General features: G+C 39.8%; 1 protein-coding gene across 1 annotated transcript; it reads right to left on the bottom strand.

Annotated features, from left to right (window-relative positions):
• Positions 1 to 37,898: 37,898 nt before the first annotated feature.
• On the bottom strand, positions 37,899 to 46,365 carry LOC147430075 (uncharacterized). Its single transcript, XM_086495098.1, has 8 exons — positions 46,003 to 46,365; positions 45,268 to 45,876; positions 44,962 to 45,082; positions 44,519 to 44,595; positions 44,275 to 44,365; positions 43,798 to 44,178; positions 39,999 to 40,147; positions 37,899 to 37,997 (listed from the first exon to the last, which is right to left on the bottom strand). Exons 1-8 carry the CDS (start codon positions 46,363 to 46,365, stop codon positions 37,899 to 37,901), a joined length of 1,890 nt encoding a protein of 629 aa, XP_086351224.1.
• Positions 46,366 to 72,089: the final 25,724 nt, after the last annotated feature.

Genomic DNA, 72,089 nt, shown 5'->3' with positions numbered 1-72,089 from the left:
GCTGGTCTATCATTGGGGTCAAAAGCCTATAAATGGTGGATGAGTCTCAAGAAATCGAGGAAAATTCCAGGGGATTGGCTTCAATTTGAGAACATTTTTGTGAAAAAAAAATTCTCCTAGAAAATGAACCAAAAAGAAAGTGGGAGTATTAGGATAAAGCTATGCAACGAGGTATGCCTTTGCTTACTTACATTGTAGAGTATAGTCAAAATTTAAGGAAAAGATGAATTTCACAAAACAAGAGGGTTTGTATGGGGATTAGATAGATGCTACAAGTATTTAAAGATGTTTTTCCTATTGATTTGCCAAAGGGTTTCTGAATGAGGTAAATAGATCATGGTATTGATATAATTCAAGATGTAAATCTTGTCTATAAACCACCTTATAGATTAGGACAAGCACAACACGTAGAAGTAGAAAAAAATTTTGCAAGACTATATAGATAAAAGTGTGGGCATATTATAAAACCCAAAAACTCTCCATGGGATTTTCCAATGATACTAGTGAATAAAAAAGATGGTTCTATGTGACTTTGAGTCGATCATAGGGCACTAAACAATCTCACAATCAAGAACAAGTTCCCTATGCCTAAAATGGAAGATCTTTTTGATCAATTAGAGGGATCCAAATATTTTAGAAAGATCGACTTACGATCTGGTTATCATCAAGTTAGAATAAAGGCTAAAGATGTTTCAAAAATAGCCTTTAGGATTATATATGGGCATTTTGAGTTTTTGGTAATGCCTTTTGGGCTTACCAATGCATCGGTTACTTTTATGAAGCTAATAAACAATGTTTGATGGCCCTATCTAGTCAAATTTGTAGTAGTCTTTCTTGATGACATCCTCATCCATAGTCATACTCAAGAGGAGCATTTATAGCATCTCTGAATGGTGCACCAATTGCTCAAAGAAAATTCTCTTTTTGCAAGGAATCCAAATGTGAATTCTTTGAAAAAGAAGTAAAGTATCTTGGTCATATCACTTCTAGAGATGGGGTTAGGATGGATCTAGAAACGTTTCAAGCCATTTTGCAATGGCCTAAAGGCCAAGAATCTAGAAGGGTTGCAAATCTTCTTAGGAATGTGTGGATTTTATCGTAAATTCATTAAAAATTATGCCAAGATAGCAGTTCCCATGCTGACCAATTGAAAGGAAAGGAAAAAACCTTTGAGTGCGGAAAAACCAAACGAAAAGTATGCAAAAGATAAAGGTGGAATCAACCACAACTCTAATTTCACACATAGTGGATCCCAATAAACCTTTTGTGGTTGAGATAGATTGTTAGAAGCTGGAGACACCTCACAGAGACTAACTACTAGGAGGATTATCATTTTTTGTAATTATTCATTTATTGAAGAAACCTGATTTTTCACCTTGTAAATATTGGGGCTTACAGAAGTTTCCAGATTGTATCCCAGTTTTGATAGTTAGATTGAGTAGATGGTTGATTTTGGAACTTTAGGGTTTGAGAATTGTAAGGTATATATACCACTTTTTGACCTTAATGAAAAACCTTTTGTCATTTAAAAAAAAACAAGTTTTGAAGTTTGTGAGTGAGCGTACTGTGTACGAGAGAGTGTGTGAGCTTCATCTTGATGCTACGTGTGCATCGGTGGTCGGAATCGAAAGCAGAGAAGTGCAGCGTGTTGGCCCCGACGAGAGCTACGCGCCGATACCTACATTGCGCGCGTACAGTCCGGATTTGCGAGCTCCTTCTACGAGCTTCATCTGGTGATTTGGTGAGCATACGTTGTTCGATTTTGCATTGCAGCATATCCACGTGTTCACATTGAGTAGAACTACACGTTAAGCACTTTAGATTTTGGAAATGAAGACCTGCAAATTTCGGCCAGACATTCTACGTGATTTTGCACCGTGTGTTTTGGGTTGGGGTTTTGGTTCATAGACCTTAGGGAGAGCAACCTATTGGTATTAGTAGGGTCTCCTTCAAGTTCTATGGTGTTTCGAGATTGTTTGATGGGTGTTCGGCTCTAGAAAGCGTTGTAGGAAGTTTCCTCTTATGCACTCTTGAAGGCTGTGACTTAGACAATTGGTAGAGACCTCTATAGGAATTAGTGGAGTCGGTCGAGTGTAGGTTGACACCTTATGCTTGCTTCCACGCGCCTGCGGGTCGAGCTTCGTCCTTAGCTGACATTATATGTTAAGTGAGTTCTCGATGTGCTGACGTCCGTCGGGCGTATCCGTCCAACATTGGCGCCACTCCCAGGGACGAAAACCTTAGGTAGGTGACCGAGACTAATCCTTGAGGATAGGGATTTTTGGCTTGCCGAGAGTCTTGTTTTACATTTAGATAGGATCAGAGGGTGGAGGAATCTTTAGGTCTTAGAGGGAGTCTAGGAAGCGTGTGTCTGGCTTAGATCTTTCGACTTAGGTAGATTAGGTAGACCAATATATTTTTAGGTAGTAGTCGAGTTCTTGACTAGGAGTTGGAGTGGTAGAAGTGGCGAGAGGAGAGCTTGAGAGTCCAGAAAGCAACCAAAACACCATTATCACCATTTCGCATGATAAGTAGGAGTAGAGTAAGTAGGACATCATCATTCAGGATCTAGAGCACTTCATGCATGTATACTTGCTTGGTAAATTCATCACAAGTTTGTAAAAGACGCAAAAGTGTGTTTGAAAGCCTAAGTGAACTCCAAAAGTTACTGTAAGTGTTTTTGATAAGAGCTACAGAGCATCAGGAGCATTTCTGTCAGGAAAAAAATTAATTTCAAGCCAGGAGACATCCTACGTGTAGGATATCTACAGGCTAATTTGATGGGAATTTTGGGATTTTGAGTTGACCAGTGTGTTCAGAAGGTGGGGTTTACCCTAATTTCAACTGGAAAGTGGAAATTGACCATATCTTGACTGGATAAGGCTAGATAGACTGAAATTGCCAGACATCCTACCCAAATTGTACCAAAACATTATTTTAAGACTAAAACCATAAGATGGCTGCATGAGCATGTCTTGCATGATATATTGAGTGATTGAAAGAGGTTTCATCTCATTTGGGTGCAAAAATTGGGTTCAAAGAAGACTTTAGCACTTTTGACTGAAAAAGGCAAGAACAGCTAAAATTGGGGACTTTTGAAATCCAAACCAAAATCTAAACATACCACTGGGTTGCTGACATCAAGGGGAAGCTGTGGGTTAAGTCTGGGGTCAAACAGGCCAAAACGACATCCAACGTGTAGGATGTCTTTTGTGTGATTTTGCACTCCAAACCAAATTTTGAGTATACCAAAGTGATCAGCAACTCAAGGGGAGCTTGTGTTTTCAGTTTGAAGCCATTCTGATAAAAAAGACATCCTACGTGTAGGATGTCTAAAGCAAGAAATTGAAGCCAGACACTGACTGGGGGCATAGCAAAGTGTTGTATAGCCTGAGGCAAGCCTCCTGGTCAATTTTGGTCCAAATTGGAGTTGATTAGACTGATCAAGATCAGCAACAGGCTGTCGGAACAGATTTCTGACCCATTGACCAGCTTGTAGGTTTCCAAATCAAAAAGTAAAAACAGCTGTAGACTCAGCACATCAAGGGGAATCCACAGTGATAAAATCCAGGCAAAACAAAGCAGGAGACATCCTACGCGTAGGATGTCTATTAGGGCCTACTAATGAGAAAATTTGACTGGGCTTAGACAGTGAGATTCCATTTGGCTCAAGGGTTCCAGAAATTCTTTCAGAAGTGAATTTGGACCTTGTTTGTCCATTTGACGGTGCACAGACTGATTTCAAACTTTTTCGCGTAAATTGACCAACATCCGAGGGACGTACAATTCCAGATTAGCAGACCTAATCCAGAACATCAGCATTGTATAAAATACAGTAGTGGTTGAGACTAACTCTCTAGTTATACCAATCATTACTAATATAACCTCTAGCAGATAAATGCTTTGATTCAATTGCCGCAATTAAATGCTTGTGTACAGGTATATTCAGCAACAAAGCAAGAAGTTGTGCGGAGACTGATCCTTTGCCAGGTGAGTGGTTGGATTTGTGATAAATTGCATCGATAAGTTTGATGAATTTAAGATCAGGAAGATACATTATTAGAGACCAGAAGGTGGCAGGGGACCAAGGTAGCTTAGTGTCCACCGAGGAGAGTGTAACTCAAGCAAGATTAGATCCGCTAGCACCGATTATTGATGAGGGTAGTGATACTAACACTTCGTCAGACAAATATTTCTTCATGATGGGTAGTCAACAGCCAGGAGGTTTCACCTATGACGGACCAATGCCAGGATGAAGCACCTCCCTAAATCCTTTGAATGATTCCAAGCTCACTGTGATCTTCTTAGAGGGAACAAACTCGAGGGGAGCCCTAGTCTATTATGACTATTGAGGACGCAAGTGCATTTGTATCAAAGAGAGGCCATCTTAGCGATTGGAGATAATCCGAGTCTATGATGATGGAGATAGATTCCGAGACAAAAAGGGGAACCGCTATCTAATAGTCAGTAACCCTGAAGATTACAACAGATATGGAGATAATGTGGCGAAAGGTAAAATGGTTTCAGAAGCTCAAGAACCACCACCAAACATTGATCGGCCCCGAGCTATTTTTATGTATGACAAGAAAACAACCAGGGTTCCAACTTATAATGAGAACGTTGGAATCTACAAGCATGAAAGCGAGGGTATAGTCGCTTACTTTCGTAGCAAAGAACCATACGTAAACGAATTGAGCAAAGACAAGGTTCTTTACTTATTGTCTTATGAAATTGCTATGGAGAAGGGTATAGATTTTGTTGATAGATACGGGCGAGAATACCAACGTATTCTCCCAGAGGACATAGAAAAGGCAACAGTTCCAGGAGCATCAGCATATGCCCCTGAGGAAGTGCCAAGAGCCGCCTACACCCCAAGCAAGTCAATGAATCCTTTTTCAGAAGATTATGACGCTACCTCACATTCCACCCGACTGCATATGTTCAACAATCAAAACCAACCAGCAAACCAGCCATCATTGTAGGCATGGCTTCGACACAGTGCTACAATGGAACAAGACCAAAGCCGAGATGGTTATCAAGCCGCACGAGGGCTAAGGGATTTGCAAGAACCACCACTCTATTCAAGGTATCAAGGAGAGAGTAAGCCAAAGACTCAAGGGTCAACCGAGCCTGGAGGGACACCCTTAGAACGAGTTCGAAGAGATGAACCATCTCTGGCGAGAACTGTTAGAAATTATGGCTTAAGAGCACCACTAGGAGAGGAACAAGCCTACTACCAAAGACCTGAGGAGGTATATCGATTAGAACGTGGAGATCCAATGATGAGGTTTGTAGACCATCGTAGAATTAGACCTTCTCAACTGCAAAAATGGGTAAACAAGAAATACACAGGAAGCAGAGACCCAAGAGATCATGTAGCAGCCTTTGTGCGGGTAATTAGAGCTGAAGAGGTGTTAGACTTCCCTACCCAATTTGCAGGGTTTGGACTAACCCTAGAGGATAATGCTACTACTTGGTTTGACTTTGTAGAGCATAGAGACTTTGAGTCTATGGAGAAAGTGTTTGACGAGTTTATTGAGGAATTCTCACAAAGGGGGATAGCTCATAATACTGTCTCACAAATCCATAAATTCAAACAGAAAGATGGGGAATCTGTACGAAAGGCAGCCCTAAGACTAAAAAGATATGTTAAGTTCTGTCCTGTGGAAGAACTGCCAACTCAGTCCAGACTTATTCTTATATTCATCCAAGGACTAAGGAATACGGATCTCTAGAAAGACTTACATATGAAGAGGAGCACGACGTTGAATGAGTTGACCAAGGAGGCTCTTTACCTTGTGGACAATTGTGCGGTCTACAAGGAGGGGGAGTTCAAAGACCTTGACGATGAGTCATCTTCACAACAAAGTGGAAGCAAGTCTTCTAAGATGGCACCGAAAGGAGAAGTAGCTGTAAACCAAGAGCTGCTTGTAGATGAAGTACTAAAAAAGATTAACTTGTACGCCAAACCCCAGCCTAAACAACCCAAGTGGTGCGCTATTGAACAAAAATGGACAAACCATGGGACCGAGGAATATTATTATAACAAGGGATATGTGAGAGAGAGACCTTACACTCCCCAAGCTCCGATAGCTTCTCCTCAAGTTCCACCGATGCCTAGGTATCAAGCAGGCAACCTACCAGGACCTGTAGGTGTAGAAAAACCACAACCATTGTTGGGGCAACAACCACCCCTACCAGGATTACGACATGCTAGTATAAGATATACACCAACCGTAACCGAATCAGAGGATAAGGCTTTGGTGCCTATGCATGCATATTATGAAGATCCCAATGGATATGTGGCAAACCCTGTCTATTATCCACCGGAAGAACCCTCGACACCAGAACCATGGAGCATGATAGGAAGTACAGGACCACCAACAACTGAACAGGCAGCAGGAGAAGGAAGGTATAGCTTAGATGAACAAACATTGTTATTCATAGCCAATGGAGGCATGGGCGGATAGAGACATGCATACCAACAAAGAGGAGCTCAAGGAGCACCTCAACAACCCAAGGGACCCTGCTACAAGTGTGGTGGAGACCATTGGCTAAGAGACTGTCCTCATGATGAAATCATTAGAGTCAACGCATATTGCACCGAGCGTGGAGTTACTCATTTGATTCCCGATTGCCCTAAAAACCCGAGCAAAGGAGCAAAAACCACCTTGAACATGCTAGAAACAGTACCTTCCAGTGGAGGGTGAAAAAAATGAAACAATCATACCCATTCAGACGGTAACACGAGCCCAAGCTCATAGAATGACGAATGAACCCATAGTTGAAGAGCCAAAAACCGATGCCCAAAGTTCAGAAACGAAAAATCAGAGAAGCACTTGGAAAGCTAGAAAAGCGCGTATGAAAGCCAGGAAGGAACGAGAGCAAACAGCTCTATCCGAGGAGTTGAAACATACAAAGGATATATTAGAGCGGTTAGAGGATCTAGCTAGCTTAAGCTCACACACACCGTTAACCATAGCACCCAAGGAAATAGCAGAGCCCAAAAGTGCAGGATCAGGAGGATCTGTACTGGCAGACAAGGTAAATGAGCAGTTGGATGCGCTTCTAAAGGCTTATGAAGCCAGACTAAAAAAAACAAACAAACCCAGGAGCAAAGGTGGATGACTTATCCATATGCAAAAATAGAAAAACAGAGGTTGGAAATGTGTAAAAGGATGATTGAAACAACTCAATCATTGATAGAAGACCCGTTGGGTAAACCTGCAAATTGGCATGAGGCACCAGCTCCAACCCCTATCCAACCAACTTTAGAGGAACATGTAGAAACGAAGGAAAGCCTCACTAATGCTTATGAGTCCAGAGGAGAGTCTATCATAGTGTCAAATACAACAGATGAGGCAAGTGACGGGTTCTAGCCTAAAACATTGACAGAAATGGGTAAGGACGGTAATGGTCTAGACGATCTGTGGAAGCAAATCCGTGAGGCCAACGAGACTAATAGGATAAGTAACCACATGAATAGCACGAGAAAAGAAAAGAATGTAAACTTACCTCCTATTGAAGAATTTGAGGCAAGGTCACAAATGAACTTTGAGATACATTCACAAGGGGGAGACCAAGGATCAATTAGTTCGGGACACAGCCAACCAGACTCGCTGAGAACTTTACCCTCTTACCTAGGAGAGTATGAAGCCAAGTCGGAAGTGAGAGCAATCCCATTTCAAAGACTTTATTCTAACAAAGTGATGGATTCGCAAGGATTGATTGAGTTATTGTCCACACCTGTGGCATGCACAATCACATTAGCAGAACTCCTCAGGTTACGACCAAACATGTGGACCACAGAAGGTAAATACCTAGAAAAATTTGGAGTAAGAGACCCCACCATGAGGCTACAAGAAGGGATCAGAGAGTTGGACAGGCCTCAACTAAACACTGGCCAGTACCATTAAACAAGGTTGGAGAGTATTGTGAGGGAGAAGATGGAAACACCACGCTACCAGTAGAATTCCAAGGAGTAGTTTCCAAAGCTATTCTTGACAGTGGAGCGGGAGTTGCTATCGCCACCAAGGAAATCTGGGAAAAATGGGGAAAACCAGCTTTGTGAGCTACCATAAACAAATTGCAATTGGCAGACGGGTTCATGGAGAAGCCTCTAGGACTCTTAGAAAAAGTGATTGTCACTTCGTGCGGGATCGAGTATGAGCATACATTTGCAATAGTCGATTTTGACAAAAAGAACAATTATGAGATCATCTTGGGAAGACCATTCATGAGACAATTGAAGATGGTCCAAGATTGGGGTTATGACCACATATACCTCAGACATGGCGAGACAACAACTAAAATACAACTGAAAGACCATAGTTACAAAGATGTGAACCAAACACCTGTGGAAGAGTTTGATTCAGCTACAGTAGCAGGATCGAAATTCCCCGCATGGTTAGGGAAACAAAAACAGCTATGGATGTGCGGAGCTTCACATTGTGGAAGCTTAAGAAAGGAGGAATGCGTCTTAGAAAGAGCGATAGAGGACAAGGAGTATATTCCGGAACCTTTCCCTGAAGATGCCTTGGAACCTCTATAATGGGAACACATACTAGCAACATTGGATTTCTATACCATTACAAATAGTCCAACAACAAAATTTTGTGATAAGGATGGCTATGATGTGCTACCCTACTATATGGTAAACATTATACCAGGAGAAGATGAGACGATAGAACCACCGGGACAAGAGGAGTTTTATAACTCCTTTGAACATTTGGAAGTAAAAAATGATGCAGATAATGAGTGTTCAGACACCTCAAGTGAGCGTGGAAGGGAACCCGAGAATATTAAGTTTTATGATTTTGCTAATCAGTACCCTAGACGCCAGGAACGCTATAGGAGGAAAGGAGCAGGAAACAAAGTGACAGAGAACCTGATGCCCAGGACAAAAGGTAAAACTCACTATTTGATGTTTGTAAAAGCAGAGGATTGTGTAAAAGATCAAATATCAGAAAGATTCTCAAAAGATCGAAGGGAAAGAACGTGAGAGGAAATAAAACAGGAACGAAAAGCTAAAACAGAAACAAAATCACAAAAATCAAAAAAATCAAAAAAAGAAACAACAAAAGACCAAGAGTGGACCAAACTACAGCGTAAACAGAAATACCAAGAACTGAAACGGTCTTTACGTGAGATATGGACTACTGAAGAAGATAGTGATGGTAAAGGGGAGTCAGAAAAGGGAAACATGAATGTGCCATCACACTATCGAAAATTTACCATCCAGGACAGAAAAATCATCATGATGCCACCAATCAGGGAAAGAACCAACCAGAATCTTACAATGGGCCAGAAAATGCAAAAAAAATATACCTCATGGAACCAGGTGAAAAACCTCAGCCGGTCTATATAGCAAACGATTTAGAGCCTGAAGAAGAAGAACGGCTAACACAACTTCTCAAGAAGTATGAAGATGTGTTTGCAGGGTCCTATAAAGACCTCAAAGGAGTTGATCCATTGATATGCCAACATACAATTCCTTTGAAATCGGATGCAAAACCTAGCAAACAACGTCCTTATACTTATAATGACACATTTGCTAAGCGAATCAAAGAAGAGATTGGTAAGCTGATGGAAGTTGAATTCATCTATGAGATTGAACATACAGATTGGGTGTCACCCATTGTGGTAGTTCCCAAAAAGAATGGAAAACTGCGAGTGTGTGTAAACCTCAAAAAGGTAAATGCAGCCACCATAAGGGATAATTATCCCTTGCCAATCACAGAACATGTACTTGAGCGGGTGGCTGGAAAACGGGCTTATACCTTTCTAGATGGGTTTTCAGGATATAACCAACTGGCAATAGCAAGGGAGGATCAACACAAAACAACGTTTGCCACAGAATGGAGAATTTATGTGTATCAAGTTATGCCATTTGGCTTAACTAATGCCCCAGCTACCTTCCAAAGGTTAATGACGCACGCGTTCAAATAATACCTGAGAATATTCTTAGAAATATACATGGATGATCTTTGTGTACATTCTCTTATACGAGAGGAACATATTGACCATTTGCAAAAGGTCTTTGAAAAATGCAGGACATATCGAATCTGTCTTAACCCGGAAAAGTGTATCTTTATGGTTAAGCAAGGCCGCATCTTAGGACACATTGGCATAACCACTGACCTAGACAAAGTCAAAGTCATTGTAGACCTACCCAGGCCTACTAATGCGAAACAAGTTCAATCCTTCATGGGACACTGCGGATATTATCGAAGATTCATATACATGTATGCGGTTATTGCACAACCCCTGTATCATTTACTGGTCAATTTCGATTGGACCCAGGAGTGTGAAACTTCAGCCCAAAAGCTGAAGGAAAACCTTATATCAACACCTGTACTTAAAGCACCAGATTGGGAAAACATATTACATGCTCACATTGATGCTTCTGCACATGCAATCGGGAGTATTCTGGCTCAACCTGGAGACGGAACAATGGATTTTCCAATGTGTTATGCAAGCCGACAGTTAAACAATGCGGAAAAGAACTACACAAACACTGAACCACAAGGGTTAGGAATGATTTATGTTGTAAAGAAATTTCGGCATTATTTGCTCTCAAACAAGTTTGTGTTCTTCACAGATCATCAAGCTCTTTTGTATCTGGTAAATAAACCATGCAATACAGGGAGAATTGTACGCTGGTTTATTATATTGCTAGATTTTGATTTCACAGTGGTGGTCAAAAAGGATAAAACTCATCTACGAGCGGATCATCTTTCAAGGATACACAACGGGGAAACTCCTGAAGGAGTAGATGATGACATACCAGTGCTTATCTTTTCAATGTTGAAATGGTACCCAAATGGTCTCAGGAAATTGTTAGCATTCTTTCCTTTGGAAGTAGATTTGATAATACGGAGTACAAATCCAGACAACGAACAATTCAAGAAACAAAAAACTTTCAATTGATAGCAGGACGGCTGTATCATCTAGGATCATACCAAATCCTACGATTATGTATAAATCCGGAAGAATTCGAGTGCTACCTTGAAGAAGCACATGTCCAGGATTGTGCATTTCATTGTTCAACAGTGAAAACATACCTGAGACTGAAACAGTTAGGGGTTTATTGGCCAACTATGTATGCGGACACACATTCTTATGTTACCAATTGTACTATATGTAGTGCCAAACGACCAGTGGATCACGCGACATTGTTTCAGGTAAACATTGCACCTGCATGGAGTCAATATATCATTGATTTCATAACCACCAGGACGTTTCTTGAGAACATAACAAGAGCATGGGAAAAAGCTATAGAGTTGGAAGCCCGTGACTTTCAGTTAGTTGGGAACCAACTCTATAAGCGAAGAAAGGACAATCAACTTAGAATCTGTGCAAGTGAAAGCGAATACCTGCTGATTCTAGAACATGCACATAGCAGAATAAGTGGAGGCCATTTTTTGGGCGATAAGACGGCAAAAATTGTCTTAACCGCAGGAATATGGTGGCCTACATTGCACATGGATGCTGAAGAGTTTGTAAAGCGTTGTGACGCATGTTAGCGCACCAAGGTGCCGATAAAGAGAGATGAGATGCCACTACGGCAAATGATGGGAGCAAGAGCATTTGCAAAATGGGGCATTGATTTTGTGGGACCTATCACCCCCTGCATATCGCACCCATACCCAATATATCATTGTGGCTACGAACTATCTCACAAAAAGGGTGGAAGCCAAGGCAACGCAAAAAGCAGATGCACAGACCACCGAACAATTTTTGTATGAGAATGTTTTTGTATGATAGGGGTTACCAATAGAAATTGTCAGTGACCGGGGGACACATTTTCTTAGTGAAGTCATTGAATATCTGCTAGAGGAATTCATGGTCATACATAGGAAATCTACTCCATACCATCCACAGGCAAATGGACAAGCTGAGGCCACAAATAAAACACTATGTATGGTTCTTACTAAAATAGAGTCAGAGTCACGAACAGATTGGGATCGGCAGCTACACTCAACACTATGGGCATACAGGTAGCTTACAAAACATCGATAGGAACAACACCGTACAACATGGTGTTTGGCCTAAATGCTATACTACCCATAGAGTTTTTAATTCCAACTCTACGAGTAGAAAAACGCCCTTAGAATGGAAAGGGCATGAGCTCTCCTCAAGAATAGATGATCTTGAAAAGCTAGATGAACTCCGCTTAAGAGCTGTAGCTTCAATCTATGCTAAAAAGAAAAGACAAAAAGAATTTTTTGACAAACATGTGCGCACTAAAGAGTTCAAAACAGGTGATTATGTACTTGTTTATACTTTGAAGCAACATGCCAAGAAACTTAAAAAGCGCGGGATGGGACCATCTGTGATTAGTGATCTATCACAAAGTGGAGTTGTCAAGCTTGCTACATTAGCAGGTGAAGAAATGCCGAACTGGATTAGTGGATGTCGAATGAAGAAATATCATCTACCACTCACGCAGGAGATTCTCCAACAAATTCATCAAGGAAAACAATGAATGAAGGAAAAACAAAAAGTACGAGAGGAAGCTCAAGCAGAAGCACAAGAACGCATAGCAAAAAGAAGACTCAGCTACGACAACAACTACAAAGTGGAGCACCAGTACAAATCAATGCCATTCGACTGACGAAGTTGGGTGAAGACACAGTGGAGCCAATAATTGCAGTCAAAGTGGGTAGCAATCAAGTTGAATCGATAGCATTGCTTGATTCGAGAGCTCAAGAAAATTTGATCTCTTACGGATTATACAACAGCTCAAAACCACAGGCCAACTTCATCATACTCCTCACTGGAAAGTAGGACATCACACCCGTTGAAAACATTGGGATGGACTATATTGCATGTACAAGTACATCAATATATTTACCCACATAAATTCTATGTGGTGGAGGATGAATGCCCACAACACCCAATGATGTTGGGACAACCTTGTCAAAAAGAGTACAATGTGCAGATAGATTGGAATGTGAATGCAGTCAAAATTCAGCACGCACAAGAACAACAAGTGATAGCCTTTGCTTAGCAATATCGGAATAATCAGCTGCAAGCAATGAAATCATTGGAAAAAGAGCCAAAAGCAAGAATGCCACCAAAGAACAACATAATACCAAAGGTCAACAGACAGGTAAAATCCAACCATGCTAATTCAGACATACGAAGTCGCAGACTGCAGTGCAAAGACCTCGATTACCAAAACAACAGAAACAAGTATGGATGCAGAAGGATAGAAATGACATGGCAGACAAACAACAATGCAAAGACAGAATTCAACCGAAGCAGATAGTTCAACCAAACACCAAGGGCATAAAACAAATATGGATCCCAAAGAAAGTGCTCAGCAATAACCCAAATGTCACTCGCATTTGGATACCAAAACAAAAGCAAAAGGAACTCCCTTCAGTACAAGCAACAACAGAAGGCAGACATCTGCATTTGAAAAAAGGCAACCGACTTATGTGGATGCCAATCCGCAACAAGCCAGTGGCAACCAAGGAAGTACCAAAACATCTACAAAAAACCGGCAAAAACAAGCTACCAATGGAAAGCAAAGGAAAGACGGTCCACGGCCATTCCGACCAAGCCAATCCTAACCATAAAAACAACTATGGCTATCTCAACAGAAGAGGCAAAGCGATTGCCTTTTGCAAAAAAGACAATTAAACAGAGAGCAGTAGAGTTACAGTTGTTACTTGCAAAGAAAACAGGAAACCTCGACGGCGAATGCCAATAAGCATCTTGCTTATTCCCTTCTCTTGCTCAGCATTAATTTTTTCCATGCATTGACCGAGTATGCATAAATTAGGGCCACATTAATCGGCTAAGCATTAGCACAAATTTTTCAACCTATGCATGGCACATACTCCGAGGCGATACCTTGTCGTCCGGGAGAACTCCGGCTAGGAGGGGGAGAGGCATTCTCAAATGCGGAACCAATAGCAGAAAGAGCAAAAAAAAAAGGGCATGATTTTCGACTATTTTAAGTGTTGTTGTTTGATTGCGAAATTTTCTGGACTAGCCCAAGAAAATATGCCCTTATACAACATGTATCTATAGGTATATGGGGCCAAAAGCCAAATCAAGCCCCTGGGTGTGTGTATATAAGTAGAAATAGCCATTTTTCAGGCAAAATATTGGTAAACCGGAGAAATCCGGCCATAAAAATTGAATGCAAGTGTATATAATGTTTTTGGGAGATGTTTGTGGTTTGTTATGATTTTTGGGGATTTTTTGGGTTTGATTTGCTATTTTCCTTTTAATTTTGTTAATTTTCAGCATAAAAACTTCAAAAATACAAAAAGCAAGTGAAAAATGGTCGTAATGAAAAACAAAAAATAGGGGGATGATCAGTGACTATAGGAAAACCTATGGTACAGTGGGGGTGCAATTATGAGACTGGAGCGGAAAGCGTGTTTTGGCCAGGTTTTGACCGAAATCCAAATTTCTGGTAAATAGGTCAAATGGAGTCCAAATCAAGAAATTTTTGAGCCTAAACCGCATCTCACAAGAAGATAGGAGCACATGTCAAATTTCATGAAAAGTGGTTCGGGGACCTCCATTATAAGAAATTTTCACCTCATTTTTAGCTCATTCTCACTATTGACCTTTTGGAGAGAGCTTCTGCCACCTAGAGCGGACGGACCTTCCAGCAGCTTCTACGATGCGCATGACTACCCGACGAGCTCCAGACATAAGAGGTAGGCTCACCACCTTGAGCTTTTCGCGCATGTTTGTCGTTTTGTCGCGAAAACTAGCGTAGGGTTCACACACAAAGCGGGCAGTAGGGACCTGCAAGTAGAGGTGGCGACCTAACGGCTAACCCAAAAGCAACGAGACTTCATCAGTAGCTTAGCCTAGCATAGGAGACCAGTCCTGGATGTCCAAAGGCAGTAGAAAACCATCGGGAAAAACCTTAATTCCTAGAATCCCACAAGAGGCCACCAAAGGGGAAATCGGCGAAAAGGTGACCAAATGTTACCAAAATTCATGGGTAGGAGCATATCGACATGCTCGACAAGTCTATGTGACCCGCATGACCAAAAAGTGACCCGAAGCGGTACTAAACTTCAGAAACGGCGTCAGACACACAAAGCGTCAAATTGCTCTCGTGGCCAAACCGCATGCCCGTTTTCCACCAAACTTCACGAGTGGTTTTCCTAGACCATCAACAACCAAGTTCTATGGTGGTAGACCACCACAAATCATTGAAGATATGTAAATGCAACCACGGGTGTTTCTAGAGCAACAAATTTCCAAATGAAGCTCCGGTGAAGCCAAAGTCGACAAAAACCATACGGCAAGGATCCCCAAGGGATCGGGAAACTATGGAGACCAACATCAAGAAATTTCATCGCCAAAAAGCACTCGAAAAGTCAGAAAACGGCTCGCAGGCTCTGAAGTCCACACAGGGAGTTATTCTCTATCCATTTGACTTTTTTGTTGAAATTAGGCTTGAAAGGGACTCAGGGGACCAAGGGCAGGCACTAGGGACACAATACATGAAAACATCATCAGGAGACATCCTACACGTAGGATGTCTCAAGGGCATTTCTGGACATAGATCTCAACATTTTTCATCATACACATTTTTTGAATGACCTTTACATGCTATCCGCCAAGTCTTATCACATTTGGACCAAAATTGACCTCATATGCATGCAAAAACGCAAAGTTAGGTCATAGAGGCAATAATGAGCCATAGACCTACCAAATCTTGTCCAAATCACTCGGACTTTACATGGAGCCGGTCCCCCCTCCAAAAGGTTTTGTATTATGGTTTCTCCCATCAAGAGAGACATTTTACAATACAATCCTTTGTGTTCCTTCAATACTAGCTAGTGTAATGAAGATGGAAACTTCAAGCACTAAGGAAAACACTTATAAAACACAACATCAATTCCCTCACGGTCTCAAGCCCAAGACCTCACACACCTTTGAAGATGGTGAGAGCTAGCGGGGTATGAGAGTAGATTGAGAGGAAGAAGGAGTAGTCTTACAAGAAAGATGTACATCTCCTCACATAATCACTCATATTAGCATAGCTTAGCTTAGTAATTAGCATGGTAGAGGAGATGAGCATGCATTTAAGCTTGGCGCTTCGTTGGATATGCATCACAAAGCCAAGAGTTGTTGGTGTAGGCCTCCCTTCTCACAAGCTTGGAGTAGGTGATAAGCTTTCCATTAAAACTTGAGAAGGGGAGGGAGAGAGAGAGTCTTCTTACTCCACACATGGACTAGTGTGACTGTGTATGCAATAATGCCTTCAGAAAATCAGCCCCCCCTCTCTCTTGGTCGACCCCTCTTGCTATTTGCTCATGCTCACACCCTGTTGGACCTCTCCACGCTTAGCCAATGGAATTTCAAGAGCATAAGTGATAGCCTTCTGACATGTGTCCCCCTTTTCCCTTTTGTGAGAGATTTATCTAATTAATTACTCCAACTAAACTCTCATTGGACCCCTTTGTCTCCTAGCCAATAGGAATCAAGCAAGCCATTGGGCTGTTGAATGCTCATTGGACCCCTTGGGAGACTGTTCAATAGTCTTTTAGAGAGCTTAATTCCTATTGGTTCTTTTATTAAATGTTTTTAAATTAATTAAACCAGATTTAGTCTAGCCTAATTCTCATTGGTCCACCTCCATGGCCATCCAATAGGATTTGAGTACACCTTGTGGGCATCTGGGCTAGGGAGCTGACATGTGTCCCTCATTCCCTTTGTGCACAGGAGCTTGTGAGTGTGTGTGTGTGTGTGTGTGTGTGTGTGTTTCTCTCTCATCCCCTACTTCCAGGGCTCGCCACCTCCTATGTAGGATTCTTTGAAGTCTTTTTGAGCACACACAAAGCATCCAATTTTCCTAAAGTTTGACCTTTGAACATAACCTTTGAATTTTGGAACCTTAGCATTTTGGAAGTCTTAATGGGCTAAACCTTAGGGCCTTTAAATCCCATTGTTGCACATTGCTCTTTTGCAGATGGTCCCCCCTTTGGATCCCTATTTTCCCTCCTTTGGATCCCTACTGTGGCCGGTCTGCCAGCTTAACCAGTATTCTAGCTTTTTCTCCCCTGGCACTTTCCCATATTAAATGATCAGTTTAACATGAAATCATTTAGGAGAATCATATATTAGTTATTATGACATTACCTCTCTCTTGAAATCATAGTCTTCCTTGACTATGGGGTAGAGAAGTTAAAGCATATTCATTAGTCCTTTTTCTAGCGGGTAGAGGATCCCTATGTTACCCTACAACATCGTTCCAGAATGGATGAGTAGCCCCTGAGATGAGCTAGGCCTAACCATGCCCTTCTCAACTAACTCACGCACTTGCCACACAATCTCCTCTTGTTGAGCTTGAGAAACTCTATAAGGAGGTTTGTTAGGTGGTGAACTTCCCGGAAGAAGTTTGATTTGCATGGTCATCATTGCCTCATTTAGGAGGTAGCTCACAAGGTATGTCATCAATAAAGACATCTTAAAACCCTTGAGAAAATTGGATAACTCTAAGTCCTTGTGGTTGTTTATACTTTCTTTTGCTAAAGCATTAGGTTCATTTTTAGAATCTTTAACAAAAAATCATGTACACAAAAATAGAGCTCAATATTGACTTGTTAAAAGCTTACGTATGTACAATGGGTATGGTGTTACCCATTTGCTTAGCATCTATGTACATATCTTTTTCCCTGAACCTAAAGTAGATTCTTCTTTCAGAGAATTTAACATTGGTAGCCATGCGATCAAACCATGGTGCCCCTAGGATTACATCCTCGTGCTTGAGAGGAGAGATAAAGAAGTCCACATAGATTTGGACATGGAGCCTCAATAGTGATTGAAGCTTCTTGCCCCTTGAAAGCACCATCTATGGGTAGGACATCTCCCATATCATAAGCTTGGATGCCTAGCTTGGTGGCCAACTCTTTGGATATGAAATTGTGAGTATAACAAAAGTCAAAGAGAATAAAAGCATCATGTTCTCTTACCTTTCCCCAAGCATGGTGAGTTTCCTCCTCTTGGATTTCAACCAAGGTAGTTCTAGGAGACTCATGGCGGTTGCTCTTTTGGGGACAAGCGCGGTACACATGCCCTTGCTCGTCGCACTTGAAATAGCAGTTATCCTTGCGATAACACTCAAGATCTTCAGGAGAGAGTTTATTTTTGCCTTTGTAAACTCCCTTCTCTTTAGCTTTGTTGGAATTTCCCTTAGGAGACTTTTGGACATTGTCCTTCCCCTTAGGCTCATTGGAACCTGTTGGAATTAGGGTTGCAGAGAGACACACACAACATGGAGAAGAAGAAGGAAGCTCAAGGCACACAATAGAGAGTGTGTTTCTTAGTGTGCAATGGAAAGATTAATAGCCCTAGAGTGATGGGCGTATATACAATGCACGGGGGAAAAAACCTCCTAAAGAGGGAAAAAATGCCCCGGTGGTCCTAGTGTGTTCACACACATCACTACCACATGTATATGGTAACAAATCCCCCCTGGAGTGATGCGGTGAATGAGAGCTGACACATGAGTAAAGGCAAGTGCCATGCCTTGAGGACATGATCAGTCCACAAAGGGGAGTAAGCCCAAAGGTTTGCAGAAAGCTTCAAGCTTCTCACGAGACAATGCCTTTGTGAAAAGATCTGCAAGGTTGTCCTGTGTTGGCACATAAGCCAAGTTGATCTCTCTTGATGAGAGCCTCTCCCTGACATAGTGGTAATGCACCTCAATGTGCTTTGTGCGAGCATGAAAAACCGGGTTCCTCGCAACTGCTAATGCGCTCTGACTATCAGTGTAGATAGTGTTGGCAATGTCCTGTCCAACACCCAAATCAGCCATAAAGCGTCTGAGCCATACACACTCAACCGTAGCTGTGAAGACTGCCCTGTACTCAGCCTCACAACTCGAAGTGGCCACAGTAGGTTGCTTCTTGCTCAACCATGATATACATGAACTGCCAAGCATGAAACAAAAACCACTTGTGAACACTCTCGTATCAAAACAACCAGCCCAATCTGAGTCCGAAAAAGCATGTAAGTCTGGCGGCAATGATCCCCCCTTGGGATAAAACAAGCCAAGATGTAAAGTGCCACTAAGGTAGCAAAAAATCCTCTTGACAGCCTGCCAATGCTTAGAACTTGGGCTATGCATAAATCTGCTGACCTGTGAGACTGCAAACTGAATATCCGGCCTCGTTGCATACATAAATGAGGCAGCCAACAGGAGTTTGATAAAGAGTGATAGTAGCAGGATCGCCAGCCTCATGTAGACTCAAATTCAAACCTGTTTCCATGGGAGTGGCAATAGGTTTGCAATCCTCAAGTCCAAACTTACATAGCAATTTCTCTATGTAACTTTTCTGACACAAAGCAATACCACCATCACACTGCTTAAGCTGTATACCCAAGTAATGATGAAATAGCCCCAAATCTTCCATCTTGAAAGTAGCATTCAAATCAGCCTTAAATTCAGCAATATGTCTCTCATTTGGTCCAACGATCAGCAAATCATCAACATAAAGAACAACAATGAGAAGTACATCACCCTCACGCTTTACATACAATGTGCTTTCTGTTGGACTGTTATGAAACCCTTGTTTGACCAAATGAGTGTCAGCTTTCTCATACCAAGCACGAGGAGATTGCTTCAACCCATACAAAGCCTTGTTACATTTGCACACTTTGTCCTCTTGTCCTTTTATGACAAAACTGCGAGGTTGCGTTACATAAACTTCCTCAAATATGTCACCATTCAAGAAAGCATCAACAATGTCTGATTGATGTACATCCCAACCAAAATGAGCTGCCAATGCACATAGAAAACGCACAGTAGTCATACGACAAGTGGGAGAAAAATTCTCTTCATAATCAATGCCTTTTCGCTGTGCATAACCCTTTGCAACAAGTCGAGCCTTATGGCGATCGATCTCACCATCTGGCTTGCGTTTCAACTTGTAAACCCCCTTCGTACCAATGGCCTTTTTGCCAGGAGGCAAATCACATAAAGTCCATGTGTCATTTTCTATAAGTGCATCATATTTTGATTGCATGGCAACCATCCAATTTTCTGAATTCTGTGCTTCATCAAAAGACAGAGGCTCCTCAACATCATGTAAACTAGACACAGCCAAAGCATAACAATTTGATGCATAAGATGCATGGTGAGAGCCTGAACGAGTACGACTAGACAAAGGTGCATCCAATTTACTGTCACGCAAAGTATGCACCAGCCATTTTGGCAAAATTTTGGCCTACTCATTTTCAGCCCTTTCCTCATCAAGTACATCATGTACATCTGCATCAGTAGTAGGCTGATCTGCAACATTTTCAGAAACCCCCATAGGCTGTACATTTGCCTCATTGGAACTTACATTCGTATTTCCACCACTGAAAAGAGGCAACAAAGTGTCATAAATGTCCTGTGAGCTTACATTACTGTCTCTAGTAGCTAGAATCTCTTCACATGAGATTGAGGCAAGACAATAAGCTAACTGAGTGAAGAGTTGAATGAAGAATTGGGTAGGAAAATAATTGGGTGGTTGAGAGTCATGAGAAACACCACTACTAGTATGACCAAAGAAACCTAATACTACAAGAGCACTTATGTGACAATACAAGCGAGGCCAATTCCTTATGGTGAGCAGTACACTGTGAGTAGTAGACTGGCAACTAGAGAGAATAAAAGGTGGGCACCAAATTACATCAAGAGCTAGGAGGTGAAGGAGCTTCTAATGATAGCTTAAACTACTGGTATTAGAATTCCATGGGTTTGAGCTATGGTAGTGCTTTTGAAATTGTTGTCTGAAGCTAGCCAAAAATAGAGGAAGTAATAGAAATTTAAGTAAATACTTTGCGTTTTTCTCTAGTCTAGGTTGCCTCGTCCCCTACAACTGCGCCAAAATGTCGACCGGCTACCAAGCCCCACCATATCAATGCTAGCAAAGCGAGAACCACATACATAAAAATTGTCAATCCGTGGGACGTACGGAGGCTACAAGAGATAACTAATCTCTCAGAAACCCAAGTGTAAGACGTTCCTACCTAGCTCATTCTTAGACATCAAAAGCTACTTTCCTTACTGCAAGCTTGTTCTGATGATTTGGGATAGCTACAAGTCTCCGAATGTAGCAAAACTTTATGCCTAGCATGAGTAGAGTATCATTAACGCTCCCGTGTACTCAAATGTCATTTGTGACACTCGGACAAAACACACCCAAGATAAACAAACTATTTTAGGCCAGTCAGTTTCAGACTTCGAAGAACTCTATAGCTTCCTCTAGATGTGCTCTACCTATTCCTAAGGTCAAAAACTAGTTTTGGTGCTTGTATGGTGTGTAGGGAGCAAAATCAGCTTGTAGATCGAACGACTAAAATCACAATTCATTGCGATAAACTTACGTTAAATGGAAGAGCTTTCACCTGCGAATGCGTTGGCATGCTCGGAATAGCAATGCAACACCATACGACAGAGACACGAAGATTCAAAGAAATAGTAGACACACGCTGGGCTTCTACAACAAATGCTTACTTTCATTATCCAAAAACTTAGGTTTTTAATTACAAAGTTGGCTTTTATACCTTAGACAAGGTTCAAAGAACGGATTTCTAGCTACTTGGGCTAAATACATTGCATATGATTACAAAATTGGAGGCCCTCAACCCCTTTAAACTCATTGGCAATCGATAATATTACAACCCCTTTGAATTTTGTGGGATTTTTCAATAATACAAAGGGATTTAATATATTTGATTGGCTTTAAAAAATGAGTGGCACCCCTTTGATGCTCTTTGTTCCGCTTGTGTTAGCTGAGCAGCTAGCAAGATGCAACAATTTCATCTCCAAAACTGATGTAAGTTTTCTAGTTCTTGAAACCTTAGAAATTGTATAAAGCCTAATCAAATTGCTTTGTTTATTAAGAAAGCAATGAAGAATTGTCCAATCGTGGCAAATATTGGTATTTTTGGAACCGTAATCATGACCTTACTATGATTAGAAATTTTAAGAATTATTCCAAGGAAAAATGACTTAGTTATGGCCCCTGGAAGTTTACACTATTGATTAAATTAATTAAATAAATTAAATAAACTGTAAGGTTTGGTAATCATTACTGTAAAAGACTTTTATCATAAAAGCCCTAGATATTTACAGATATCTCCAGAGTTTTTCAAATTTAATCATGAAAAGGATCAGATGATAGCAGAAAATCGGTTTTGTGTATCTGGGGGGGCTGTGTGGGGCAATAATGAACTTGCCTAGGCTGGAATTAGCAACAAGTGGCGCTAGGTGAAGGCTGAGGGACTGCCTTGATGTGCCCTGAAAACCTATAAATATGCCCTCCCTCTTCACAAAAAAATTCAGACTCAGAGTCTTGGCCATTTCTCTCTCACAAAGGGAGAAAACTCTACCCAAAAATCACTAGAGAGCAAACCTCTAGCTGATTATCTATGGTAATTAGCTTAATTCCTTTTTAATTAGCAAAATTTTGCTAATTTACTTATTTCTTAATTAATCTAATTAATTAAGAATATTACATTTATTTACACTCTAAATTACTCTCTTAATCCTTAACACTCTACTGATTGCTTAGATTAAGATTAAGGGTATTAATCTAATTAATTATTAAGCCATATTAGATTGAAATTAATATTTTTGATCATAAATTAAGAGTAATTATATTGATTAAATAAACTGTCAAGATGCTAGGAAAATTATCTCTTAATTTTTTGATTAGTTTTTATAATTAATTAGGTAAAAATTAGTTGTTTTCAATAAAAAGTTGATGAAAAACCTATTTAATTAGCTCAAAAATTCTTAAGTTAATTATCACAATTAGAAACTACTATTAGAAACACGGGATAAATTATTCAGTAATTCTAAGATAATCAATATAAGTATTTAATTAAGCTTAAATTAATTGTTTTTAGCCATAACTTAAAAGGGGAAATTAGTAAAACATGTTATATATTCACGTGTTATTTATCAGAGTTAGTTTACATGTTAAAAAAGATGTGATAATTATCTTGAGGTTAGAAAAATAATATAGCTATATATCTAAGTCAGATTAGACTAGTTCTAGCTATAAATTAAAGGGGGAAAATTAGTTAAACTACTTAGATAAATATAAAGTATTTATCATAAATAGAAATCAATGTTAGAAAGCTAGGATAATTAGGGTATAAATAGAAAACTAGTTTATCTAATTAATCAGACCAAAATTGTCTGTTTTTTAGCATAAATTAAAGAGGGAAATTAGTTAGATTACTTAGATAATTATCAAAGATAGAAATCACTTTTAGAAACCTATGATGAACAAGTCATGTATAGATAATTAGTTTAGCTAATTATCTTAGCTAATATTGTCTGATTTTGATTGTAAATTTGAAAGGGAAATTACTAAATTAATTTATATAATTACATAGTAATTACCAAATATGGAAAACTACATTAGGAAGTTGGGATAATTATCTTAAGTAGATAAAATTAGTTTAGCTAATTACCTTAACTAATATTTTTTGATTTTGTCTATAAATTGAGAAGAGAAATAAACAAATTAATTTATATAATTACATAGTAAATACCAGAGATGGAAAATAGCATTGCAAAGTCAGGATAGTTATCTTAGTTATAAATAATTAGTCTAGCTAATTACCTTAGCTAATTCTACTTCATTTTGACTAAAAATTAAAGGGTGAAATTAGTAAATCATGCTAGATGATTACATGTTATTTATTAGAGTTAGATTACATATTAATAAAGTCATGATAATTATCTTAAGGCTAGAAAATTGGTATAGATATTTATCTAAGTCAAATTAAGCTAATTCAAGCTAAAAATTAAAGGGGGAAACTAGTAAATCATGTTAGATGATTACTTGATATATATCACAGTTAGATTATATGATTAAAAAGTCGTGATAATTATCTCAAGGCTAAGAAATTAGTATAGATATTTATCTAAGTCAAATTAGACTAATTCTAGCTAAAAATTAAAGAAGGAAATTAGATAATTAAGCTGGAAAATAAGAAGATAATTACCAAAGATAAAAAAATATCATTATTTACTTGTGATAATTCTACTATAGTTGATTAGTCAGCTTAGAAAAATATAATTGACCAAAAGTCCTATTCTTAGCAAAATACTAATTAAAATAAATAGACTTCACGATCAGAAGTTTGTAGAAAATCATAGTAAGTGTAAACCAATGATATAAAGCTGTGAAAATGAAATATTTAAGAGAAAATAGATAGAATAAATATGAAGCTAAAAATAAGCAGATTCCAAGCTTAAAATTCAATGGGGAAATGAGGAAAAAGATATAGAAAATTATAAGAGAATTAAGAGAGCTTAGAAAACCCTTAGGGAAGCCGTGGAAAAAGTTATCATACCTATATAAGCAAATAAGAAATTGCTAGGTCAAGAATTTACCAATTAAGACTACCAATTTAACCTAGATTTAGTTACAGGTTAAGTCTAGCTTTTGGATAATTTACCTAATGTTTAGATGTCCTTTTATAAGGATAAGAAGTTATGGCACCTAAAAGGACCGGAGCCAATCCTAGATCTGATGATGAGGGCAGAGCTTTAAAAAGAACAAGAGCGTCGCACGACGACGAAGCTGGTCCTAGTAGTAGGCCTACAAAGGAGAGTCTTCAGGCACCAATGCAGTAGCAAATGGCTGATCAGTCCCAGGTGGGTTTTCCATTATTCAATTAAGTCTTTAAATAGTTTCAATTCTTTTATAAGTTAACATTGCATACGTAAGGAGTGAGGAAGAATCAGAAAAAGAATAATTGGTCGAAAACGGAAGGTAACTTCCAACGTGCATTTGCTTGTAAACTAGGAATGAATTTTTTGGGTTAAGATTGGTTCAATTAGGAAAGATATGATTGATCATCCTTAAGACATCTTGTCTCAAGACACTTCTGACTCCTTGGTATATTTTGGTGAATAATGATGGCTTTTCAGCCACGGATAAGTCGGTTACCCCCATGAACAATGCTTTTCTACTCCGTGTCATGTCTTGATGTTTCTACATAAGTTAGGATACCATTTTTATCCTAGGGGAGCCGCCCGGTTGTATGGGCAATTGGTTTGGTGTATGGGCACCCCGAACCTTGGGTGGGGTTTATCCAGCCCGGATTGTGAACAAGGAATGGGTGCCGTTTTTTCACCCTTTATAGGTGGTCTTGAGACAAGAAGAGCATTGGTCATGGTTATTATGGTCAATGTTTTGGATTCACAATACCTTGTCTTAACTCTAAAGATGTCTGTTTGCTAAAAGAATGTTTTCAATACTGCTTTCAAGGGCTATTTTAATGAAATTATGTTAGGAAGGATAAAAGGAATCATTATTTTAATTGTGATAAGAACGTGGTAGTATTTAAATAGCAAAGTATCATGTGTGAGTGCGGGGTGGTAAGTAGGGATTGACTAAGGTTGTCAATCATGGACGGGTGAACCTGATTAGTCAGGTAACTATCCATTCCCTCGCACTAAAAACAACTAGAAAACTTCTCCACTTGGAAGAGGAGTCCACCAGCGGCTGTGCCCTCACAAAAGTTAGGGGGAAAAAGGCATTAATTAAGGATAGCTTAGCCCAAATTGTCAAAGTTATAGGGCCGAAATAGTTTTGGACTTTTAAAATGTTGTCCCGTTTGCTACGAGACATGACTAGGTCATCTTCTAGGGCTATAGACCCAAGCCATTGTCAATGGTAAGGGTCTATTCCTTGGATTTTTCTTGTTTAGAGACTCTAATTCTTATTAGGCCTAGAGACTCTGATTTTTATTAGGCTTAGAGACCTGTCAAGGATCCCATCCCACTTGGGTGTCTGTGGGGTTGGAGACCTCACAACTGAGATCATGGACTCTACATCTTTCATCCACAAATTTGACAATAAGACCAAGTCTTGCAAGCATAGATACAAAAAAAGGTTCGTTTTTTATCCCTGATGCATAAAGTGCATCAAAAAGTATGAAAGAATTGCTATTTATAGTAGTTAGCACAATCCCTCCAACTCTCTTGACCAGATAAGAGGTATTGCTGGCACAAGTGATCGTATTCTTGTGAGCGACATCCTCGAGAGAGGTAAACAAGTCATGATGCAAAGTAATGTTCTCTATAGCATCTATATCAAAGTACCAAACATACATGCATCATGGAAAGAAGGATCATAAGTAAACTCTACATAGAATGCCCATTATGCATCTACATCATCATCACAATCTCCATTTGTAGAAGATTTTGTAATTATTGCCCTGATAGTAAATCCAGCCTCATTCTTCTTAGGTCTTTAACTTAGGGCATTTCTTGATCAAGTGACTATTGGCCTTGCAATAATGAAAATGCATATTCTTCTTGCCTTTTCACCAAAATTCCTAGACGAGTTGCTGCAATCAAAAGCACCAGACATACGTGACCAACTACTCATAGAGGAACCTTGAGAAGTGACTACATTACTGTTAGCACTTCCTCTTTGAGTAAAAATAAAAGCTTGTTTGACTGCATGCTATTTAAATCTATTCTATCTTGAAATTCACTCGTGTAATAGCAATGTGAATAATGAATGGGGCATAAGTTTCCAAGTACTAGAAAAGCCCTGGTAAGAGCCTATCAACACATCAAGAACCATCTGTACAAGTGATCTAGCAGGAATAACTTTACCTTTAAAAATGAGTTTCTCATTGATATCTTTGATACCAACAAGGAAAGCTTCCATGTCATGTTCCTCTTGCATAATCTTTGACTCCATCTCTTTACACATCAATGCAAATTTTTTGTCCTTGCGACTTGCATAAAGACCAGTCAGAATATCCCAAGCATGTTTTGCCAATTTGTTGAGCTTGTATCCATAAAAGATGAACGTACATCAATGCCCTACATTAAATTCTAGTTTCCCTTTGAAACAAGAACATGCATCATCATATAAGCCCACATCAGCAGGTAGTTATCACCATCCAATTTATCCTCAATAACAAACATCTTGAAAAAATTTGTGTTGTTGTCAGCCATTTGTGTTCTTGAAAGAGGAAAAACAAAGTAGCAATAACACATTCTATATAGCAGAACCCAAAGAGGAATGTAAGGGATCTATTCTGCAAAAAAAAATGCATTAATAAAAATTATGCACAAAAGGACAAAATCTCCTGCATAGTCTATAGTGGAAACTATAGTACTACCTATAGTGTGAACGGAGGCCAAAATGAGCCTGACATACTTATCAACCTATTGACACTCACAAAATCTCATCCAAATTAGAGAAAGTAATGCTGGTGACGACTATGCCTAGGAGGATGCAATCTACTACAATACCAATTGTTGGAATTAGGGTTGCAAGGATGCACACACAACTTGGATAATATGAAGAAGCTCAAGGAACACAACAAAGAGTATATTGCTTAGTGTACAAATAGAAAGATAAGTTAACCCTACAATGATGGGCTATACGGTACATGCGGGAAAAGGGCTCCTAGTGAGGAAAAATTGCCTTGGTGGTCCTAAATGTGTTCACACACATCACGACCACATACATGGTAGCAAGAAAAACCCAATTTCTTAGAGTCTATAACCATTCATAAGAGTTTTCCCATGACTTTAGCAGCTTAGACAACATGATTCATAAAAGATGGTCTTAGTATTCAAAATGATGGGAAGGAAGCATTGCAAGTTGAAGCTAACTTGGTGGATGTTGATGCGTTGGATTTGGAGAAAAAACAAGTTTGAACTTAACAAATTGAGTTTCCATTCAAGGATACATCAATAAGGAAAAACAAAGAGAGCACATGCATGACACAACAAAGATAGTTATCTAGAAGGGAGATCTTCCGGTTCTGAGACAAGCTCAAGGAATGAGCAAGATGAGATATACGTAAAGGTATGCAAGAGAAGTAAAAAACTAACAATAGGACTGGATGATATAAGGAAGACCTTGCTTGAAGCAGAGAAGCTCATCAAAAAACATATGAAGAATGAATCTGAAGCAATGATAGTGGACTGGTTAAATTAATGACGATAAAGTGCTAGTTACACTATTTGATTACAATGTACAAAAACATTGGAATTCATTGTCTAAAGAAATATTAGATGGATGATCCACTGTGAATATTTTGGGAGAACACAAAAGGAAATAGAAGGAATTTGAAGAAATGATAGTGGACTAGTCAAACATCAAAGATGATGAAGCACCTATTATACAAATTGATTACAATGTACAAAAATATTGGGAGTCATTTTTGAGAGCAATCTTAGATGGAGGATCTAGTGTGAATATATTGGGAGAACACAATAGGAAAAGTTGGGAATTTAGGAAATGAATCCAACACCATTTTAAGTTAGAATGGTTGATTAGAGAATTGGGAAAACCATTGGACTGGTAGAGAACCTTCAGATAAAGGTAGGATCTAAAAAAATTAAAATCAATCTTCTTGTCATGGATGTACAAGGAGCCTATAACATGTTCCTAGGAAGACCTTGGGTTAAGGAATGGTCATGACTATGTAGGCCAAACACTTACATGAGGACCACATCACATAATTTAGATCTAAACTAATAATACTAGAACTAGGAAAAAGGCAGTGAGACTAGAAGAATTGTGCAAAAAATATGGAACAAATAATATAGAAAGAATACTTGTTTATGAACATCTTTCCAATAGTAGAAATATACGTGCACACAGTCCTTTTAGATCCAAAGAGGGTTCAAGATCCAAGAAAGAACAAAAACAACAATATCTTGAAAGTTTTGTAGATATGATCTAGGGGGAGAGATCAGTAAGCTTGGATGGTAGAACTTTAAAAGGAGCAACAAATCAAGCACTAGGAATGGCCAATTCAAATAATGCTAATGATGGAATCTAGAAGCCGGAATGCATTGTCATCGAAGAGAAACATTCATTCAACATCAAAAGGATATACTATACATGCAAGTTTAGATTCTCTACACAATGAATATGAAGCTGGTATATGGAGAGTAAAAGAGGCAGATTCATTAGCTAGAAGGAAGGGAGAAGGGTCGCATAACTAGCTATTACTTGGTGTGATTAAGAAGTCAATGAATGGAGTTTGGGAACTGAAGTAGAACTTAGGATCATTAAAGTCAACAAACATCTGAAACCAACAATCAACTTTACAACTTTTTGAAAAATACAGAGATGTTTTTGCACGGGAACATATTGATATCTCTCAATTTTCTCTTGAGTAGCCTAGTTGAATTCAAGCTCTACCAGATAGATCTTGGAAGTCCTTTGGGATTGTTCCTACGACATTAAAACTCTCTCCTTCTTTTGATTATAATATCCTACAAAATTGGTATCTGATCACTTCCACCTTATGGCTATAATCCTATAGGCTACAATCTAAAGATATGATGAGCTAGTCTACAACAATTTGCTTTTCTTTCAACTAAGCCACGTGCTCCGGCCTCTTTGGAAGACCCTTGATTCTCCCTTCGATCCCCCCCTCCCCCCCCCCAAAAAAAAAATAAAAAATAAATAAATTAGAACCTACTCAAACAAGAAGGCTTGAGCTTAAATAGGTCCAAGAGATCTTTAGGATATATCCTGCTACAATATTCAAATTTCTCTAGTTCTCCCCCTTCTATCATCAATGCAATTGGTCTCATGCTTGTAATATCTTATACATAGCAATCTAGTTCTTCTAATAGAGCTGATTGTCATGAATTAATTAAATTGAAACACACTTTTCCTTAATTGATTTGATATTTTGTAGAACTATTGTGTCATCTCTAAGAGCGTAAACACAACTCTCGTACCACTACAATAGATGGAGCGGAGAGGGCCTACCAAAAAAAAAAAAAAAAACTACATACTATAATGAAATAATTAACAAATTTTCATACATAGCAAGTTGCACATACACACAATCAAGAATCATATACTATTTGAAGAGGAAGAGAGCAAGATAGAGCATGAGAGTGCATGCAAGTGCACCTCCTAGAGCGGAGTGCTACACCGGCATATCAAGAGAGGAGTGGTGAGAAGAGAGAAGAAAGACATAAACATTGGGTGCAATCTGCCCCCCGCAAGAGTGAGAGTTTTTCTCTTGCACGTATTTATTTATAGATTTCTTGAATGCTCAGAATGAATACAAGTTGTCCGCTCGAACATAAGATAGCCATAACTCATAAAGAGCCCTTAAATAATGAGATATCTATAAACATGATATTCTTTTGCATTGTACGTAGTTCTCTTATGCTTTTGCCACCTGTCAGATGCAATAAATAAATAATTGTCAATCTCCATTACAACTAGTATACCAGAATTGCTAGTTAGTACACTAGGTCTGCATGTTATCATATTGGGTATGCTAGTTAGCATATTGGGTTTTCTAATTAGAAAAATTGGGTATGCTAGCCAATATACATGGTATTCTATTTAGTATACTAATTATGCTAATTGACAACCTAGGTATGCTAGTTAGCATACTTTGTATTGCTTAGCTAATTAAAAAACTGGGCATGCTAGTTGGCATAAAGTTGTACTAACTAGTATATGATCTAGAAAATATAACATATTCAATATATGCTAATTAGCATACTCTGTTTGCTATTTAGTGTGATAGCTAGCATGCATGGTATGCTAAGCTGCATGCATAGTTAGCATATTAAATATATTATATAACAAGCATGTCATGCTTATTTAGGTTGTAATCCAAGTTTTTTTGCTGCAAGCCTCTCCAAGCCCTGCCATGATGTGGGTAGTGTGCATGATGCCAAAGGTAAGGGAAAGACTAAAAATGAGAACCCTTTGAGTAAGACTCATGGTCAGTTGGATACAATGAATGAAAGAATGGATGTGAGCTCCCATCAAGCGCAACATTCTTTTGGCATTGTAAGCATGAAAAGAACAGAGGAAGGTGGTGATTTGAGGAAAAAAATGGTAGAGGATCATGAGACTTTTTCCATGTATGCTGTAACAAAACACTAAAAACTTCTTAGTAGCAGATAGTGACTAGTTCCTTAGGGGAAACATTGAAGATTGACAACATAGAGGACACGCAAAAAGTTTGTAATTACAACCTTCTTAAGGGTTTTTTGTGAAAAGCTAAACTAAAGAAAAGAAGTATCTTTAAAGCGATACTTGAAGAAAGTGAAAGCAATATCTATTGTTCCTCAAAGAAGATAGATGTTAGAGCCAATAGCACCAAAGGTGAAAAGAAAGCCAACCTCTGAAGTGCTTGCAAAAAATTGTGTTAAACCTTCCCTATTTTTTCCCAAATTATGTGTTATAAGGAAGCAATTGTTGTTGTATAGTTGATATGCCTTTGCTTAGTGTTCCCATACCTCTTATGTCCATTAATAGTTTGGCTATGCCGTTTTGATGAAAACCTATTTTGCTTATATTTTTGAGTTTCCAATGAAAAGATCTTTTTGCATAAATATAATGTTGAGCAATAGTCCAAAATATTTTGTTGCTCCTTTATAACTTCTTCACTTGATATCGCTATTTTGCTATAGAGGAAGAGAAACAGGCATTAATTGCCTTGTCTGATATACATGCGACCATGCAATGGAAAAAAAGTACAAAAATGGAAAGTTGCCAAAGCCAAGTAGCTAAGAAGACAAAAAATAGAGATTGAAAAGTAGCTTGAACGTTATTTACGGTATGCCCATAGAATTCATGCATACCTAAATTATGTTCACCCAACTAGAGAGATCATATATGATGAATAGTATTCTCTACTAGACCTCGGGGGGTTCACTAAACATATGTAGAATAGCACGTGCGATCAATAGAAGGGGTTAATTTCTCTTATGAATTTTCATAAAATATACATACATAAGGGTGTTTAAATGAAATTTTTTTGTCCATAAGGTGTCTTTTTATCGAGAAAAGTGTTACATAAGGGGTCTCTTTATACCTCAAAAAATTATAGGGGGTTATATAAATACTTCTTGAATGCACGTGTTATGCAAAATCTCTATATAGTGACCCCCCCCCCGCGAGTACTAGACCCACGATGGGTGCCTAAGTGGCCATGTGATGAAAATTAGACTCTTTACTTGATCTCAATGGTCTTTTGGTGAGGGTTGTAGAGATTCCTTATGGCAAACAACTCCTTGCATATGCAAATGACATGAAAAAATACAATGTAGAGGATAAGAAACTTGTGTTCTATCACAAGGACAGCCACTTGTTTTTGGATTGGTGCCTTCACTTCTTTAGTGTGTGTATATATGGAGCACAAGCATGCATCCTCGCATGCATCATAAAGTCATGAATATTTTTACGATTTTTTTAAATTGCGAGTGTCAGAGATTGTTGGGTTTTTCTCTCAAGAGCAATGCACATTGAAACCTTGATAGGTCTTCAATAAACCTGTGTGTTTGAAAGACTTGGACTTGTTTTGTAGGGACAATCATGGATAAAACATCCAAAACCGGTTATAATTGATGATAGTCTCTACAAATTTTTTCAAAACCTAGAACAAAGGCTTGGCTCATTTCTTGCAAGCTAGAGCACCAGACTTTTGAGCAGATAGAACAAATTGTTATAGAAACTTTGAGGCCCTGGATTTTTTTTTGGTTGAAAATGGATTATCAGATTGAATATGTTGCTGATAATGTGTTTGATACAGAATTCAATGTCTTTTTGATGCAGTCATCAACAAATTGCATCAGATCAAAATCGACAAGCTAGAGGCTCTGAGACGAGACGAGGTTTGTCGCCAACAAATGAAAGCTGACCTAAGAAAATGATCAGACCAAGAGCAAAGAGCCCGCTCACTACAAGCACCCTTGGCCCTAGAATGAAAAGTAGAAAGTAAAGCCTCTTTATTTTTAAATTTTGCAACAATATTCCTTTTGTTCAATTGAGTCTTTTTGTAAACCAAGCCGTCGTTCTTTGGATTTGGTATCACTGCCTCTTATTGTAAAATTAGAACTTATGTAAATTCATTTGATAGTGGAAGTTAAGGATGAGATGATATCCAAAATTTGATTTGGGAATCCACTTCTACTATTACGTTCTTATGTGATGAAAAAAGATGTTTTTATTTGGGTTTTTTGTTAAGTAGCACACCTAGTTTTGAAGATAATAGACTCTAGTATGCTAGCTACAGACCTTCTATACTGGGTAATATACAATATATACTAGTTCGCACACACTATATAGAAGTTAGCATATATTGTGTGCTAGTAAGAATATACTAAATAGCATATATTGTATGCTAGTTAGTATACACTATATGCTAGCTAGCATACACTATATATTCATTATCATATACTATATGCTAGTAGGAATATATTGTGTGCTAGCAAGCCTATATTGTATGATAGTTAGTAAACAATATATACTAGTTAGCACACACTGTATAGGAGTTATCATATATTGTGTGCTAGTAAGCATACAATGTATGTTAGTAAACACTATATGCTAGTTAGCACACCCAATGTAGAAATTAGCACACAGTATATAGTAGCCATCATATATTGTGTGTTAGTAGGCATATATTATGTGCTAGTAAGCATACGTTGTATGCTAGTTAGTATACACTATAAGCTAGCTAGCACCATTGTGTAGTACTTAGCATATATTGTATGGTAGTAAGCATATATTATGTGCTAGTTATATTCTATGTTAGTTATATTCTATGTTAGTTAGCATATACAGATTGCTAGTAGCATGTAGATTATGCTAATTAGCATATATTTAAGCTAGTAAACTTATAATACATATGCTAGCTAGCATATACTTGTACCTATCAACACATGTATCATTTTGAGTAAACTTTATTAGCCACATCAAAAAGTATAGCCATGAGCCACATGTCAAATACCAAAGGGCATGCTATTATAAATTTCTTCATAATTTTCTGGGGTGATTGTTTACATCTGCCTTCTCTTTTGCATGTGCTCCATGGGTATCTTGATATAACATACAAGATTGTGTATGATTTGAAAGTATGTGAGCAATGGGTTGATTGTAGTTTAGTTTGAAGGTGTATGCATCCACTTGCTTGTAATATAGTGCTTGCATAACATAAGAGAATTTTTTAATCACATTGTTCCATTTTCAATGTAGCACTGTTTTTACTTTTCTTTAAATACAATGCACTTTACCGAGTAAAAGTTTACATTCTCATCATTGGTTGTCGCATCCATATTTACTACAAAAGTGCCCGTGGGTTCACTAAGTGTAGTTTTCTTATATCACATGCGTTCATTAGAATGGATTTTAATCACCCCTTATACCCCTCTTGTACACTTGAATCTCTAAATTTAGAAGAAACTAAAATTCCTTCTATTATGAATGCGCTATGTTACATTTACTTTAGTGAACCCCTCGGGCAAAAGTGTCGTCAACACACAAATCACTACTTAATGCATCATGGTGGCCTTCATACATGAATTTTTCATATCCAATAATCTATTCTTCAAGGGAATCATCAATCAGTGTGTTGGGTTAGCTTCATCAAACAATGGCATAAGAAGGTGATACTTCCAAGGTGGAACATGAGATTTCTTAGTGCAGTGATTCCAAATGCAATTTATGCATGCATCACAAAAGCATGCCAATGGTCTTGTGGCAATAGTAGTTGGATCATATCGATTGCGATCACAAAATGCATGCAAGGTGTAGGACTTCTTAACGGTGGCACAATTCCACTTGACCATCTTGTTTACATCTCCTACTTTGATCTCCCAAAATACGCGAGCACATTCTCTTTCTTTTTAAAGATATGATTCAATTTCTCCCTTTGATAGGTTGGCTTGGGAATAAGAAATCACATCTATAACACACTTTAAAGTGGCTCCATCATACTTCCATTGTTCATGTGTCAACGATCTTTTAACAATTTCACCTGCACAATCATGCTCTCCCTTGTCGTTTCCTGATCCAAAGAAAAACAAGCCCATCTCCATTCCTATCAACCCAACATACCTTGCAATAAAATATAAAGGCCTAGCAGCCTTAGACTATGAGGTAGCACCATCTCACAAAGGTAGTGTCATTTTGGAGTGTCACTTTCTCTTTGTAATGGCAGCTGCTATGTAGCATATAGAAATGCTAGACAAATAGTGTGTCATGCACCTTGTCATCCAATATTAAGAAGTGGATTGTGTTGACTACTTCCCCTCCTTACGATACTAAGTTATGTGCATAAAAATGGTTACTTGACTTGAGTGCCAATGCATGTAATGAATCTTGTTTTGCTCCTTGAATGCATAGTTTTCTACAAAATCTACAACCAAAACAACGACATCCTCAAGAAATCTAAGAATACAGTATTTGAACTATTGTGCTTGCCATTAAGCGATATAGTTATGTTTGATAAAAACCTTGAGCGTGGTCCATCCATTTTGTTACGGGATACACTTGTCACATCTTTCCAAAACGTGTAAGCCAATTCTTTAAATTGATTTGTGACCAGAGTACGACAAGCATGTTGTGACATATAGTCAATGAAATCATTTCACCATCAACAGTCGATGTCACTTGCCATTTAGCCTTGTACAAGGATCGACATGGAACTTTAAGGATTCTCAAGACTTTTAACATATGCATGTTCTCCTTTGAATTCAACATCATGGACAATGTTGTATTTTTCAAGTAAAACTCCTCATTAAAACTTGGTTGCTTCACAAGAGCCTAGGTGTTGAAAACATTGCACATGATTCTACTTTGAATACTAGACTCCTCTAGTGCAAACTTTCGATAAATCGATTGCACAAGAGGATGATGAGTGACTAGATTTCAAATTCTTTTCTTGACTTCTGAACTAATGCCTTCAGTCCTTCTCTTCAACATTGTCACAATCTCAAAGGAGATTTTCTTCTTTGTTATCTCATTGAAGGCAAGCTCTACAACCACTTAGGTTTTGTCTTTTCTCGTTGTTTCCTCTTTCTTTGTGTCTCATAATCCCTAATGTCATTACAAAGTGGATCGTTAAAGTTGAATTTGTCATCTGTAAAGGATCACATCTACTGCTTTCATTTGAACCCCTTGAACACGCAAGTAAACCTACCAAATTGAGATGCAATGTATAGTTTTTCATAACTCTATCAGATGGGGAGGAAGTGGGCTACATGGAGAGGGAGAGGGTAAGACTAGAGAGAGAGAGAGAGAGAGAGAGAGAGAGAGAGAGAGAGAGAGAGAGAGAGAGAGAGAGAGAGAGAGAAAGAGAACCATCCACTACCCCATGACTTTAGTACCTGAAAAAGATGCTACCTTTCAACTTGGCATAGGAGTGAATATAACAATTAGTTTTACTTTGAAAATGGACATATTTTTGGGTCTTCAATCTATGCTAACAAGCACTACTAACAAGCATGTCCCGGATAGCACTTTTGTTGCAAGTTAACATGCTTGTACCCTATTTGATTTGGCCTTCAAGCATTGTCGGGGGATAAGTGTTCGAAACTTGAGCTAGGTCAGCGCCGGGCTGCTGGCTGTGGAAAAATTGAGAGCATCGCACAATACAACAGATTTTAATCGCTTGATAATGCTATTGGCGCACAAAACTTGCTCGAAAACTTATAACACCGGCGGAATTGATGCACAATTATGAAGAAGTGGCGTTAACGACATCGTTAATTGAAATTAATGACGATTTAGGAGCTTAAACTCCCCTTACAAAATACTCCGGGCCGTTAACGGCTCCGCAATTCATTAAAAAAAAAGAGGTAATTAAATTAATTTTCCTGCTGACAAGGAAAGTCCTGTTGTATCGATTCCATCTGATTGATTGGTCTGCAATCACTTCTTCAACAAGCTCGATGGCTTCCCTTGCTCTTCTTTCTTCGAACAACTCTCCCCTTCTCTTTGTTGCTTTTGCTTCTCTTTAGCTCGAGAATGAAAGAGAGAGAGAGAGAGAGAGAGAGAGAGAGAGAGAGAGAGAGAGAGAGAGAGAGAGAGAGAGAGAGAGAGAGAGAGAGAGAGAGAGAGAGAGAGAGAGTAAACTTTGCCTCTCTTGCTTCCTTGCTCGCCCTTGGTTGCAAAGCCCTGGCTTAAGCCCTGCCAAGATCGATAGATAGAGATCGCCCTTGCTTGGCTTGAAGATTTAGAGAGAAAGCTCGCCTTCTCTTTGGTTGGCTTCAAGATCTTGGTTGGCTTCGAGATCAAGGGAAGAGAGCTTGCCTTCCTCTTTGGTTGGCTTTGAGATCTTGGTTGGCTTGGAGCTCAAGGGAAGAGACTTTGCCTTCCTCTTTGGTTGGCTTCGAGATCTTGGTTGGCTTCGAGATCAAGGAGAGAGAGCTTGCCTTCTTCTTGCCTTGCTCGTTGATCTCCCTCATACTCTTAATCTTCGCTGATACTGCCCTAAAATAGGCCCCTTCCCAGCAGTCATGGTGCCGTGACTGACGTGGTGCGGGACACGGCTTGATGATGTGGCAGGTTGAATGCCGAGGCATGCGGAATGCGGCCGGACCAGTGCCGATTATTCGCCCTGGCCCCTGGCGTCTTCTCTCTTTCTCATCTCTAGCTCGCGCTCATGAGAGCATCCATGCCGCCTGCGCGAGCATCCCAACCTCTCCCCGTGTTGCCTGCGCCCTCCTGCTCATGCCATTGCTTCTTGTTTTATGGCTTCACACCCTATTTTATTTAGGGTGGCCATTGATTTTATGGGCGGCCTTAGCTTAAGTGGGCCCTTGGCCATGGGTGGCAAAGGGGCCACATTTGGCATACATATCGGCTTGGGCACCATTTAAGGGCATTACATTTGACATATGTATCAACCAAGGCTCTGCCTCACACTCGATGAACATAGCCGAGAGCTCCATGTCGTAGCTTTGGGCATATCTCGAAATTAATGCTCTTTAAAAGGCACTTTCTTAACTGGATGCTCATCAAAAACATCGTGCTTTGGTAACGGCACCATAGTTGGTATACAAATCGGCCAAATCATTGTTCAGAGTGACATACTAGCCAAGCAGCCCTTGACTGACAATATCATCCGGATTCCAAAATTCGTCCTGCTCAGCTGTGCCGGTACCAGCTGACACTGGCCTCAAGCCATATTATCTCATGAGCCCGAACTCGGTCTGACGATCCCTTAACTCCTTTAGACTTCTCAAGCTACATACAACGCATACAAACTCTGCTAAGGCTCAAAATTTCCCAAATGACACTCCGTACGAGCCGACCGGATTGTTACGGAACCGGCCCCCGGTGAATCTTTAACGGCCCATAACTTGGCAACCGTAAATCCAAACACCGATCTGAAAAGATCGACACTCTTCGGAAAGTGAGCACTTCAGGCCCGTGCATTCATTTCAATTCTGTTAACTCAGCTGTAGTTGCCCAATCCGGTATGGATCTGCAATCGACTCAAACTTTGAACTACCATAACTTCTTCACCGTAGCTCCAATCGACGAGCCGTAAAGACAGGCCGGTAGAGCACTTCAAGCACTGCAGTTCTAGATCATAATATCCGATCTGTTCTCACTTCAAGCATAGTCCATTTTTGGCATCATTAAGGCATCTCTTGGCCTTTTTAACCGCATTTGACATACATTCAGCATTGAACTTGTCCTGTTAACGGGCCTTAACTACTGTTCATTAATCATGTAGGCTTCAAACAACTTGATGTGCATTTTTCTAGCATCTTTCTTAGCATGGGAGCGGAGCTACACGACATCCACCCCCTCTGAACCTACACAGCCTCTGGTCTGTGCCAACTGTATTTATAAAGCATCATCAAGAGCATCATCAGACTCATCGTCTGATGCATACATAACACTGTCTTCAGGAGGTTGATCTGTGTTGAAGTCTCCAATACTAATCTCACCATCTCGTTGCTTAAACAACTTAACTCTTTTCCCTGCAATAGGCACCTTGAGCTCAGTGCCATCAAGCTCGCATAACTTGTAGGTCGCATTATCATAAACATGAAGTACAACATATGGTCCAAACCATCGTTTAACCATCTTCAGCATAGCAGTGTACTGGTTCTCCAGGCTACTGTCATATACAAGGACCCAATCCCCATCTTTAATGGCACGAGGTCGTAGTCTGTGCTTATCATCAAACGCTGCTTTGTTCTTCAACCTTGCTTCCTTAAGCATTACTTTAGCCTGTTCAATATCTTCTTGACACCTCTCAAGTTGGCGAATGCGCAATGCCAACAAATCTTCTGTAGACATACCTTCTTCCCATGGCATTATGGTCCAAGAAATAACCGCTTCCTCTGTAGGCATAATGGGTTTTTGCCGTACATTAGCTCAAATGGCATAAAACCTGTAACAGAACTATGTGTAGTTCGATCAGCCCATAAAGCAAATGGTAGGAGTTTAGGCCAATCACCAATATGTCCCTGGCATGCCTTTGCTAAATCTTTAACAATAGGCGGATACCCTCTTTCACTTTTACCATTACCCTCTGGATTGTATGCTGTAGTGAGAGCCAATTTAATGCCCAAGCGAGCAAAGAAATCCCGAGCTTCATCTGCATCCAGCTCTCCTTTGTCAGCAGTAATTCTACCAACACATCCATACCTGGAAATAACATCCTCAAGCAAGAACTTGCATACGGAACTGGTAGCTTTGGTACGCAAAGCTCTGCCTTCCACCTGATTAGTAAGATCCTCTCTTGCAAGAACAATATACCACATTTGCCAGACACCTACTGGCATGGTAATCAGGTCCACCACCCACTTGTAGTGCATAGCCACTGGATAGGTGGGATGCAACCCATCTCGATGTCGCACATTAGAATATTGTTGGCATATTAGGCATGTCTCCACAAACTGAGCCACATCTTTATACATACCTTTCCACTAGTAACGATCCTTAATCTTGACAAAAGTTGCCCAGACCCCTCTGTGTCCAGCCCATAAACTTTCATGAAACTCTTTGATAACCTGTTGTTGAGTCTCTTTTATCACAAACAACCCGTTGTGGTACTCCTTTAGAGCGTTTTGGCTGCTTCCATAAATGGCCACCCTTCAGAAAATAGCCGTAAGCTTTTTTCCTGATCTTTTTGTACTCTTGATCCGTCCACCCTTCATGCTTAGTAAGAGTGCTAAGGTAGCGACCAATCAAAAGACATTCTCCTTCATAGAACTCTTCAGAAAATACCTCAAAAGTATGAGCAATATTGCCACAATTTTCATGGAGATAAGAAGATGAATAGAACTTCAGGCCAACATCATCACTTGTGGTCAGCATCTCTTCTTCATCTTCAAATATAGTTCTTGATAACATATTTGCAACAGGATTATCTCTACCTGCAATATGACAAAATTCAGGATTAAGAGACTTAATATAGGCTATCCATCGTAGCATAGCATATCCGAAGTAGAGCAATTTGCAATCATCCCTATCAGTGGCAAGCAATCTGTCTCTACCACGACTAAAGCTCCAATAAAGTATTCTTTATCAGACCTTAGAGCAGTAGCAACGCCCCAAAGTTCTCTCTTAACGTGTGGGTCATTAGAAAATTTCGGAGGTCATTTGGAGGGCCTTGTAAGAAATTGTATTTCTCTCTCTAGAAACTTTTTTTAAAATGCACTTGCACCTTGTGAGTACGTCCAAAAGGACAACCAGACACTTTAAAAATTAGATTTATATTCCCAATCGTCCTTGAAAACGGTCACTTTTTTATTTAATGTGAGCGTCTTTTTCAGGAGGCAGGTGCGGCGCATTCAAGGCAGCTTACGTCATCACTGAAAGTTGAAAAGTCACAAACTGTCAAATAGTGATAGATTTTGAGGCTTTTGACACCACCAATGCGTCAGAAACGCCAAAATACCCTAAAAACGAATGTCTACTTGTCTCATTCCGACATCCGGAGAGGCAAAAAATATCAAAAAACCCCAAAAAATGGGCTTTTTACTTAAGGCGCGCGAGGAGGCATTCTCAAATGCTAGAATGCCCCTCTGCGCGCCGTTAGTACAAAGCTCCTTTTAGTGATTTTTGGACAATTATCTTTCAAGAAAGCCTACCCATGTTTCTATATTGCACTTTTGCACCATGCTCTCTATCTCTCTCTCTCTCTCTCTCTCTCTCCCTCTCCTTTCTATAGTTTAGCATATTTAAAGAGAGAGAGAGTGAGAGACTCCCATTACTAACGGCGCGCGTGGAGCATGTTTTGACCTCAAAAAACACCTCCTCGCGCCGTTAGTATAAGGTAACAGAAAGACTCTCTCTCTCTCTCTTTCCCCCGCCTTACTTCCTCTCTCTATAACACTCACACATACACACATAAACACATACATTGGTGGATGCACAGTACTAAAGGCGCGCATAGAGACATGCACACCGGTTGTGCCTCTCTACGTGCGCCTATAGTATAGAGAGAGAGAGAGAGAGAGAGAGAGAGAGAGAGACAGAGAGACAGAGAGAGGCTCTTTGTGTTTGTGTGTGTGTGTGTGTGTATGTTATATTTGTGTGTCTGTGTGTTTGTGAGTGTGTGTGTCTGTCTGTGTGTGTCTCTGTGTGTTTGTGTGTATGTTATATTTGTCTCTGTGTGATCAAAATGCACTTTGTAGAATTGTAACAATGGGTGTGCGTGCTCACTCTTATAGACCCGAAATTATGATCTCTAAGGCTAAGATGATGAAGAAAAAACCTATGTGATAGATGGAGGTCTTTTTAGAGATTTTTTGACATTTTTCTCTCAAAAAGCTCTCTAAAAGAGGAAAAAAGGGGCTTTTTACTAATGGCGCGCGATGAGGCATTCCAAAATTTTGGAATGCCCCCTCACGCGCCGTTAGTAAAATGTTCTTTTAGGGGTTTTTGACATTCTTTGCCTCTTTGGATGTCGGAGCTAGGCAATTGGACATTCATTTCTAGGATATTGGGGCGTTCCGGACGCATTGACAGTATCAAAAGTTTCAAAATCTTCCACCAGTTGATAGTTTTGTAACTTTTTGAATTCTAGTGATGACGTAAGCCGTATCAAATGCACCGCATCTACCTTCTGAAAAAGATGCTCGCATTAAATGAAAGAGAGTGATCGTCTTCAAGGACCACTAGATTATTAAATGAGGAGAGGGACACCTTTTATATTTTTGTTAATATCAATCTATTTTTCTACGTAGCGTAGGCTCTTCTCTCATTGGAGGAGCTTATTTTCCTCTCTCTTCCAAAAGGCCCTCCAATCCGAAATCTCCTAATGAGCCTCTTTGGCGAGCATTGAGCATTTTTTGCCCTGAAAGTGTTAGGTTAACTTCTTCAAGCCTGGATAAAATAGCATCACAGTCAGCAATATGTTGAGCAACAAACTGTCGGCACCCCCTCTGATCTTTTACCTCATCTTTTGAGCTTTCCTCACAGCCTTTAATCGGTAGATCATCAATGAAAGGCATAGTAACATGTGGGATAAAGTCCCTTAATACCTTATTCATGCCGTTCATCATATGAGCTACAGAATTAGTAGCACCCTGTGGCAGAGTGCACATCCTTATCAATCCGAGAGGTGTACGCATCGTAGTAAGATCCCTGCTCTCCAAAGCTAACTGAAATTGATCATATCCAGAATAAAGATCACCCATAGAGTAAATTGACCTACTTGCAAAAGCCTCAGCAAATTCATCCACAATTGGGCTGGTACCCACATTGCGGATTGTTACCTTGTTAACAGGCTGCATATCCTGTATAAACCTTAAAGTACCATTTTTCTTCGGAACAGTGAACCATCGGTTAGAGTATGGTGCACATGATGGTTCCAAGATTCCCATTTGTATCTTCTCATTAAGCAAATTGATAAGCTTTGGCAAATGAGCTTTAGGAACTGGAATAGGACGTAAGCTCCATGGCATGTGAGGAACAATGAATATAACCATAGGTGCAACAACACTTGGATCCACACACCCAATCTCATTTGGCTCAAAGGCAAAAGCATACCTTGAAAACACTTGATTTCCTCTTCGTTGAGAAAACCATCTTCTCCCACCTTCAGCTGCTGCAATGTCTCTTTAGTGAATTTGTGCCCAATGTTCTTAGGATTTCTGAGCATAGGCTGTCGAGAAGCTTCTTTAATTACTTCATCACTTCCCTTTGGTAGAGGTGTAGCCACAAGTCTCACTTTCTTTGCAATTGTCTTGTACTTCATCTCTACCTGTGCTTCAACTTCTTTATCCAAGTCATCCTCAATATGCATAAGTGCCTCGTATATGTCCAACTCTTCGAACATGTCCATTGAGTGCACTTTAACAACTTCAGTTCCACTTTCTAACCTGTTCTGCTTGATATCCTCAAGCTTTGACATAGTATCAACATAAGATATCTCTTCGAAGATTCCTGAAATCACATCATCCGTTCTAGCACATCACATCCCTGCAAGTCACTTTGAATGCTTGAAACATATTGTTTCTCCCACTTAGTTAAATCATTAAATTTCCTGTAAGATACTGAACCCTCAGATGTCAACCCTAGAAATCCTGAAGAGAAGGTTTCTCTTTGCGAGAACTTCTCCTCACTTGCACCACCATAGTCCCGCTTTATAGTGGCACCCCAAGAAAATCGTGAGAAAATCTTTGTTCTTTAAACTTCTTGCGTATCTTTGGCATTGGACGATCACGTAAACTGTCTTTGTTTCTAACATGATCAAAACATACAGTTAGAAATTGAACCACTTTCTTACCATCTCGGCTTCGAACCCTGGCATAGGCCGAGCCATCATCTAGCACCTTAGTTTCCATCCGCACATCCATAATGTAGGGTTGTCCCAGAATCAATGGGTAGGAGGAATGCTCCTGTATAAAAAAGTTTTGCTCATCACAGACATCCCCAATAGTTACCTTAACATTTGCGCATGCACCATAAAGATCTCCAGGAAGCATGTTGGCAGCTCGAATTCGCCACCCGTGATCTACATGAATAGGCCACTTCCCCTTTTGGTGCAAATTCTTTGCCATGAGATTGATTTCCGAACCATGGTCTATGAGGGCTAAGACCGGCTCCTCAATGTCGCCGAGCTTTACCACTGTTTCTGTCGTTGCCCTTGCCCAATGAGTCCTCGAAAAGTGACTTTTGGGTATAAATTCTTCATCTTCACCGTCATTAAAATGCATGTTCCTTACCTCAGGTATAATCGGGCTAGGAACCACCATAGGCTTTGGCTCTTCTTCTTCAAGATCTTCTAAGTACTCTTCATAGTCTTCCAAAATTGCTTCAATGTGACGAACCACTTGGCTTTTAACTGGATCTGACTCTTGATCACTCGGTACTTGTCGCTTCCTTTTTATAATGTCGATGATCTCTTCGTGGAACTCGCACTTAGCAATTCCAAGAATATCCCCCAAGGTGAGCTCCACTTTACTATTTAGGATACGTTCTTCAAAAACTTTCTTCAAATCTGTAGCCAGTTCAATATTAGACTTGAGTTTATACGAGGGTCCTTTAGGCTTACCTTGCCTCTTGTCCTTCGGAGCCTCTTCCATAACCACCTCCGGAGCAGGTTTAGGAGCTGGCACTTCTTCTTTCTTATTGCTGGATCTCGTCTGCCTTTTTGACGTCCCAGCCACCTCTTCATCTCTTTTCCGCTTCTCTTCGACCATAGCTTCATTGGCTTGAGCTTTAGCAATATAAGCATATACTGAAAGAGAATCCACTGGATCGGTCCACCCAGTAGTTTCTCGAATTGAATTACCCACCTGGCGTAACTTCCCATATGTTACCTTAACTGCTTCTGCTGTCTTTAAAGCATATGGCCACAACTGGCCCTTTGTACCTGTACCATCATCATCTTCCTTACCACAAACTTGCAGCCCATATGTAGCTGCTTCCACAAGGGCAACATTATGTTGTATTTCCTCCACTATCTTCTTCATTCCGCCTCTGCCAAAGTTCAAGCGGAGCAGTTCCCCTGTCGCCCTGAGATGAATCTTCTTGTCTTTCCAGAAAACCACATTCTTCTTATAAGCTTCATCAAACTCATTACACTCTCTCACAAACCTGTGGTCTTCACTATCGCACCACATGCATCGATCCCAATTTTTACGTGGTGGCTGCTGCTGCTTAGGTTCAGAAGTAGACGCCTTTGCAACTAACCCTTCAAATTTAACAGTTTTAAAATTCAAATTTAGTTCTTGAATACCTTTAACCAGGTCGTCAAGAACAGGCCCCTCCACTTTGGGTATTGTAGAGGGCGGCTTCTCTTTAGTCTCTTCTTCATCATCATCTACAACCTCAACCACGATCTGCTTGTCAGCTCGCTTCTATTGTTTTACAATCATATTCACCGCTTCACAGACTATTTTCCAATCCGATGTCAACCCCAATTCTCCTGCCGGGTCCTCCAATAATTGCACCAAATTCTTTTGTAGTCGCGGATCAACAGCTTGAATAAACAATTCCACCTTTTGATCCTTCAAGGAACGTTGTTCTGCTGACGATAACTGACCAAACTTCTTTTCAAACTCTCGTAACAGCTTGACGGTTCTCCGGGTGATAATGCAAGGGGTCTTGTCCTTTGGATGGCACTTTGCAACTCTTGCAATATACATGCACCAAGAAAGTCAAAACAAGATGCATCCCAGGCCAATCTGGAAGATGGGATGTCAAGTAGAAATCTACAGATGCTTGCATTAATGAGCATCTTGACCTCCTTTAGATCGTCATGTAAGAGAACATTTTTTGTAGCATTGTGATAGAAAACTTGATCCATGATGGGGGCAACGACAAAGAGGCGGATGGCATCACGAGCACCGACAACATTGTCAAGGACTTGTAGGCATTGGAGAATTGAAGTCTCATGTTGTTGTTGAAGGCCTAGCTTGAAGCATTCATGGACATACTTGTGGAAGCGTTGAATAGTGGGCTCCAAATTTATGAGTAGCAGCGGGCGATGGTGATTAGGGGAGAAGTTAGAATCTACACGCACCAGGGATACATTGAGGTCTTTCAAGTGTGTTAAGATGCGTACAAGAAGTATGCTTCTGGAGTCAAGGACGTGCATGCCATTGATTTGCAGCTTTTGAAGCGAAGCAAGATAAATTTCGAACGCTGCTGCCTATGTGGCAACAGCCATTGCTATTAAAAAGCTCAACATTTTTTAAATCAACGGCGACTGCTAGTGCCACGTAGGGCACTAACACTCGAAATTTAACCGCAAGTGAAGCTTTCGCATCTTGGATACAAGACCCGTGATGTGAAGAAGAAGCTCTAAGAACTTTTGGGTGTGGGTCACTTCCGCTTGGAGATGGAGGTTAGCTTGAATCCCAGAGAGACAAGTGACGAGACTTTCTTTAGCACGGGAGACCATACATCGAAGGCCATTGATGGAGGCGCTTGTATTAGCATGGTCATTTTTGGCGAGAAGCTGCAACTGTATGCCATTGACTACGTCGAGAAAGAGTGGGTAGTCCTTGTCTAATTGATCCGCCAAGTTGACAAGAAGAACCCGTTGCAGGTGATTGTCAAGCGCTGCGCGAAGAGCTTGGAGTAGTGGCATAGAATGACTACTATGCATATCGCTCATTGTCTGGTCGGCCACGGCCATTAGCTTATCGGGCTCCAAAGCATCTTTAAATACAGGGATAACGCGCTTTTGGAAAGAGTGTAGCCTAAGTTACACTAGCTCGTTAGTTTATCAAATTCTCAGTCGTCCACATGGCGGTTCACTAAAAGAGCATCGAATGTGTTCATCACCTTCTCTCTCTCTCTCTCTCTCCCAAGTGTGGTAGATTAATTATGCCATTTCCCTCTTGAATAACAAGTTTTGAGTTCAACTCTCCTCGTCGGATAGATATTCAATCTCTCTCTCTCTCTCTCTCTCTCTCTCTCTCTCTCTCTCTCTCTCCCCCCCCCACACACACACACACACACAAACAAGTGTGGTAGATTAATTATGCCATTTCTCTCTTGAATAACAAGTCTTGAGTTCAACTCTCCTCGTCGGATAGGTCTTTGATGTCTCTCGGGCCAGTTTCCTACGACGTTAAAATCCCCCCCCCCCCCCCCCCCCCCCCCCCTCTCTCTCTCTCTCTCTCTCTCTCTCTCTCTCTCTCTAGGTGGAAGCACATATGCTTGCACCTTGAAATCCTCTTCCCTTTTGTAAAATACTAGCATGCATGAGACAATTCATGATAAGAAAGATGGCGTTCTTGGCAGGGCTTTGCTTGATATGTATGCATTCTAAATTAGCTTTCTATTTGAAATTCTATCTCTTGGAGTGGGTTCATTGCAAAATATGCCCAACGTGACTATGGCAAGGAAGCTCAACGTTGTTTCAACCAGATGCATAGTGAGGGCTTCTTGCCATACAAAGTCTCTTGCAATGCTCTCTTGGAGTGCTCTTATAAGAGGATATGCCCAACAAGGGCTTGCCAAGGAAGCCCTAAACTAACTATAATCACTTTTATTAGTGGTACTCAATGCATGTAGTCACTCAAGTTTGCTAGATAAGAGCCTTTCCGGTGCGGTGAGGGATCTGGCAATGCTATGAGAGTATCATGATGATGTCATCATTTGATCATTCTCCAATTTTCCTGGCTTCTTGAAAGCATGTGGCCTCACACAATACCTTCCCACGGGTGAGAACCTACGATGAGATTTCTATGCATGGCATTGAAGTAGGAAGCAAGGAACACTCATTTTCAAACAACGTTTAAAGACTTACCAAAAAATCGCGTAGTAGGACTTCTCTCCCAAGCCTCTGCCCAAGTGAAGACTCCACGACAAAAGAACTAGTGTGCACCAACAAGGATGTAGTGGCCACCATAGAAGAGGGTGCCATAAGAGGTGTAGTGGCCATCAAAGAGGACGTGAAGGGTGCCATAGATGGTGTAATGATTGGCATGGAGGAAGGAATGGGTACCCTAGACATACCAGGAGGCTAATACTAAATTTCAGTTTAAATGCAACCAGATGTTGATGCCCGATCATATGTTACCCACTTGGTACCATTTGGCATGCTTCTTGACCATCCGATCTTTGAAATTGTGCCAATCAATACACTAAAATTTCCTAGCTAGTCTATGACACTAATACTGGAATGGACCTAGAACTGAGTAACTAAAATGGAAATGACAGATATCTGCAATGGAAATGACATATATTGAAACTAGAATTGGAAATAGTAATTGATATGTCGCTTGCGAGATTAGATTGTCTCATCCTCTAAAATTTCTAGATTTTTGGTTCTTCCAGTGTTGACACACCTATGAGTTTTTCAATAAATATCAGAGTTGAGGAAGTGTTTGCATAGGGGAGGAGTTCTCAATGCCCGACCTAGCATGGAGCTTAAGCCATGAGCCAAACTGCATCTAGAGGAACCTAGCAGCTAGGGCTACTTATGAATGGGTTGTATGAATGAAAGCATAGTCAAGAAAAATAACAAGGAGAGGGTGAATACATGTGTACATCACATCGCGGGAATAGAGAGAGAGAGAGAGAGAGAGAGAGAGAGAGAAGAGAAGAGAAGACAAGAGAGAGATGAGAGGAGGGTGAAATAGAGTGCACAGAGACACTGGAGAATGATAAAAGAGAATATTTAAACACCCCATCTAAATGAAACAGGCAATCATGAATTAATGCAATATTAAAATTTGGGTATACCATAACTAAAAAAATATAAATGACTAGCAGAGCACCAGACCCTGTGTAGGGATCGATTGGTCCACCCATCCACTTTCGCTATACAATAGAGAGAGAGACTTTCACTTCAATACCTCCAGCTTACCTGAGCCAGATATAAGCTGAAGCCGCTTTGCCTCCCTCCATGAACCCGAGCTCTGAAAGGATCTTAAATACCAATAGATGGTAAGGAATCAATACCAACCATCCTAGTTTAGGGGCCATGCCTCTTCGATGCCTAGCATCGGGTGTTTAGGCAAAACCAAAGAAAGATCCCTGATGTGTTAGACATGTAGGTCATTCAACCCCCGATGCACTAATCCTGTAGATGAGCCCAACAAAAAAGAAGATCTAGGAAACACTCTCGATCCCACAAAGCCCCAGGTCATCAACCCTTTCATCTAAGGCTAAGCAATGTAGTAATCTTGTAGTGACGTTGACATGAGAAACATAACTCATGAGCCCAATCAAAATAGCATTTTCCATATGCACAAACAATCTTACCCAAGCAGTCAGTTTGTATGGGGTCTCTACCCATACATGTCCACCATAAAGCATCAAAACAACTTCATGATCCAATCCCAAAACCATAAACCACAGTCCAATATCATCATATGGGTGAGCACTCCACCCAACTTAGGGTGATGCACATCCAATCATGCAAAAACACTTTAGCACATAACATGGCTGAAAAATATTTGGTAGCACTTCGATAACACAAGCATACCCCAAAAAAACATCCAAGAGCCAACCGGCTTCCACAATCAAAATCGTAACCATAATCCCTGATAAATTTGAGCCCTTCACCATAAACCATGTTCCTTATTGAACTAACTCCCACACTTGGAGTTTGACATATTTACTGCAATCAAACTGAGCCCACACACATGGCCCTTACGACATGAACTTTTTATGCATAAAACAAGTCCAACTATTGACTAAACATAACTTCAAAATCCCATTTTGACAATTTTTACCCATACATAAGTGATGCACTGTGACCACACCTCACCCCCGTAACACATAGAGCTAGTTTTGACCTACAAGGGTGGAAAGGAGTGTACGCATGCACATGAGGCATTCATATTCATCCATGGGATTCCATACATCATATGACATCATCCCACAAATTAACCATGATGCAAAACAACCCCACCATTTTGATCAACCATATGCCATAATTTCACGTATAAGCAAAAAAAATCTTTTTGCCATACGACATGCAAATGAAAGTGTTTGACCTCAAATCAATGGATCAAACTCATCTCGATAACATAGAATAATAGTGTGTCACATCACTTTGCCCATATGAGAATTATGGAAACAACCATAACACAAAAAGAAAGCCCCCTTATTCATATTTCCCCGCAGGATTTGGGTTGACTAACCATATACCCTTATGTAATTTAATGGACACCAAATACTTGATATAAACTCATCAAAACAATTCATAAAACATATGTGAACCACTCATTAAAATCACGATGTCATATGGTACCCCCCAGATAGCACCCCTACACGCGTAAGTAATCCCATACAAAGAACGGTTAATAATTCGCACTCACGAAGTGATATCAGTTATTTAATACATTTATCAATAAGTTTAATGAATTTTTGATTTGTTTAAGCAGGTTTGTTCTTTCGATGAATCCATATGGTGGTTCTCCAAGGAGCCCAGGGTACAAAATATTAACGCGTGAAGTGGGCAACAAGCTGTATTTTGACCATAACTCTTTGCTTTGTGCGAACTTTTCACATGACACATAGGAGATAAAATGTTTTAAATGATGTTTAATCTTTGAATCGAAGGGTTTGATCTGATTCATAGCGGTTTAAGAGATATGACCAAAATAGTGTTCCTACCGTCTACATGACGTGAAACGAAAAGCACTTTTTATGCACATACGTGATCAGAAACACACCACGTGCATGAATAAGTGTGCTAAACATGATGAAACCAACATGGAGCTGTTGGGGTATAAAGCCCAATGTGGTCGCCCAAGTAAGTGGGCGGGCCGCCAGGTATGTACACATATTCTTTTGTAAAAACCTAATAAGAACTCACTATCCTCTACACATTACAGTAGAGCGAGTTCACCATATCGTCGTGCTCTTCTTCTCGCACTCTCTCTCGTGTCACACTTCCGCTTGTACTCCTTCAACTGGTATCAGAGCTCAGATCGAGGCTCGGGGCAGCATTTGCAGGTAGCCAGAGTCACCTGCTCAGATTGGAGTGAGATTCGACAGGCGAAGACACGGCCCCAAATCTTGTGGGGTAGCCCGTAGGGCTAGGTGTTCTCAGAATTTCATTCTGAGGTCATCTCGGCCACCGTTCGGCTTCGACAAAGTTCTGCGCAGGCCATTTTTGACTACGTGTCTCGGCGGGTGCAGATCCGACTCTGCAAATTTGGGGTTTTCGCCTACGACTGTAGGTGCTGAGGATATTGGCACTCCCAGAGTACTGATTTGTGGCTGTCTACACATCGAAGGACGGCTCACAGTTCTTGGAGGCATGTCACATACGACACAGGCGCATCTACACACAGACTGTAGGCGACATCCACTAGTTCATCAGGTAGCTTGTGTTTGCTGCTTGATATTCCAGATTTCATCCTGACATTGCAGGTACTTCCACATGGGATGTATTGTCAGAGATGATGCATGTCTGTTGAGGGTTTGCTGGCTGTGAGTCACGCAACAAACAACCGCCGCAGTGGTTACAACATATAGTGGGAAATTTGTGGATGTATGACTTTGTGGGAAGTCTATATACTGTCAGATTTACTGCAGCCTTTGTTGAGGGTCGAGTGAGGTTTTATTAAGCTGGGGGATTCTCAATTGTTGAGATCCTTTCAGTGATACAGGTCTTGGAGTGATCCCTCGAGCACCCTTAGATAGGCAGCTAGGATGTATTGACTGTGAGTTAGACAGTTGGGATTGCATCTTTGCTTTACTGCCGTTGAGGCATTTTCGCAGTCTATGCTTACACGACAGTGATAGGACAGTGAGAGACAGTACAGGTGCAGGACAGGTTTACCCGCAGCTTACAGATTCAGAGAGACAGTGTTTTTTGAGCTCTTTTTGGTCTGTTTTTGAGTACACTAGAGCCATTTTACAAAGGAGACTCTGCCGAAATTTATGGAGAATCTGAAGCTTTCTTGGTTCATTTGACAGGTTGATATTGGTTCAGAGGTCAGTTTACAGGGGAAACTCTGCCGAATTTTTCCCAGGAAAGTAAACCACTGTGAAGCGTAGCTATGGCTGGATCATAGGACACTGTTCTTTACAATATCAAGAAGCTGGATGGAACCAATTTCCCATTGTGGAAGAAGCAAATTTGGCACGTGTTGGTACAAAAGAAGCAGATAAAACCTATAAAGCTCAAGGGGATAAAACCAGAAGATATGGACGAAGATGAATGGAGCGAAATGGATGAATTGGCACTTTCTACCATTATGCTGACTTTGGCAGAAAGCGTTTACTTCAATGTAGCAGACAAGATGTCGGCTTATCAAGCATGGATAAAGCTGAGTGATCTTTATGAGAAGCAGAGTGCAGCTTCACAGGTATACTGGCTTAAGAAGCTTGTTGACTTGAAGATGAAACAAGGGACCCCTATGTCCAATCATCTGAATGAATTCAACACCATCTACAGTCAGTTGTCAGCTCAAGGTGTCAAGTTTGATGAACCTGTTAGAGCTATGTTCCTGTTGATCACATTGCCGGAAAGTTGGGACACTTTTCGCACAGCTTTGAGTAATTCTGCACCTCTAGATGGTTTGAACATAGCAGGTGTAGAAGGAAGTGTGCTTACTGAAGAAACCAATAGAAAGACAATGGACAAAGGCAAAGGAACAGCCTTAGTTGTCAGGGGAAGGACCAAAGAAAAGTACAAAGGTGGAAAGAGGAATCAGTCTCGTAGCAAGTCCCGCAGTGCTAAAGGCAAGAGTGACATAGAATGCTACCATTGTGGCAAGAAGGGTCACATGAAAAGAGACTGCAGAGAATGGAAAGCAGAAAAAGGCAAAGAGAAAGCTGAAGACCATGGTGAGAAGAACAAGTCCTCAGTGAAGATTCAAGAAATAAATGTGACAAACACTGTTGCAGAGGATGACAGTCTAGTGTCAGGAGACATCTACTTCTTGAAGAATACAATGGACTCAGCTCTTCTTACAGCATCTGATGGAAATGCACTGAGTGACTGGATTATAGACTCAGGGGCATCACTTCATGTGTCTCCAAACAAGGAGTGGTTTACCTCTTATGTGACCACTAAAGATCATGTTCGGCTAGGCAATGGGCAGACATGTGAGATCTTAGGTGTTGGAGATGTTCAATTGAAGTTTCAAAATGGCTCTTCTTTCACGCTGAAGAATGTGAGACATGTTCCCGCAATTACAAAGAGCTTGATCAGCACAGGTTTACTTGATGATGCTGGCTACGTCACCACTTTTGGACAGAACATGTGGAAGATATCCAAGGGTTCTATGACAGTAGCACATGGAGTAAAGTCTGGAGGACTTTACATGATTTATGTATCAAATGTCTCTAAAAATGTAATCAATGTAACCGAGCAGCCGAACGTTTCTTTGTGGCATAGCCGGTTAGGACATATGTCCAAGAAGGGAATGGAAATCTTGTCTCGTTCTGGTTATTTGCCTGGCTTTTCATTTAATGATTTTGAATTCTGTGAACATTGTCTGTATGGTAAGCAAACACAACAGCCACATAAGCATAGAAGCAGTAGAAGAGATACACAGTTGGCACTTGTTCATAGTGATTTGTGTGGACCTATGCCTAACCTATCTCTAGGGGGAGCTTCTTAGTTTATGACATTTATAGATGATTACTCGAGGAAAGTATGGGTTTACTTTCTCAAGCACAAGGATGAAGCGTTTAGTGTTTTCAAACATTTGTGACACTTGTGGAGAATCAGAGTGGCAAGAAGCTTAAATGCTTACACACTGACAATGGTGGAGAGGATGTTTCAAAGGCCTTTCAGGACTTTTGTGAGTCAAAAGGTATAAAACGTGAACTTACTGCTCCTTAAAATCCTCCTCAAAATGGTGTTGCTGAGAGGATGAATAGGACCATACAAGAGAAGGTCAGAAGTATGTTGTCTAATGCACAGCTGCCAAATGGGTTTTGGGCTGAAGCTGTATCAACAGTTGTTCATCTTGTAAATAGATCTCCTAGCAAGGTTTTGCAGAAGGATTCAGTGCCAGAGATGGTATGGTCAGGCAAAATGCCCTCATACAAGCATCTCAGAGTCTTTGGCTGTGAGGCATATACTCACGTTCCAAAGGAATTTAGGAACAAACTTGAGCCAAAGAGTAGAAAGTGCATCTTTCTAGGCTATGGTAATTCTGGTGAGATGGGGTACAGACTTTGGGATCCCGAATCTAGAAAGGTTGTCCGCAGCAATGATGTTCACTTTAATGAATCCAAATATCATTCTAAACCAGAGAGGGTTGAGGAGATTAGAAGAGTTGTCTTCCAAGAAGATGGACCTGCACGTGCAAGACAAAATGTCAGGGCTCAAGAGGAGCAAGGACATGATAGATTGGAACCACAGGTTGTGGCTGAGCCTGAGCCACCTATTGTGCATAGATCTGGATGTATCACGCGACCTCCTGATAGGTTTGTTCCATATATGAACTATGTCATGTTGACTGATTGCAATGAGCCTTCATGTTACAAGGAATTAGTGCAAATGAAGGACTCCGGGAATTGGCAATTGGCCATGCAGTCAGAGATGACAGCTCTGCATAAAAACCAGACATGGAAGCTAGTTAAATTACCACAGGGCAAAAAGGCTCTACCTTGTAAATGGGTTTACAGGTATAAAATCACCGCTCATGATAGTCAGCCAAAGTACAAAGCAAGGTTTGTTGCCAAGGGCTTTAAGCAAGAACAAGGCATTGACTTTGATGAAGTCTTCTCTCCGGTGGTCAAGATGACTACATTGAGATGATTTCTTGCATTGGTTGCCATATTAGATTTGGTGTTGCACCAAATGGATGTCAAGACAGCGTTCTTGCATGGTGATTTAGATGTGGAAATTTACATGTAGCAACCAGAAGGGTTTGTTGAGAAAGGCAAGGAAGATTTGGTATGCCAGTTGTTAAAGAGCCTTTATGGCTTAAAACAATCACCGAGGGCATGGTACCATAAGTTCCACAAGTTTATGCTTTCTCAAGGCTACAAACATAGTGAGTTCGATCACTGTCTATATACAAAGAAGGCTAAGGATGGAAGTTGGCTGATCCTTATTTTGTATGTGGATGACATGTTGATTGCTGGCAAGCACTTGGAAGAAATTTCAGCTTTGAAGTCAAAGATGGCAAAATCGTTTGACATGAAAGACATGGGTGAGGCAAGTCATATACTTGGTATGCGCATTGAGAGAGACAGAGCAAAGAAGTTGATTTTGTTATCTTAAACAGAGTATATTGACAAGGTTTTGCAACGTTTCAATATGGAGAAGGGAAAGGCATTGAGTGTTCCATTGCCACCATATGTGAAACTTAGCAAACAAGATTGTCCTGTGTCTGAGGAAGAACAGGCTGAAATGGATAAGATTCCATATGCGTCTACAGTGGGTAGTTTAATATATGCAATGATTTCTACTCGCCCAGACATTTCATTTGCAGTGGGAGTAGTAAGTCGATACATGTCAAACCCAGGCAAGAAACATTGGGAGGCAGTGAAAGGAATATAGAGATACCTAAAAGCTACAAAGACTATGCGTATATGCTATGGGAGTCAGGAGCTAAGTGTAAAGGGTTTTAGAGACTCAGATTATGCAGGTGACTTAGACAACCGAAGGTCTACGTCAGGGTATGTCTTTACATTGGCTGGTGGAGCAGTATCATGGCGTTCTAGATTACAAGATTGTGTTACTCAGTCTACTACAGAGGCTGAATATGTTGCAGCATCAGAGGCATGCAAAGAATCAATTTGGATTAATCGACTAGTAACAGATTTGGTAAGCAAAGAAGAGATGCTGTGTTATATTGTGATAGTCAAAGTGCTATACAATTGGCTCGCAATCCAGGTTATTACTCAAAGACAAAGCATGTGGGTGTGAAGTATCATTTCATCAGGGAAATGCTCAAGGATAAGCAACTTCAGCTTGTCAAAGTTCACACCACAGAAAATACTGCTGATCTACTTACAAAAGGACTTCCCTCAGAGAGCTTTGCGCATTTTCGCAAGCAGTTAGGTGTAGAGTAGTACATCACTTCTCTACATCTCTTGTATATTAGCTTGTATAGTAGCTTCTCTCACACTTAAAGTACCACATTGTACTTTAAGTGGGAGGTTTTTGGGGTATAAAGCCCAATGTGGTCGCCCAGGTAAGTGGGCGGGCCACCAGGTATGTACACATATTCTTTTGTAAAAACCTAATAAGAACTCACTATGCTCTACACATTACAGTAGAGCGAGTTCACCATATTGTCGTGCTCTTCTTCTCGCACTCTCTCTCACGTCACACTTCCGCTCGTACTCCTTCAGGAGCATCCTCACACACATTAAGAAAGTCCATACACGCCCTCGTACATGAAAAAGAAACCACTGAAGGGGTTGTTACTCAAAAAAGGGAGTAGAGAGAGAAAGAGATAATGGCTATGGAATTTGGTGCTTCTTACCATGCTTTAGAAGTGATTATTGGATTTTAAAATACTTCTTGCTTTTCTGCAAGAGAGTGGTGATGAGAGCTATGTAGAGGTTTTTTGAAGAGCAAACACACCATGAAAAGAGAAGAGAAGATAGTAAGCAAGTAGAGAGAGAGTGTTCTTCTTCTTCTTCTTTCCGCAAACGAGAGAGAAGATCTTATGGAGATGTTGATGGAGAGCTTACACCACTCCATTTAATACGTAGTATAGCCGTGAGATAGTAGATGTAACTGTCGGCATTGAAAATTGAGCAATATAGACCAATTTATAGGCACTCGGTCAAGCTGGAGTATACCCCAAGCCACCTACTAGTGCCCCCTCTCTATCTAGCTACTTTTGGGAGCTTTGCTAAAAACAATGATTTTATTTTGGTGGTCAATACCCTCTATTTTCCTTCAGTTTTTATAGCAAAATTTAAATTAATTAATTGGATAGTATTCGGGAAACTAATGTGATCGTGACTAAATTACTATGCTACGTTGTGATGCTTGACAAAATTATGACTCTCTTGTACTACCCTAGTGTATTTACAATGTTGCTTTTTTATTAGAATAATTCTCAACATTTAATCATGTTTCTTCACTAGACGGTCATTTTTATACCTGACAGAGACTAAAGAAATTATTCTTATATTTTGGTCATCTTAAAAAGCACGTTGCTTTTCAAAAACTTTGCAAAGCATGAAAAGATAAAAATAGTGTAAAAGAAAAATAATAAATTGAACCACGGGTTTTCGTTGTCCATCCGAGCAAGAAATCGGAATCGCTTTTCACTAAAAAGCACATAAAATCATAAAAAGTTAAAAATAGCGTGAAAAGCACTTGAAAACCATACCTTTACCAAATTGAACCATAGGATCCCGGAAACTCATAGATTAAGGATCCGCCCTTGCTTTTTGAAAAAAAAGCATCAAGCATAAAAGCATGGAAAAACAAAAACAAAGCATTTTTTTGAAACTAAATCAAACATTTGTGTGACCTAGTGGAACATGAGAACAACCTTGCTTTTCATTTTAAAACGGTACAACAATGCCAAGAAAGCATACGAAACCCAAAATTCTCACGAAGAGAGCATTGAATTCTATATTTTTTATTTTTAAAAGAGATCCAAAAATTGGGGATCTTACATCCTTCCGCACTTGAAAAATGTGAGGTGTCCTCATCTCGACATGAATATCAAATAAGTGGGTCTAAAACCCTCTATAAATATAAGCTAAATTGACTAATCAATAAGATATTCAATTATGATATTATCCTAGAGAGATTTTGGTCGCAATAGTATGGAATAATGTTGGAGCATTAACAAGTCCAAAAAGTACCAAAAGTTGTTCTTCATCTGTAGTGGCCAGATGGACACAAACATATGGTGTATTACATCCACCTCGAGCATTTTGAGCTCTATTGGCTTGAGTTCCTCCTTGAGGTTGTTGATTTTCTCTTGAACGAGGTAGTTTGATATTGTTGGGTGGTCCATTCCTTGTAAAGATTGGATTCCCAGGTATAAAATTCCCTTGGTTCTGAGTGCCATATTAGGTCTAGGCTGTGAATTTCTAAAGTTCCTATTAGTGTCTGTACTTTGAGCATCATTTTGTCTTGCAAGTTCATGATTGTCTGGATCATTAAATGGACAATCTCGAGATACATGGTCAAGTTGAAAACAAGTGAAGCAAAGGGTATCCTCTTATCGCTCTCCTACATAATATAGCTTCTCTAGTTTGAGAAAGTGAAGATCTATTCGAAGCATTTTACTACCATTTGATCTTTCTCTAGTCAAGGCCTTTTACTACCATTTCATATTTTAATATCAATTGGCTTACCCTCATCAAGAACATTTGCAAAATTTGTAAGGCATAAGCTTTGAAGTCTAGTCTTCAAAGGGTTATGTAGGCCTCACACAAATTGTGCCACTTTGATTTCTTGAGTCATCCCCACTAGAGCATGCTTGATAAGGGCCGAGAAATGTTGATAGTATGATTCCATATCTCTGGTTCCTTGATTACAATCAAGAGCTCATTCAAATGGTCCAAATGATATGCCTTGTTTTGATAGTTCTTCTTTAGCTGTGTTTTAAGATAAATCCTAGGTTGTTGTATTTGAGTTGATGTTGTTCTCACTACAATGGTATTTCCACCCATGTTTGGACATCTTTTCAAATTCGAACTTAGCAATGATAGCTTTGTTCTTGGTAGCAGACGAATGAGATAAATCAAAGTAATCATCCATGAGCTTCAATCCAATCCTCAGGAACCTTGCCTACATCTTTCCCTTCTTTGCTAAAGTCCCTAGGTTTTGAATTTTAAAGCATAGCATTGATGTCACGATCAATGATAGTTGACTGATCTGCGATTGGGACATTGGCATTAGCATCCACTTCATTTTCTTTAAGAGGCATGATTGGTTACTGCATCATATCAAACTTAAAAAACCTATATTTAGTATTAGATATGAATAGTAAACAATTGAGAATATATTACATTAATCTTCCTACACTATAGGTCAAGAAGGGTGGATGAGAGGGAAAATTTTAAATCATATTTTCTAAGAAATGGGTAGTCATTTATACCTGATCGGAAGATAAGATCTAGATATGAGGTGTCAAAAGTCAGTTATACTCGTCAAAACCTCCTACCCTTTTGCTAAAGTAAACAAAAGTTACCTTGGGAGCCATTGTTAACAGCAAAAAAACACTTAAACATCCTTGATATACTTGTATGACACTTCAATAAATTCACTGTAACCCAATACCACATAAATCCACACAAGGAGACAATTCAAGCAAGTATCACCAATAAACGTCGCTCATAAACACATCATGAATACAATAATATTTTTCAAACAGCATGCATGAATGCATGTATGATGCAAGACTAACCCAACTAGTACGAAGCTTCAGGCTATTCTTATAACTTTAGACTCTGATACCAGGTGAGGGATACCCTTCCCCAGGGGCCTATGCAAAAAATATATAATTTACACTGATATATAAATTCAATATACATCAAAATTTGCAGAATCTTTTGCATAGGGAAAAAGTTCTCAATGCCTGACCTAGCACAACAATTAAGCTGAACAGGATTGCATCGAGAGGTACTTAGAGGCTAGTTCTACCTCTGAATGTGTGGTATGAATGAAAGCGTACTCAAGAAAAATAATAATGTGGAGGGTGAAATTATGTGTACACACATTGTGGGAATAGAGAAAGAGAAAGAGAAGAGTGAAGGGTGAGATAGAGTGTGCAGAGAAATAGAATAATGACAAAAAAGGATCTTTAATTGCTCCATCTAAATGAAACAAACAATCATGAGTTAATGCAATAACAAAATCTACGTATACCATAACATCAAAATTATAAATTTTTAGTAGAGTACCAAACCATCTACTACATAGACAAAGAGAACTTCATTTTGTAGGTAGTGAGCCAAGCCAAAACACCTCCAACTTACCTAAGCTAGACATAGGATGATACCGCTTTGCCTCCCTCCATGAACCATAGCTATGAAACGATCCATATCAAGAGGAGGTAGGGAATCAAAACCAACCATACCAGTTTAGGTGCCACGCCTCTCCGATGCCCGAAATCGGATATTTAGGAAAATTTAAGGCAAGATGCTCGACACGTTAGATGTGTAGGTCATTTAACCCCCTATGCATTAACCGTATAGATGACCCCAACAAAAAGAAGATTTAGACAACACCCTCAATCCAACAAAGCCCCAGGTCATAGACCCTTCAATCTAAGGCTAAGCAATGTAGGTGTTCCTAATCTTATAGTGACACTACCATGAGAAACAAAACTCATGAGTCCAATCACAATAGCATTTTCCATATGCACAAACAATCTTTTCCTAGCATTCAAATTGTACGGGGTCTCTACCCATACACATCCACCATAAAGCATCAAAAAAACTTCATGATCGAATCCCAAAACCATAAATCACAGTCCAATATCATCATATGGGTGAGCACTCCTCCCAACTCAGGGTGATGCACATCCAATCATGCAAAAACACTTTAGCACATAACATGGCTGAAAAATATTTGGTAGCACTCTAATAACACAGCCATATCCCAAAAAAAGATCCAAGAGCCACACTGGCTTCCACAATCAAAATCATAACCATAATCCCTGATAAATTTGATCCCTTGACCACCATAAACCATATTCCTTACTGAACCAACTCCTACACTTGGAGTTTGACATATTTACTGCAATTAAACTGAGCTCACACACATGGCCCTTAAGAAATAAAGCTTTTTATGCATAAAATAAGTATAACTAGTGACTAAACATAACTTCAAAATCCCATTTTGACAAATTTTACCCATGCCTAAGTGATGCACTATGACCACACCTCACTCCCCTGTAGCACATAGAGCTAGTTTTGATCTTGAAGGGTGGAAAGGAGTGTACACATGCACATGAGGCATCCATATTCATCCATGGGATTACATACATCATATGACATAATCCCATAAAATTAAACATGATGCAAAACAACCCCACCACTTTGATCAACCATATGCCATAATTTCACATATATGTGAAAAACATCTTTTTGCTATTTTTGGGTGCATACATAACATGCAAATGGAAGTGATCGACCTCAAACCAATCCATCAAGCTCAGCCCCATAACATAGACAACCACTGTGTCACATCAATTGCCCATATGAGACATATGTAAACAGCAGTAGCACAAAAAGAAAGCTTCCTTATTCATATTTGCCTGTACGCTTCGGGTTGACTAACATATAATCCCATGCAAGTTAATGGACATCAAACACTTGGAATCAAATCACAAAACAAACTATACAACATATGTGAACCACTCATCAAACTCACGACGTCATATGGTATCCCCCTAGGAAGCACCCCTACACGCGTAGGTAACCTCGTAAAAGGAACGACTTGCACTCATGAAGCAATATCAGTGATCTAAATACATTTATCAATAAGTTTAATGAATTTAATTTGGTTAAGTGGGTTCATTTATTTGATAAATACCTATGGCGGTTCTCCAAGGAGCTTGGGGTCCAAAATATTGACTAAGTGAAGTGGGCAACAAGCTATAATTTGACCATAACTATTTTCTCGTGCGGAATTTTCACATGACACATGAGAAAGAACATGTTCTAAATTATGTGTTTAATATCTATTTGAAAGGGTTGACTTGATTCATAATGGTTTAGGTGATATGAACAAAATATTGTTCCTATCGCCTACATGACGTGAAACGAAAAGCGACATCGTGTGCATAAATTAGTGCGATAAACATGATGAAACAAGCATGGAGAATCCTCATGCACATCAAGAAAGTCCATACACGTCCTCATAGACGGAAAAAAACCATCGAGAGGGTAGTTACTCATAAAACGAAGTAGAGAGAGAACGAGATGATAGCTATGGAGTTTAGAGCTTCTTACCGTGCTTTAAAAGTGATTACTGGCTTTTGAAAGGCTTCTTGCTTTGCCACAAGAGAGCAATGATGAGAGATATCTAGAGGTTTTTGCCACGAAGTTGTTGAAGAGCGCACACACCGTGAAAAGAGAAGAGAAGATAATAAGCAAGTAGACAGAGAGTGTTCTTCTTTTTCTTCTTTCCACGAATGAGAGACAAGATCTTATGGAGATGGTGATGGAGAGATTGAACCACTCTATCTAATAGGTACGTATAGCTGTGCGATAGTAGATGTAATTGTAGGCATTGAAAATTGAGCAATGCAGACCAATTTATGGACATTGAGTTAGCTAGAGTGTGCCCCAAGCTGGCTACTAAACTCCTCTCATTGGCAAAATTTAGAGCCTTGCTTTTGGGAACTTTGCTGAAAACAAGGATTTTCTTTTGGCGGTCAACACCCCCTATTTCCCTTCATTTTTTACAGCAAAAATTGATTAATTGAATAGTATCAGGGCAATAATGTGACCGTGACTACACTATGTTTCATTGTGATCCGGACATGATTATGACTCTCCCATAATACCCGGTGTATTTACGGTGCCATTTTTTTATAAAACTAATTCTCCTAAATTTTTTGTTTAATCTCATTTTCTTATCGGGCAGTCACTTTTATAGCCGATGGTGACTAGAAACATTAATATTTTATTTAGGTCGTCCTAAAAATCACGTTGATTTTAAAAAATACCAAAAATCATGAAAAGCTAAAAGTTGTGTTAAAAAAATAAAAATAAAAAATATCTATATTGAACCACAGGTTTCTCTTGTCCATCTCAACAAGAAAGTAGACTCAATTTTCACTAAAAAGCATCAAAAATCATAAAAATATAAAAATAGCGTGAAAAGCGTTTGAAAAGTAGATTTGTCCAAAGTTGAACCATAAAATCCTTGAGACTTGTAGATTAAGGATCTAGCCTTGCTTTTTGCAAAAAGCATCGAAAAGCATAAAAATATGAAAAAACTAAAAAAACTAAATTTGTCAAAATTGAACGAAACGTCCATGTGACCTACTAGAACATGAAAACGACCTTGCTTTTCATTTTAAAACCTTACAAAACTGCCAAACGAGCATACTAAGCCAAAATTCATGAAGCGAGCCATTGAAATCTATGTTTCCTTTTTTTAAAAGAAACCCAAAAATTGGGGATCTTACGTTTTCCCAGTGTTGACATAAGTATGAGTTGATTCCGCTCCTTGATGTGAACACGTGTTGATTGGCGAGATGTGACTACCTAGTTGATACTGAATTTTAGTCTGAATGCAACCATATACTAATGCGCGACCAAAAGTTATCAACCATGTTCCATCTAGCCTGCTTCTTGGCAATCCTAATATTTGACATTGCATCGACCAATACACGGATGTTTCCCACCTAGTCTGTGACACTAATATTGGAATGGAACTAGAAATAGAAATGGAAATGACACATATACTGGAATTGCAAAGAAAAGGGAGGGACAGAGGCCCCCCATTGTCCATGCGCATATGGATGATGGGGTGACTCTATCCCCCCTTTCGCTTCTCCAATTTGGAAGGCGTTGGGTGGAGAAACATAATGGCAAGAGGTGGAGCCAAAAGGGGGGGGGGGGGGGGGGGCGCAGAGCCTCCCCATCGTCCACACATTTGCCCCCCTTTTTTTTCTTTGAATTTGGAAGGCATCAGACAGTGAAACATAGCACACGCGGATGACGGGGGGCTAACACAAAACCCCAAACACCCCCCCCCCCCCCGCCGCGCCCCCTTGCCTCTTCTTCTTATATGATAGAGACCCTCAAAAATATGGATTCATATTTTAGACACCCAGAAGTTAAATGTTTGACTTAAAAATAAATAAATAAAACTTTATCTAATATAAAATATATAAATAATACAAATCATAATAAAAATTGTTTACACATTGTACACCTATGTGTGGAAAAGGCCTAATGCTTCTAAAACAAAGTGTAACGCACTAGAAAAAAGAAAGGAGGGGGCTTCATTGTGTGCATGTGTGGATGATGGGGGGACTCTAGTCCCCTCATTTTTTTCTGGATGCACGAACGTGCTTAGGTCGACATGTGACAAAGATAAGAAGCTCTGTGTTGTTTTCGATAAATAACAAGTGAGTGTGTCTCTCCAAATGCAATGACCAATGCTTGCATCTTGACGGTACTTCAATTTATGTTTGTGTGTGTGTGTGACTTTCCACATTGGTGCAGAAAACATTAGTTCACACCACACATGCAACAAATGTAGTTCTTGACTAATCACAACTATCATTCTCTTCTTATAACCTACTGAATAAATAGTGCTAGTAATCTTAGAATACTCTACATCATATGACAAGACTATGAGTAGAGATAAACATGGCTACATCAATAGAAGACATACTACACTCCACGGACAAGTGTAAATCTTTGGGGAAAAAAGGTGGGACAGGAGTCCCCCCGCCGTATCCGCATGTGGACGATGCTCAAGCCCCCCTTTTTTGACCTATGGCCTTTCTGTAGCCACTAGGAAAGATCCCTTTTAGAATAATGCATCTTATGAGGGAGAGATGTCACACTTCCCCCCTTCTCACGCAAGCTCAACTACTCTCTCTCTCTCTCTCTCTCTCTCTCTCTCTCTCTCTCTCTCTCCCGCAAGGCCAACCTAAATGTGGTGCATGTGGGTGAGAGAAACAACATAAGCGCACATAAGAAGAAGCAAAAGGGACCTGGAGCTTGAAAGAGTGTCAATGGGGGGAGCGGCAATAGGTTCCACCAATAAGCAACATAATGGGAGGCGGTAGTGGCGGCATATGCAGCTAAAGCAGGTGCATATGTTAAAAATGAGAAACACCTAGAAGCCAAAGAGAAAGCTTTGCGGCAACAAGCTACAAGAAAATTTTTTAACCTACTATATCTCCCCAAAACATGCAAGGTGCTCAAGGCATCTAACTATGGGCCTTTTCCTTTAACTATAGTTTCTCTACACCCTACAAGCATAAGCTTTAGCATTAATTCATGTATAGTCCATGTAGTGGATTATTTGAGGTTTTCTCTAGCTCTTCCATGTTCAATTAGAACACATTCTCAAAGCAAGTTTGATTGCTCTCAATTGAATAGGGGTGCATGCTTTGTGACAAGCATCTTAAAGTAGGATGAGGTAATCATTGAGGGGTTGCTACCAATGATCAAGTGAGTTGAAGCTCCCTACAAAGTATTGCATCATTCCGATTATTTTGCAAAGGCCATTTTTTTGCATCCTGAAAATTAGCTACTTTTGAAACGGTCATGCTTTCAATTGCTGAGAAGAAATTTCATTTCATCTTTGGGGCCAATGAGACAGATAGTAGTGATGTGGACATTAAAAACTAGATAAACCATAGGGCCTAGCTATGTTTCAAAGAGCAACCTTAGAGTAGACCAGAGAAAGAATTCAGTAGGCAACAAGCGGTGTGTTGGAGACTGGTGAAACTGGCACACAAGCCACTCTTTAAAAGTTTTTCACATGTGTACAAATTCCTCTATGGGCAAAAATAGCTATTGAGAGATAAGAAAGGGTTTAGATACCTCATGCCTAAGGCAAGGGTAGAAGTACATGCTCTTCTACGGGAAAAAAGAGCTACTCATTGGTAAGAAACGTTTTAGCTACCATGTGATGGCCTAAGGAAAGGGTAGAAATTACATGCTCATGAAAATTTTGTGACTATGTAAGACTATTGGTGTATTCATGTCTACAAAGGACACATACGTCTATAGACTCTACAATTCAATTTTTTTGTCCAAACAACCAATATATTTCCAAACTCCTCTTGCTTACAAAAATAATAAAATCAATAACATTATTATTTTTGTAAGCAAGAGTACTTTGGCAATATATTGGTTGTTTTCATTCCTTGCAGGACTTAAACATTAGTAGTTTGACATTGGAAGGCAAAGAGAGCCACCTTGTTGCCTCCCTTGTGTTAATTTTCCTACAATAGTTTTGATAGAGAGCTTAAATTCTAATGTGGTATGCACTTGTCAACATTATCCCTCCATGTCAATAGTTCTAATTCAACGTATTTTGAATCATTCAATTTGGATTTGTATTGCCACAGCTTCCTGATTAAAACCAATTTTCCACAATTATAAGTAATAAAGTTGCATCTCTAGCATCAGTTAAAGTTGCAAATCAAGGGTGATACATTACTCTATGTTCTATAAGTAAGCATGCTAAAAAGGTGGGCTTTAAATCCTACCAAAAAATCCTTTTGAGTATACTTTAGGGATACAAAGCACAAGAGCACAGGGAAAGGTAAGAAATTTAAAAAGAATTGTGAGAAGCCATTTTTGGAATTTCTATTGATCTTTTGTTTTTTTAGATGGAGGATCTCTTTAGAGATTGTTATAATAACAACTTTGTTTTGATGAATTTGAAGGAGGTTCAATAGACAAAGTACTAGTGCTACTCAATTTGAGAAATCATCATGGGTATGAGACATGAATAAAACAAAACTTGGGACCAACCGAGAGAGCATTTGGCAGTATGGCCAATGGATGATAGGGCAACAGAGCTCAAGGCAGCCACGTCAATGATGAGAATTGCAGGAGGGATGCAAAAACCGCCATTAAGCAGAGAAGAATGGGTGACACTAGGATAAGAAGAGGTCCACACAAGTCACACCTACCAAGAAACTGGTTTGAAGGCCTAGTTCAAGAAATACCATCCAAGAGAGCAGGTGTTCAACACAATCATAGGGCTAGACAAGCCGACTTTCAAAGATGGGTCAAAAAATATAGTGAATCAGGGATCTATATAACCATTTAACGAGCTTCATGTAGGTACAAAGGGTAGAGTGCATTCGGACTTCCATACTTAATCAAAGGGTTTGGAATGACTTTGGAAGGTAAGACCTTAACTTTTCTCCAAACCATACCTCCTATATCCATCACTGATCTACCAACATTGGCTATGAGATATATCACTTCTTGTTCAAAAATGGGAATCAAACACAGTATGGTAACAAAAATCTATAGCTTTAAACAAAAATAGGGAGAAACCGTAACCACAGGTACGACCAACTATGGCAGCTCTTGTGAGTGCTATTGAAGACATGCTTAAATTCATGAATGACATGATGAGAAACATGCAAAGGATGTTGATGCAAAGGCCAAGGCAGGCTACAACCTATGGGACAATCTAAACTATCAAAATGGTGTGCCATCGAGGGTCAATGGACAAACCACGAAATGAATGAGTGCTATTACAAGCCCAAATATGATGAAAATGTCAGTACATACCGATGAGAAAACAAGGACATCCTCTTGAGGGTTCACTAAAAAATATGTAGAATAGCATGTGAATTCAATAGAAGAGGTTAATTCCTCTTATGAACTTACAAAAAATATACATACTAAAGGGTCTTTAAAATTGAAAAAAAGTGTAAATTTTGGTACATAAGGAGTCTTTTAATTGAGAAAAGTGGTACATAAGGGGTCTCTAAATACCTCATAAAATGTAGAATAGGGGGTCTTATAAATACCCCTTGAACGCACGTGCTATACGACACCCTCGAGGACAATGTATGTATTTGTATCCACCTAACATGGAACCGATGCTGAAACTACCCATTGCATGGATAAACCACATTATGTACTAGGTCAACAAATACCTCTGTCAAGAAATAATGTTGTGTCAGTTAAGTACATGCTTACTTAAGGACAAGTGGATGAGTAGGATCTAGCATGAGTTACATCTTATAATGAAGCTAGTTTGTCAACAATGATAGTAGAGGACGAGTGGTACACAGTCTACTCTTGCCATGGTAGAACCATTTTATTAGATTCCTATAGAGGCAACACCACTTTACTTCATTGCAAATCAAGGAGCAAGACCGCCCATGATAAAAAAAATTCCTAAACATAAAACAAGGAATTTCCATAATCGTGATTTGGATGACCATTGAAGAAATGATTGTCCATACCTATACAAGAATGCTAGACCAGTTGAGGCTTATTGCATGCACTGTGGAAGAAAAGGTGGATATTTTCATGATGATTATCCTAGAAATCCTGCAAACAAAGGGAAACTAGCCATAAACATAGTATAAGTCATTCCAAGTAGCTCCTCAAACAGTGAATCCATGGTTTTGTCCAAGCAATTACCAGGGCAAAGATTGTTAAGTAAGACAACTCCAGTTTACAAAAGCTGCTAAAGTCCCAAACTGTATGAAGGCACATCAAAGACAGATACAAAGAAGCAGTAAAGATTGGAGTTATACATTTTTTATATTTTCCAAAATGGTCCTGTATTGTAATTTCCCAATTTATTTCAAGCCATTGTAATAATTGTAATGTGTCATGGGTTCAATGAGAATCCCAAGCTATAAAGAATAGGTAAGTTAGTGTGCCTAGGTTGCAAACTCAGTAAGTCATGGATCCCTAAAGGCCTTGCGTTCCTAGACATTGCATATTTTTTAACCCTAGGTATATAAGGCAGTGTGTGAATGGAATTAGGGTTCTCAGTCTCATTTGTTGAGACTACTCTTTAGTGAGATCACATGAGTTGTGTGGCTATGGAGTCCTTGAGCTTCTCCTTGCTCATGTGATTTAATTAACACCAATCAGTGCTTAATTCTCTTTCACTATGCCTCTCTCATACTCTCTTGTGATTGTCTATAATGATTGATTACCTAGATCATAACTACTTAGTGATAATCTTGTGTGATTGCCCTCTATTCTTTTGAGTGTGCATGTAGGTTTGATTGGAGTGCAGATGCTCAATAGATCTATGTGTGTGCACTTGTGATTAGTGTGTTGCATGATGTGATTAGTGGTGTGTGCCTTGTTGCAATCATTAGTGTGTGTGATTGGATCGATTTAAGGTGAAGAGAAGTGGATGTGGAGATTTCCAATCATTGTGGCTTAGCTCCTCCATAGGCAGAGAAGCTCACCTCATAGATTGCCATGACTATCTCACTAATCGTGTAAGTGTTTCCATGCCCTAGCCGGGTAGCTTATCACTCTAGATTGACAATTACTGTTGGCGTTGGATCTATGCTACGATGGTACCGCCAACATTTGGCATTGTTGCCAAAATTTTCTTTAATTTGATACCGTATCTTGCTAATCGTGTACCTACACACTCTATTTTCATACTAACCCCTTGCTAATTTCACTAATTTGTGCTAGCTTACACACTAATTTCCTTTTAATTGGACTAACATTTTGTGTCTATGCTTTGACATTTTCCTAATTAGAGGCTTGGATTGCGTTCTAACAGTGCCGGTTTGTGCTAATCACTCATTGATTTGTTGATTTTGGAATGCAAGGTTAGGGCTTTGGAGCATTGACAAAATTGGCCTACAGATTGTGTAATCGAAAATTAAATGGTGCCATTGGATTCAATACTTGTGCCGTATGCATCATTGTTATCAAACCGGTGATTTTGAGCTTTTGATTTTGTGTGTTTGCATGTTGTCGTAATGTCAAATTTTTCCTAGAATTGAATGCACATAAATTAATGGTTTCATGTGATAATTTCATCCTTGGATGGTTAGATTGCAATTGTGTGCACTAAAATCAAGTGTGTGTGCACTCTACTTGAGTGTGGGTACGCATAATTTTAGGTGTGTGTGCCCTATTTTGCCCTTGTGTGTGCCCCTATAGGTCAATGTGTGGTTAGCGATTTTGCAAATGTGATAATTGATTTGTGATGTGGTCATCCCCAATTAGAGATTTTTATGTTAAAAATTTGATAATTTGTGATCTTGATGAGCTGGTTTGTGTACATATTTATGGCATGATTTTGAGCGCTTTTATGCCCTCATTGGTTGAGTTTTGTGCATTTTGCTACTTTTGAGGGATCGATTTGGTAATTTTGTCGTATTGGTATTTTTGGTAAAAACATCTATTTTTGGCTTGCTAGTGCATATCAAAAGTGTTTAGAGTTTTTTAAGAAATTTTTGGATAAAACAAAAAATTGAAAATCGGTTTTACTCAAGCCAGTAGTTGTTCGCGAGCTTTGACACACACTCTAGAAAATTCTTGGCGATCATGCTGACTCGAAGATCAATTATTGAACTTCAGGCAAAAAAAACGGATTTCGATAGCTTGTTTTGGGTGAGAACTCGCTTCTATGGCAATTAAGGTTTAAAAAAAATGAAAAAAAGAACCTCCACCGAAATCATAATAGGCGAAGTGAAGACTCTCTCTCTCTCTCTCTCTCTCTCTCTCTCTCTCTCTCTCTCTTCCCCTTCCCTTTCTTTTCCTCTCTCATCTCCTCTCACACTCTCCATTGCGACCCACACACACACCCACATAAAAATGGGCTTTCAGACTCTGTCTCTCCCTCCCTCCCTCTCTCTCTCTCTTTCGGCCACCTTGTCTCTCTCTCGGGGTCAACTGCAGTGCCACTGTGCCACATCCTCTCTCTCTCTCTCTCTTTCCGTTTGCACGTGCAGAGCCACGTACTCTCTCTCTCTCTCTCTCTCTCTCTCTCTCTCTCTCTCTCTCTCACACACACACACACACACACACACACACATTCAACGCCACATAGCGCTGTCTCTTTCTCTCTCACTTCTCTCCTTCCTGGCAGCCCACTGACACCCCTTACTCTCTCTCTCTCTCTCTCTCTCTCTCTCTCTCTCTCTCTCTCTCTCTCTCTCTCTCTCTCTCTCTCTCTCTCTCTCTCTCTCTCTCTCTCGTCACGAACTCTGCACCCCTACGTGCATCTTGCGTCGCTACCAGGCTGCCAAGTAGGTAAGCAGTTAAATTTAATTTAGGATAGTTAAATTTTCATTTTCTTATATTTTATTAGTTTTATGTAGTAAATGTCATAAAATCTAATATCTAACCAACCTAAATGATTTTCTCATATTACATTGATCACTTAATGTGGGAGAATAAACGGGAACAAGTGTTAAGATATAGATATGTGCTTATAGATCTATCTCAACACGGGGCCAATGGTAAAGGGGCCCAAATGAGAGATGGTCTATCAAAGATCAAGGCTAACCAATGGAGCATAAGACCTTAGGGTTAGCTTCATTGAAGACCTCCAATAATGTGTGTAAAAGTCCTTTGACCTTGAGCTTGAGGCAGGAACCCGGCCCAAGCTCGAGGTGCTTGTCGTGCTTGAGGTGCTTGATTAAGGTGCTTGAGGTGCTTGACCTGCTACATGCTTGAGGTGCTTGACTTGCTACTTGATTAAGGTGCTCGAGGTGCTTTGACATGCTTGCCTGAGATGCTTGTGGGAACACCCCGAGTTCAAGTGCATTGTCATGCTTGATGACTAAGGTGCTTGAGCACCAAAAGTCAAAATTATCCCTATGAGAGGGGGGGCAAGCCCTTTTCCTAGGGGATAGAGAGAGAACACACACTCTCACACACAAGGAAGGCCCAAGCTTGAAGAGGCAACAAGGACACATGTCAGGCCCCTACCTATGTTACCTTCATGAGATGCCTGAAAACTATTGGTTGGCCACCCAAGGGGTCCAATAGTAACTTAGGAGATTTAATTAATTGATTTAGCATTTATCTATCCCTCTCTCTCAAAGGGGAAAGGGGGACACTTGTCTCAAGGCTACCCTACTGCTTGTAATGCCTCCTGCTCATGATTGGCTAGGCCTGGAGGGGTCCAATGAGCTTCAAGCATGAGCTACAAGGGGGGGTCGACCCAAGCAAGCTAGGGGGTTTCTTAGGGGGTATAATCACCCACACACACTCACAAACTCTCTCATTGTGTGCTATGCAAAGTGCAAGAGCTCCCTCTCCAAGCAAGTAGAGGTTGAGAGCCTACACCAACACTCTTGGCTATGGAGTGCAAATCCAACCAAGAGCCATGCTTCAATGCTTAAGCTTGCCATCTCCTTATTCTTCATTACTATGCTATTATGTATGCTAGCAACAAGAGTATGATAAGTGAGGAACTAATTCTTTCTCCTACGAAATGTTTCTGCTTCCTCTTCCCTACCCTCATTCCCTGCTAGCTCTCTCCACCTTCGAAGGTGTTTGAGGTCTTGGGACTGAGGCTTGGGATAGTTAAATCTTTCTTCAAGTTTATGTTATGTTTGTGATGCATGAAGCTTTCCATATTCATTGCATCACCTAGGTCATAAGGAACACAAAGATTGTATTGTAACAAGTCTCTCTTAATGGGAGAAATCATAATACAAATGCCTATTGGAGGGGGGACCGGCTCCACATGAATCCGGTCCTCAACTGTTGTCATGTTCTCTAAATTATCTCTCTTGCAAAAGTATTGTTCATGCCAAGTTAACTAATTGCTAGGATTATGTTGCTATCCTCAATTATGTTCACCCGTTATGCTCACAAAGTTATTTCACAAAATTACTCTCATTAATATCCGCTACTCTCAAGTTAAATAGGCCAATTCCATTACATTGGTATCAGAGCATTTGGTTTCTCTTTTCTTGCTTAAGAAGAGAGGTCCTTAAGTAGCCTATAAATGGTTGATGTTGTTAATTATATTAGGGTAAGTGAAACTGGGATCTATTATCGGTTTTGTTGATCCCACTATGTGGGGGATGGTGCACACCTCGGGAGCTT

This window comes from Adiantum capillus-veneris, chromosome 22, assembly GCF_014529385.1.
Source record: "Adiantum capillus-veneris isolate H3 chromosome 22, ASM1452938v2, whole genome shotgun sequence".
Lineage (NCBI taxonomy): Eukaryota > Viridiplantae > Streptophyta > Polypodiopsida > Polypodiales > Pteridaceae > Adiantum > Adiantum capillus-veneris.
Note: the sequence above shows the minus strand (reverse complement) of the source record. Positions and strands in the feature narration are given on the sequence as shown.

Coding starts and splice junctions, on each gene's coding strand:
- LOC147430075 (XM_086495098.1), bottom strand. CDS start 46,365: ATGGCCGTGGCCGACCAGACAATGAGCGATATGCATAGTAGTCATTCT. Junction 44,596..44,961: donor TCTTGACGACCTGGTTAAAG/GTATTCAAGAAC, acceptor ATGATGGTACAG/GTACAAAGGGCCAGTTGTGG. Junction 40,148..43,797: donor CTTAGCCCTCATAGACCATG/GTTCGGAAATCA, acceptor GTCATATTGCAG/GTAGAGATAATCCTGTTGCA.